General features: G+C 47.8%; 2 protein-coding genes across 2 annotated transcripts; one reads left to right on the forward strand and one right to left on the reverse strand.

Moving 5' to 3' along the window:
- Positions 1 to 343: 343 nt before the first annotated feature.
- Positions 344 to 1,705, reverse strand: KBTBD13 (kelch repeat and BTB domain containing 13). The gene has a single exon (XM_077829346.1). It carries the CDS (start codon positions 1,703 to 1,705, stop codon positions 344 to 346), a length of 1,362 nt encoding a protein of 453 aa, XP_077685472.1.
- Positions 1,706 to 22,947: 21,242 nt separating this feature from the next.
- On the forward strand, positions 22,948 to 44,539 carry RASL12 (RAS like family 12). Its single transcript, XM_077829100.1, has 5 exons — positions 22,948 to 23,065; positions 27,380 to 27,436; positions 36,733 to 36,806; positions 38,592 to 38,782; positions 44,155 to 44,539. The coding sequence occupies exons 1-5, from the start codon at positions 22,948 to 22,950 to the stop codon at positions 44,537 to 44,539; spliced, it is 825 nt and encodes a 274-aa protein (XP_077685226.1).
- Positions 44,540 to 56,867: the final 12,328 nt, after the last annotated feature.

Consider the following 56,867-nt stretch of genomic DNA (forward strand, 5'->3'; position numbering starts at 1 on the left):
CTAAGGGCTCTACAAACTCCAGACACATTAGGACAACCTCGGGTTAAATAAAGGGTGAGCATTACATAGCGCTCAATGCTTTGTAACCAGGAGCAGAGGGCAATCAGCAGGCTTGGCAGCAGAACTGCAGCTCCTCACGCTGGCTCCTTGGAAGGGCGAATGTAGGAGGAGCTAGAAGCACTTAGTGGATTGGGACCCGAGTGGTGCTGCAGCCTCCTGTTATACATGGAATTCTACTGAGCAGCTGGAGGCTTGGAAAGAAAAGGAGAAAGCTGAGGATCCATTTTTAAATAGCTTTCACTGGCTCCTGTATCCTAGAGCGCCCCCTTGTGGCAGGGATTGACTAAGTGGCAATGCTGTGGTCTCTCCTTGGGAACCTGAGAAGGAAGGTCTGTAGGGACCCGCTCCTTGGGAAGCCAGCCTTCTCCTTTTTGAACCTCCATGCCGTCTCTTCTATGGAGTAGAGGAGGGTCAGCATCCTGTTGACTGTATAAACCGTATCCCCCCTGATTACGGCAGTGAAGAGAGCTCCTTTGCTGTTCACGAATTGCCCCGGTAAAGCTGTCCACTGCAGGCTGGTGAGGTTGAAGCAATCTATCACACACCTCAGGAAGTCGTCTGAGGGCCCATTCCGCATGATGTAGAGATTATCTCTGTGGGCCACCATGCAATGGCCATAGCTCTGAGGTCTCTTTAAGGCTGAGATAGGAAGCCATTCGTCTTTCTGGATCTCATACTCATAAATGATCGTGGTGTCTAGTGGCTTCCACAAGCAGACAAATATCCGCCCCATAGCCTGGGCGCAGGGCGCACCTGCTGTTGGCTGGGGCAGATCGGCGACAAAAGTCCAGGTGTTGGAGGACACATTGTATTTCTCCACAGACTTTAGCAAGGTCTTCTCAAATTCTCCTCCTATGGCGTAAAGATAACCTTCATGACCTGTCAGTGTGAGGTCGTACCGGAGCTGCTGAGGACTGGGAAACTCGCTCCAGCTGTTAGCATCTACGTCATAGCAAAAGCTGATGTCCACGATTTGTTTGCTCGCTCCGCGGACTCCGCCCACTATGTAGATCTTATTATCCAGTGTTGCCATGCCGGCCAGGAATGTGCTGGCCGTCAGTGGCAAGCAGGAGAGTGTCTTCCACGTGTTGTCGTCCTCATCAAGGTAGCAGATGGTTCTCGAAAGGTCCTGTAGAAACTCAAAGGTTGGCGTATGGGCTCCCACTGCGACAAACGTGCTGGGCAGAAGGGAGTCCACATAATCCAGCAGGTCAGCGGAAAGGCAGTCTAAGTACTCCTCTAAATCAGAATAGCCATCTCTAATGTACAGGGCAGCACTGTGGAAAAGGTCCTGCAGGCCAAACATGGCAGCAGCTTGATAAAGGACAATGCAGTTATCGGAATTGATGGAATTAATCAGATACTTGGTCATCGTCTTCACCTGAAGAAAAGCTGCACATTCAACCGCCTTGAGATTCTCCTCACAGGTCAGCACGGGTCTCTCCCCTGCCAGGACCCGGAGCATGAGGAGAAATCCCACGGCACTCAAGTCTTGGATCTGGATTTCATCTTGCGTGCTCTCCTTCATGCCAGACTGGAAGAGCGCGCGGAAGTACTCACTGTGTTCCACCAGCAGAGCCTTGTCCGTGGCGAAAAACTCCTCCTCCACTTTGATACGCACTCTTCCCCGCAGGAACGTCTGCATGGTCTGCTCCGGAGTCAGCCTTCTAATGCCGGGGACCTGAACCAGGGAAGCAGGTGGTGATGGTGTCTCAATGCATGGGCAAGGACACAATGGAACCCAAAGCCTTTCTCAGTATGTCGGCCGCTTCCCAAGCAGAGCACTGTTCCTATCTCTTCTGTGGTTGTTTGCTAGCTTTCTGAGCCTCCCCAGCAGCTAAGATGCTGCTAACTTGTAATATAAATACCTCCAGCTAAAGATAGCTGTGGCCCATGTGATCGGAGTTGCCAGCAATGAAAGCCGTAAGCAGAGCCTGTCATTGGCATCCATGAAGCTCTCTTACCAGCTGATACCAGCAGCACTGCTTCCAATGAAACACAGAGTAGACACTCCAGGGACTGGCAGCATTTAGCTGCCTATCGGTGCGGGGAGGGGAGGTCATCAAATAAAGGTGGAACTTAATCGTACTGGACGGGTCCAATTCATCCCAGCTGTAACTCGTGAAATCCCCTCAGGGGATGACGTGAGGTGATCTCCCAAGGCAGACGGTTACCTAGGGAAGATGGTGGTGAAGGTTTCCAAAAGTAACTAGTGAATGCATCCGATGAAGTGAGCTGTAGCTCACGAAAGCTTATGCTCAAAGAAATTTGTTAGTCTCTAAGGTGCCACAAGTACTCCTTTTCTTTTTGCGAATACAGACTAACACGGCTGTTACTCTGAAACCAGTGATTTTTTGGTGTCTCAATTTTTGTGTGTCCCGCTTGAGGCCACAAAGAGCCCTGGTTTTAGGAGGCTGGCTGCTTAGTGCTTTCTAAACACCAGGCCCCTTGAAGGCATCCCAGAATCACAAGTCACTTCTGAAAATCTTGCCTGGGGTCTTTGCCAGGTTTCCCTGTGGGCTCCTAAAGGCCCATAGATGCTACTGAACTAGAAATAGTTATACAGTGAGATGCTTGTAATAATCATACTTTGGACTTTGCTGTGAGGACCTCTAAGTGCTTTACAGAAGGCCAGATTCTGCTCTTGGGAGTGCAGTTGGTCAGCGTTTTTACTCCAGAATTAAACCACTGTATCAGGGAGCAGAATTGGGGCTCACAGACTGAGCTTACCTCTTTGGGGGAGCGAGGTGCTCTACCAGGGAAACACACAGGTGTTAAGTGTTTGACCCACTGTCTTAGGAGAGGCTCCCAAACTGTGGTCCACAGAGCAACTGCTGGTGATCCTTGGCGAGCTGGCTAGTCACATAGTACCGGCTCTTCTTCCTAATTTCCAGACATTAAAATGCCTTAAAAGTAGCTAAAATACATTCAATACTTCCCTAAAGTGACCTTTTACAGGTCAGCGATTGCTGGAGTTGCCACAAGAAAGTTATGTGACTGCAAACTGGTGGGGAGGCAATCTGCACAATTGTGAATTGATGAGGAGGTGTCCTTAAGAAAATCTCTCTATTAAGATATGGTCTGCAGGAGGAGAATGTCTGAGAAGCCCAGTTCTAGGAATTCCAAAGGCGGCTTCTCTACTGGGTGCATACAGACTGTTTGACGCGATCTCCCCGGGGGGAGAGCCAGACCCTAGTGCAGAAACGACCATAGATATTCTAATCCTGCTGTTCATTCATCGCCTTTCATCCCACAGCTGTGGCTTTTTGTATTGCTGGAAAGAGCGTACATTTCCCCCCCTCATAAAAGTAAGTTTTATAGCTTCAATGAGATAACTACTTCCGTAAATCCCTGAGTCTTTAAGCCCGAATTATGGGACGATGCGTCTGCCAGCACCGCAGGCCACACACACCAAAGGGCGTTTGACAAGCAGTAGGGATGGTTTATTACAGGTTTTTATTTTAATTTTGCATATTGGGAGAGACAATGCAAAAGCAGCGTGGGGTCTGCGTGGTGAACGGTTGGCCTTGGGGTTTGAAAGTTCCACAGAAGTGGGCTCCGTTGGTGAAAAAACACACCATTCATTTTTGCTATTACAGTAGCTGTTGGATTGACAGCTGGACTGCATCCACTGTACAACCTCAGTGCCTCCTTCAAGGCATAGTCCAGCTAGCTGCTTCATTCAGGGGCTTGGACAGATACAGGAGGAAGATTTCACATCTATGTGTCTGGCCATGGTTGCAGTCATCCCTGCAAAGCTCCCTGGGGGGGGGGGAGGGTGGTTCTATTTTTGTCTCCCAGGAGTATCAAGAAGGTGGAATTAGCAATCAAATTTGTCCCGAATTTAGGTGATTTATATTTTGGAGGGGGAGCTTTGAAATCAATGGAGGTTAACCTTAAATGATTGCCCCCACTTATTAGTGGTTTTATCCACATCTATGCCGATCACAATATAGCAAAGCAGAAGCTAAAATAAACCCCAATTTGCCGACTCAGTGAGTGGAAGCGCTAAGAAGAAGGTAGAGGTTTGAGTCCCAGCTTTGCCTGGGCACAGATGGGGACTGGGTGCTCCTAACACGCTGGTAGGTAGATAGGGATAGATCCCTCTGCAACACTGCTTTCCGGTCTGCAAGGGTAACTCCCCTGCTCCTCTGTCTCCACTCAACCTATTGGGCTCTGCTGCCTTCCATCCACCTCCAGCCTATGGGGAACTGGGTCGATCCAGGCTCACAGTTCCAGAGAGGGGATTTGGAGCAGAGCACACACTCTGCGGTTGGACAACATGTGTCCAAGTGGCACCTCAAGCTAGCACAGACTAAGGAAGGAAGCGGGAGCCCAGTGTATTTACCTCCCATTCAGAGGGGCCGGTATGCGTTGGGAGGCACTATCTACAGCTCCCCCAACAGGCCAGTTAGGAACAGCATTAGCTGAGCTGTTCCAGTTTCAACAGAGCCTTCCTGGCAGAGGGCAGAGGTTGCCTGCTGCTTTCATGGCCTTTAGTTTTGCCCCCTCCCTCTCTTGGTGAGCGTCAGCCTGCAGTGGGGGCACGGGGATGTAGACCCCAAGGGATAGCCAGAGGTCAAGCCCGTAAGCCTGAAAAGGCCTTGTGCTGCCTGCAGGGGAGAGAGACAAAAATAGAATTTGGGAAAAGACCAAGGCTGTGGCTGTCGCGCGGAGGAGCGAGAAGAGGAAAATCACAACAGGCAATTAGCGCCCAGGGGATCGTTGCTCTGCTGAGCCCGTCGGAGCCGTTCCTGACCCAAACCCGCTGGCGTGGTGGTACTTTGCTGAGGCTGCCGTACCGTTTTTCTAACCTCCCCATCCCCACCCCCACTTTGTTCTTGTTCTTCAGCCTTGCTCCTGAACAACAGCCCCTTGTTGTCGACACCTGGACTTGGAGCTGGCATTGCTCAGTCAGGAAACTTCAGCCTTCTGCCTCCAAAAAAGGACGAGAATTTATTTGCAGTTCCCTCCCCCAAGTTCACCTGAGTTCAGGCCAGCTCTGAGTCATGCTTGGCTGCAAAGCTGGCAAGTTCTGTGCAGCTCCATGGGTGGCATTTTATGCAGGTTATTTAATGGAATCATTTGCCTATGTGCAAAGAATTTGCATGGAAACGTATGTTTCTGGTCAACATGCTCTGCCCCACGGAGTGGCAGGGGTAGGGCATGGAACTGCGCAGAACTTGGCAGGTGGGGGTCAGCTGGGTGCTGGAGTGTGTCAAGGATGGTGAAGCTGCTGGAGTGGAATGGCTGCTAGGCGAGATGGGGGAAGGGTGTGTCTGGTGGGCGCTAGGGGGCTGGTCCTGGGATGTCCTTGGGGAGCTGGGGCTGGGCCATGTTGAGCCCCTCATCACCGCCGTGCAGAGAACAGAAGCTCCGTTTTGCAAAGGGTTTTGAGACTTGGCTTCCTTCTGAAGCAGAACTAAAATGGAACATGGCTAAATTCTCCGCAAAGCAAAATTTCCCCAAACTTGTGTTCTGATGACACAAAACATTTCATTTCGCTTGTCTTCTGTTTGGTATTGTACTTTACGATAGGCTGCCAGAAGCCGGGATGGATCTCACCCAGATTGCCCCATTCCACACACACACACCCCCTTCCGAAGCTCTGGGGCTGGCTGCTGTCAGAGAGGTGAAGCTGGGCTAGATGGACTGTTGGTCTGTCCCAGCAGGGCAGGTCTTATGTCCTTGTGCAGAATGCAAAGCAAAAATATTCTAAGTGGAAAAAATCATTTCAAAACATTTTAACACTGACAGAACGTTTTTTTCCTGGTTTTTCTTCCAGAGTGAAATTGCGGCAGAATCGACCCCTCTTCACAAAGCATTTGGATTTCAGCGGCACTGGAATGTGGCTCCATCTAAGTTACTCTGACCAGCTGTACCTGTCGCCTTTGCCTGCACCTCCTGCTTTTGTTGCTGCTATGGCCTGCTCAGATCCCCACCAGGAGCTGGGAGAGGAGAGGTAGGAAGGCTGTCTCCACAGCAATTGCTGCTGGACCCCTGATAGCTGCGAGGAGCAAATGCAATCTGACCCCGTTCCCGCAGGACACGTCAGGAGCCAGCTGTGTGGTGAGAATGTATGACAGGGCCACCAGATGTGTGGGTGTCACGCTTGGCAGCATTGTAGTTGCTACTTGCACCTCAAATCTGCCGGGGCTAAGGAAGCAGCATATATGCAAGATGCCGGAGAGAAAAGTGGCCAACGGTCTGTGGAGGCAGTTGTCAGGGCAGGGGACAGGGACTCCGGAGATTCAGGTTTGGTTCTGGGCGCCACCGCTGTTTCACCACGTGGATTTGAGCAAATTGCTCACCTCATTGCTCTGTGCCTCAGTTTCCCCATTGGTGAAATGCAGATGGTAATAGTTAACCGACCCTTTGAACATGCTTTGAGATCCCCTGGGTTGAAAGGAGCTGAGCAGGTGCAATGTATTGTGAGTTATTGGTTCATTGGCAAAGCTTTATATCATTGCTGTCCAGTGCCTCCCTTTCCCTGTGTCTCTTGGTCTCCAAGATCGGTTGCTGATGACTCTGTTCAAAGTGAGAACACACAGTTCACTATTGATCAGATGACTCATTCCTTAACCATTGTAATGACCATAGAATGCCCTAGTCCATCTAGTGTGCTATTAAACGGAGGCCATTTGAAACCCATGCTTCACGGTTAGCACAGGGATGCTGCCCCTACAGCAAGAGAAAATATCTGTATCCAAAAAGCTCTCAGTGAGTGGGCAGTCTGCAATGGTTGTGTCTATTGGCCTCCTGAGGCCGGGGATGGGCCTAGATTGTCAGGGGGCTGGGGTGTCTGCCTACCAATCAGTCATGACCTAAGCCAGTACCTTTAACAAGCACTGAAAAATTTCCTCTAATGGGATAAAGAGGGGATGAGCAGCCTCATTCCCCTGCACCCTCCCCCAATGCACCCTCGAAGACACAGCCCCTCCATTGGGTGGGAAGGGGCTCTGGAGAATGTGATTGTCAAACTCCTGGATGGGAGCCGGCGGTTAATCTCCTACCATGAGACAGCTTGCTGCAGGGGCAGCCCCAGACCCATTGGGGATTAGCAACATCTGTAAAGATGTAAAACCAGGACATTCTATTTTCTGGTCCCCAAAACATGGGGCAGAGGAGAGGGTAGAAAAGTCAGCTCTGCCCCACTTAGTGCACGTGATCTGGCCATTCCTGGATGCTCTGCAGAGCCCCACGTGTGCAGTTGGGTGCCTCTGAGTAACATGGTATTAGTTTTTTATGCTCAGAACCCACTGGATCCTTGCCAGAAGAGAGCTGGTGCATTAAAAATAACAGCGGTTTTGTTTTCTCCTCAAACAGCTTCTATGTCTTGTTCAGGTTGCCATGGCAAAAGGCATAAAAGGGATCCGTCAGACCAGTTAACAGCTGGAAAAGGAGCAGCTGCCAAAGGCTTCCTGCTACACTTCTAAAATCATGGCTATAAAAAAATCTCAAACTGAAACAGACCAGAGGAAAGGTCGTGTGTGTCCCTCCGCACCCTGGAGCAGTGTACAAAACAGGGAAGAGGCTTCAGGATGAACACTTCCAACGGTCTATAGTGTTTTACTCTGGAATACAATGCTGCCACCTGGATAAATACTAGAGCCGCGCTGGGGAGCTGTCTGATCTGATGAGAGAGAGACAGAACGGGAAGTTAGGACTCCTGGGTACTAACCCCAGTTCTGCCACTGTCACCTTGGGCGAGCCACCTAAACTCCCGAGTCGCCTTAATTCGCATAAAAGACAAGTGGCAGAGACGGCCCCCAGGTAATAACCCCAGAGCAGGAACCTTCCTCAGCTGGTGCAAAGCTGGCATGAGGATTCTCTGCCACTCCCCTGCACAGCCTCCATCACGCAGGCATGCTGGGATGGGTGCAGGCGTGTGTCACAGATGGCCGGGGGTATATCTATTGTGCTCTGCGTTCCAGCTATGCTGAGCAATAGGAAGCTGCTATAAGTTAAAGCAGACCCCAGGGTTGCTCTAACTTATACTGGAGTCTGAGCAGGCTCCCAGAATTGGGGGGTGGGTGGAGCGCAAAGGTGGCTTGGAACTACCTTTACCCCCTATTATGGGCTGAGAGGTGCAGTTCAGAATCTGGTCTCCCAGGTCAAATTCAGACCTGTTGTAAGCAGGTGTAAATCAGTTTTCTTGACTTCAAAGCAGCTAGCTAAAATGACTTACCTGTCATAGAGGGTAGCTGTGGGAGTTAAATCATGCTTATCAGCTGGTTTGGGAGTCTTAGGTGTGCTAAGTGCAGGTGGGGGAGGGGTGGATTTTGTTTTGCTATACGCAGTTCATTGCCTTTCAGGCCCATGGTCTGAATGAGACGCTGTTGATTGTGTGCACCTGTTCCTGCAGCTAGACGGCTACTGAGCTCCAGCCAGGCTGAGCAGTGATGATTTACATAGATCTATTACATGGGAGAGCGAGGAAAGTGCTTTTCTGTGGCCAAGATTATTTGGACCATTCCTTTGAAAGGAAAACCTGGTGCCTGGCCAGAAGCAATAACTAGGGGAGACTGACCCTAAGCAGCAGGTCAGGAATAAGAGCGGATGGAAGGAGCAGGGGGTGTCAGTTTCAATCAAGCTGAAGACACCCCAAGGTAAATGTCGATGTGGAGGTGGCTGGACGTTCCAAACTGGGCTGGCTGGCTTGCACGTTTTAATCTGTTAATGGTTGATGGTAGTTAAATCAATGACTTATGGGGCATCTGGGCTTATTGGCTCTGCTGCACAACAGCACAATGGAGTCTTTATCTAAGTAGAACTGCTGGGAAGAGAACAAAGAGACTCATCTGAAGATGGCTTCCTGGGCTGGTGTCCTTCAACCTTCCCTTCAAAGAAAAAAAAAATCCCTCCCTCCAAAAAAGAAGTCAAATCTAAGCAGCAGCAGTTTCTTATATTACTCCAGCTTGGAATGTCCACACGGGCAGCAGAGCAAATGTTTGCTTCTTAGCAGCAAAAAAAATTGTTCTGAGTTCACTTCAGTTCACCCAGGAGGCTTATGATGAAGCAAGGTCCATCTTATTAATAGATTTAAGGCCAGAAGGGGAACTGTCCTGATAATCTAGCCTAACTTCCTGCATAGCACAGGCCAGAGAAATTCCTGTGCCAAGTTCAACAGACCCGTGGCTGAACAAGAATATGCCTTTGAGGAAGATGGCCAGTCTTGGTTTAAGACCCCAAATGATGGAGAATTTCCCACATTCCTGGTGAATCTGTTCCAGTGGCTAATTATCCTCAATTGTGAAAACATGCCCCTTATTTCCAACATCAGCAACAGAAGGAAAGTGAGGCTAAGCAGGAAGAACTAGAGGTCTGACAAATGGAAGGATCCTACTATCTCTGGAGGTGGTAGTAGCCTCTATCAAAGATGTTCCTCTCTCTGGAGAAGAAGTGCAGAAGTCTGTTCGTATGATCCTGCTGTTTCTTAAATGTGGGATTAGCTGCCAGTCTCTGACCCACCACAGGCCTCTCTTGTCCAGAGGGCATTCAACAGTCTTTTCTCTATTGTCTTCAGAGGGTGTGGGGAACAAAATGCCAACAAAGCCACCTTCAACCTTCTTCAGAGTTCTCTGCCGTAGCCGAAGCTGGTGGTGCATGTCATAGCATGGGCAAGTCATGCCTGACTAATCTAATTGCCTTCTATGATGAAATAACTGGCTCTGTGGATGAAGGGAAAGCAGTGGACGTGTCGTTCCTTGACTTTAGCAAAGCTTTTGACACTGTCTCCCACAGTATTCTTGCCAGCAAGTTAAAGAAGTATGGGCTGGATGAATGGACTATAAGGTGGATAGAAAGCTGGCTAGATTGTCGAGCTCAACAGGTAGTGATCAACAGCTCCATGTCTAGCTGGCAGCCGGTATCAAGTGGAGTGCCCCAAGGGTCGGTCCTGGGGCCAGTTTTGTTCAATATCTTCATAAATGATCTGGAGGATGGTGTGGATTGCACCCTCAGCAAGTTTGCAGATGACGCTAAACTGGGAGGAGAGGTAGATACGCTGGAGGGTAGGGATAGGATACAGAGGGACCTAGACAAATTGGAGGATTGGGCCAAAAGAAATCTGATGAGGTTCAACAAGGACAAGTGCAGAGTCCTGCGCTTAGGATGGAAGAATCCCATGTACCGCTACAGACTAGGGACCGAATGGCTAGGCAGCAGTTCTTCAGAAAAGGACCTAGGGGTTACAGTGGACGAGAAGCTGGATATGAGTCAACAGTGTGCCCTTGTTGCCAAGAAGGCCAATGGCATTTTGGGATGTATAAATAGGGACATTGCCAACAGATCGAGGGACGTGATCGTTCCCCTTTATTCAACACTGGTGAGGCCTCATCTGGAGTACTGTGTCCAGTTTTGGGCCCCACACTACAAGAAGGATGTGGAAAAATTGGAAAGAGTCCAGCGGAGGGCAACAAAAATGATTAGGGGACTGGAACACATGAGTTATGAGGAGAGGCTGAGGGAACTGGGATTGTTTAGTCTACGGAAGAGAAGAATGAGGGGGGATTTGATAGCTGCTTTCAGCTACCTGAAAGGGGGTTCCAAAGAGGATGGCTCTAGACTGTTCTCAGTGGTGGAAGAGGACAGGACAAGGAGTAATGGTCTCAAGTTGCAGTGGGGGAGATTTAGGTTGGATATTAGGAAAAACTTTTTCACTAGGAGGGTGGTGAAGCACTGGAATGCGTTACCTAGGGAGGTGGTGGAATCTCCTTTCTTAGAAGTTTTTAAGGTCAGGCTTGACAAAGCCCTGGCTGGGATGATTTAATTGGGGATCGGTCCTGCTTTGCGCAGGGGGTTGGACTAGATGGCCTCCTGAGGTCCCTTCCAACCCTGATATTCTATGATTCTGTTCTATGATTCTATGATAGCATGTGTATCTGGTTAAACAAATGACACTAGAACTGACCAGTAGCCACAGTGGATCACATTTCCAGCCCCAGCTTCTGCACTGTCCTGCCCAGTTTTGCACTGCAGCTGTTACAGCACATGCAGAACTGAATGCACACCATTTTACATGGGGAAAAATATGTTATTTGTAGGTGATGCAGGTGCAGATTCATGCCTGGTTTGTGCATATAAAGCTTTTGACACTGGAATTGCAATAGCTGGATGTGCAGCTATCAGTCCAGGATCCTTTCCATTTTGGAGGGTTCTGATCTGAATCCCTGAATCCTAGGGAATCTTACGTCCATGTCAGATCCAAAAGGGACTTGGTTCTTGGTTCAGACTTGCATGCAGCCAAAACGACATGAGACGAAATCTTGCCAGAACAGCTCACGAAATTACAGCACAGTTGAATCCAAACCCCAGCACTGCTATGTTATGATGTAGGGTGAATCTCCTCTCTAGCCATTTAGCGGAGACTTCCTGTGTCTCTTTACATCATCAACTCTCCACCTCATTTCAGATCATAGATGAATGACAGATCTTCCCCACCCCAGGCCTCACTTCTTAACTTCTCTCTCCCATTACTACCAGTATTTAACTCTGTAAAGCAATCTTGGGGAGACAGTTTTGTATGACAGACACTCCGATTTCATTCTCCAGACCTGTAGCTCGAAAGTTGTACCTACCACCCACAGGAGTTGGTCCAATAAAAGCTATTCTGTCACCCATCTTCTCTCTCTGATGCTCTACAAAATAGACGTGTCATGAATGACCATGCTCAACGTATTGCCAGCCAGATCCCATGGCCTTGTTACATTATTCTAATATATCATAATTTACACTCTCCAGATTGTCAAAACCTTTCTTCTCTCCCTGAGCAGCTTTATGTAGCCGTTCAGAAGGTCTGTCTGCAGTGAGAGCAGCAGATTGAAGTTGGAGTATAGTGGGGCCTGGTAATCTATTAAGAGAACAGCTGTCATATATGACCCCCATCTGCTGATTTGTATCATGTTGTTCAATGCTTCAGAATTTGAAACAAACACCTGGTTTGATTACAAAAACCATAAGGCAGGTTTTCATAGGATCATAGATTCTAAGGCCAGAAGAGATCACTGTGATCATCTACTCTGACTGCCTGCATAACACAGGTTCTAGAACATCCCTGAAATAATTCCTGTTTGAACTAGATCTGATCTTTTAGAAAAACATAGGGTTGTTTCTGGTTGGGGTCCTGCTATGCAGCGATTGTAACAATCTAATCGTTTGCCATCGGCTGGGTTCCAGTCCCGGTCAATTTCAACCCAAAGAAGAGGGAAGAATTGGTTACAACAGTCATAACTCCATGTCATGCTAGTGTAAAACCGACAGACCTCAGTCGTCGGCGGGCAGGATCGAACCTGGGACTTTTGGAGTTTAGTGCATGAGCCGCTACTGCATGAGCTACAAGTTGACTGGCTCTTAGCAAAGGGTGTAGAGTAGACTCATAATCTCTCTCTAAGTGGTCTTGGTGCCACTAGATGGGACAGAACACCACACCCAGGAGGTGTGTGTGTTTCACTCGCCCTGGTGTTAAAGGTCCACCTAGCGAGGAAGAAGCCTGTTTACTAAGGGGAACCAAGTGCTATGAAAGAACATGGGGAGAACTCAGATGAAGGCCATGGATGCCCCAAATCAGTAAAGTCAAAGCACAAAGTGAAATGAGGGTCAGAACAGCAACACTGTAAAAATGTACCCTGCTTTCTCAACAGCTCTGATCCACTTTAGAATCATAGAATCATAGAATATCAGGGTTGGAAGGGACCCCTGAAGGTCATCTAGTCCAACCCCCTGCTCGAAGCAGGACCAATTCCCAGTTAAATCATCCCAGCCAGGGCTTTGTCAAGCCTGACCTTAAAAACTTCCAAGGAAGGAGATTCCACCACCTCCCTAGGCAACGCATTCCAGTGTTTCACCACCCTCTTAGTGAAAAAGTTTTTCCTAATATCCAATCTAAACCTCCCCCACTGCAACTTGAGGCCATTACTCCTCGTTCTGTCATCTGCTACCATTGAGAACAGTCTAGAGCCATCCTCTTTGGAACCCCCTTTCAGGTAGTTGAAAGCAGCTATCAAATCCCCCCTCATTCTTCTCTTCTGCAGGCTAAACAATCCCAGCTCCCTCAGCCTCTCCTCATAAGTCATGTGTTCTAGACCCCTAATCATTTTTGTTGCCCTTCGCTGGACTCTCTCCAATTTATCCACATCCTTCTTGTAGTGTGGGGCCCAAAACTGGACACAGTACTCCAGATGAGGCCTCACCAATGTCGAATAGAGGGGGACGATCACGTCCCTCGATCTGCTCGCTATGCCCCTACGTATACATCCCAAAATGCCATTGGCCTTCTTGGCAACAAGGGCACACTGCTGACTCATATCCAGCTTCTCGTCCACTGTCACCCCTAGGTCCTTTTCTGCAGAACTGCTGCCTAGCCATTCGGTCCCTAGTCTGTAGCGGTGCATTGGATTCTTCCGTCCTAAGTGCAGGACCCTGCACTTATCCTTATTGAACCTCATCAGATTTTTTTTGGCCCAATCCTCCAATTTGTCTAGGTCCTTCTGTATCCTATCCCTCCCCTCCAGCGTATCTACCACTCCTCCCAGTTTAGTATCGTCCGCAAATTTGCTGAGAGTGCAATCCACACCATCCTCCAGATCATTTATGAAGATATTGAACAAAACCGGCCCCAGGACCGACCCCTGGGGCACTCCACTTGACACCGGCTGCCAACTAGACATGGAGCCATTGATCACTACCCGTTGAGCCCGACAATCTAGCCAGCTTTCTACCCACCCTATAGTGCATTCATCCAGCCCATACTTCCTTAACTTGCTGACAAGAATACTGTGGGAGACCGTGTCAAAAGCTTTGCTAAAGTCAAGAAACAATACATCCACTGCTTTCCCTTCATCCACAGAACCAGTAATCTCATGATAAAAGGCGATTAGATTAGTCAGGCATGACCTTCCCTTGGTGAATCCATGCTGGCTGTTCCTGATCACTTTCCTCTCATGCAAGTACTTCAAGATTGATTCTTTGAGGACCTGCTCCATGATTTTTCCAGGGACTGAGGTGAGGCTGACTGGCCTGTAGTTCCCAGGATCCTCCTTCTTCCCTTTTTTAAAGATTGGCACTACATTAGCCTTTTTCCAGTCATCCGGGACTTCCCCGGTTCGCCACGAGTTTTCAAAGATAATGGCCAATGGCTCTGCAATCACATCCGCCAATTCCTTCAGCACTCTCGGATGCAACTCGTCCGGCCCCATGGACTTGTGCACGTCCAGCTTTTCTAAATAGTCCCTAACCACCTCTATCTCCACAGAGGGCTGGCCATCTCTTCCCCATTTTGTGATGCCCAGCGTAGCAGTCTGGGAGCTGACCTTGTTAGTGAAAACAGAGGCAAAAAAAGCATTTTTTAGCTTGGAGGGAGCAGAGAATCGAGGCCCTCTGATGTTAGGGGTGAATTTGGGTGTGTTTTTCTCTTTGCTATCAGCTGGGCACCTCTTTGAGCTGTGGCATCAGGTTCCAAATTCTGATCATGCACCAACTTGCCCTGTGACTCCCCTTGGAGCATGTTTATGTTATGGCATCAGACATGGAGAACAGAGAAGATGCCGTTTTACCTCCAAGGGCATCCGCACCAGTGCCGTGGACAGCAGAATGCAGGGCAGTGATTCCACGTGGCCAGGTTAATTTTGTTTCTGGAGGGTCATGAGATGGCAGGTGCAGTTTAGGGGCCTGATCCCAAGAGGTGCTGAGGACCCACAGCTCTCACTGCTGTGCTGACAGCATTGGGGAAGATAAGGCTCTACAGCAAATCAAATACTATGGAAACATCATGGGAAGAACAATTAATTATGTTCCACCCACATGGTTCCTCCTATCACAGTTAAAGCTGGGATAGTCCCTCCCCACATACTGCGTGCTCTTTACCAGAATAGACATTGGGTGTTTTAACTGGCTCCCTTGCTGTGGTTTGGCATCTTGTGCACCAGTCCTATTTTGTGAGTCAGAAGCAATATGTGTGGTCTTTCCTGTGTGTCGCTCATGTGTGCACTGATTCACATGGGGCAGATTCCTCCATTGGTCTTCGTGCAACTCTGCTGATTTACATCGGCTGAGATCTGGTCCGGGAGCTGGCTTTCAGAGAATTAAGACCCTTTGAGTCCTTTAAATAATCGCTTACGGTCGAGGTCTGTATTTACTGTGTAATTTCATGCAAGTGATCTCACTGCTGGATGTTATTTTTAAAGTCCCTTGCAATTTTTTTTTGTATTATTAACCCAAATACCAGAACAGCTGGGACACAGAGATACAATCAGTGTTGTGATAGGAAAGCAATCAGAATAACAGCGCTACTAGTAGATCAGTGGAGCGTAAAGCCCACTTGCAAACGTTTGGCCCAGTCCTGCTTTCGCTGACATCCATGGGAGTTTTGGCATTAATGTCAATGTTAGATTACCTGATGTCAAAGGCCATTACCTACACACTTACCAAACATTCCTAATAATAATTTATAACATTTTATATACACGCACATGTTCAGAGTGCTTCACAATCATTCCATGAGAAGGAGGTGGTTACATTTTGTCCCTGATGAATGGAGAAAAAAACAGAGGCAGTGAGTGGAGAAGCAGCTTGGGCTAGTGGATAGAGCACTGGACTGGGAGTCAGGAGACCTGGGCTCTCTCCCATTGAGCTGCTGTGTGACCTTGGACAAATCACTTCACCTCTGTTTCCCCTGCGTCTGCCTTGTCTGTTTAGATTGTAAACTCTTTGGGCAGGGGCAGCCCCAAGCACAGTGGGTCCCGGCTCTCAAGTGGGGGTCACTAGGTGCTGCTGCAATACATATGGTAAGTCACCATTTAAAGTGGCTCACCTGAGAGCACCCAGCAGCAGATGGGAATTTGGTATCTTCTGCCACGTGTTCCTTCATTCCTCCAGCCCGGGCTGCCTCCAGTGTGCGTTAGGAAGGAAGTCATTTGGTTGGAAGCATCCTCTAGTGGGTCCCTTCATCGTGGCTTAATTTAAAGACCGATCTAAAGAGCAAACCTTTCACTCCCCCTGGGAATCCTAGGGATTTTGTTTGTAAGATTACTCGGGCAATTTTGCAATATTTGCTATTCTGGTAAAATAGCTATATAAAGACATGTACCATAAAGTGCTATTTTTGCAAACCCAGGTTGCCAGATCTGATATCAGCACAGTGGAGTCTAGCTCATGCTCGCAGGCACACGTGGGGCAAAGGAAAACACCAGGCTATTAGCGTCTAAAAGAATCACAGTTTCAGGATGTAAGGTAAACAAATTCCACCCTAGCACCTAAAGCCTTAATAACAGGGGAATTTTATGATGATCTTTGCAAGACCTTTTGGAATCATATAAATATTTATGTTGCTCTGCCCCATAAAGTTGTTTCCCCCTTCGGCTCCAGGAACGATTAGCGCAGCTCTGTCATGCAGCAGCATCTGTGACATGTCGTCTTTGCTTTTGTTGCGGTGATTTATCTCTCCAAATACCTGGCAAGGGCTGGGGTTTGAAAAAACACTTAGCTCTGAACTGTGATTAATTTTAAACACATGCAGCCTGTGTTTCCCGAAAGAGAAGGGCTGCTAATGTCTTTCCCTCAGTCCACCTGTAGCAAAGTGGTGGCAGGGAATAGACTGTGGCTAGCTATGAGTGGGGCCATGAGGGCTGTGGGGTCCGGAGGTGCTAGGAGCTGGGTCCTTTACCCTGTGAGCTGTGCAAGGACCAAATGCAGCCTTGGTCTGTGCTCTCCCAGCATGCAAGGACTCGGGGCCCTAGCTCTGATGGAGTCACTAGAAGCACCATAGGGATGGGTTGATTGGCACCCTACACCTTCTTATAGGTGTTATATGCACTTCCCTACTGCGCTCTCAAAGACACCGGTCTAGATTCAATCCCTTTGCACTGGGCTAGTGCAAAGCAGCTGTAAACCAGTGGAGCCAGCTGGCTGGGCATTCCCCTAGGGTGAGGGCATCCCTAGATCATCTTAGAGTGGGAATACATAACACTTATACTTCCATCCTCTGGTGTAAGGACTGTTTTGCTCACAAGGCTGGGAGGAAGATGTCATGGCCAGAGCCCTGCTACACTCTGGTAATCCCCAGTTCGCATACTAGCCAGCTGGGGTAGTTTAGAGCAGTGCTGAGGCTGCTCTAAACTACGCTGGGGACTGGGCCAGTATAGGAGTGGGCTCAGGATGAAGGAGCTGCAAACAATAACTGTGATCCCCCTCAGCTGCAGCTACCACGAATTGGACACAGCAGAGCATCTGGGTCATTGGCCCTGTCTCTCAGAGCTGGTGTAGAAACCCAGCCCCTCCACTGCAAGGTGAACAGAGCCCTCAGACAGGAGGGCACTCAGATGAATGGCTGCAAATTTTGGCTTTACTGGCTACTGGCACAGCCAGTGGGCATGGGACTCTCAGCATGAGTCAGTTGTTACAAACATTTGGCAAAAACCATTACACAGAAGCAATCCCACACAAGGGAGGTGGGGATTAATAATAAGAATTTTAGTTATAAGCTGGGGACACATCAATTAGAAGTAACGGAGGAGGAGAAGGACCTTGGAGTATTGGTTGATCATAGGATGACTATGAGCTGCCAATGTGATATGGCTGTGAAAAAAGCTAATGCGGTCTTGGGATGCATCAGGAGAGGCATTTCTAGTAGGGATAAGGAGGTTTTAGTACCATTATACAAGGCACTGGTGAGACCTCACCTGGAATACTGTGTGCAGTTCTGGTCTCCCATGTTTAAGAAGGATGAATTCAAACTGGAACAGGTACAGAGAAGGGCTACTAGGATGATCCGAGGAATGGAAAACTTGTCTTATGAAAGGAGACTCAAGGAGCTTGGCTTGTTTAGCCTAACTAAAAGAAGATTGAGGGGAGATATGATTGCTCTCTATAAATATATCAGAGGGATAAATACCGGAGAGAGGGAGGAATTATTTAAGCTCAGTACCAATGTGGACACAGAACAAATGGATATAAACTGGCCACCAGGAAGTTTAGACTTGAAATTAGACGAAGGTTTCTAACCATCAGAGGAGTGAAGTTTTGGAATAGCCTTCCAAGGGAAGCAGTGGGGGCAAAAGATCTATCTGGCTTTAAGATTAAACTCAATAAGTTTATGGAGGAGATGGTATGATGGGATAACATAGTTTTGATAATTAAATATTCATGGTAAATAGGCCTAATGGCCTGTGAGGGGATGTTAGATGGGGTGGGATCTGAGTTACCCAGAAAAGAATTTTCTGTAGTATCTGGCTGGTGAATCTTGCCCATATGCTCAGGGTTTAGCTGATTGCCATATTTGGGGTCGGGAAGGAATTTTGATCCAGGGCAGATTGGAAGAAGCCCTGGAGGTTTTTTGCCTTCCTCTGTAGCATGGGGCATGGGTCACTTGCTGGAGGATTCTCTGCTCCTTGAAGTCTTTAAACTACGATTTGAGGACTTCAATAGCTCAGACATAGGTGAGAGGTTTTTCGCAAGAGTGGGTGGGTGAAATTCTGTGGCCTGCATTGTGCCGGAGGTCAGACTAGATGATCATAATGGTCCCTTCTGACCTTAGTATCTATGAATCTGTTGCCTAATGGTTAGGGCAGGGTTCTGGGAGTGGGGACCTCTATGTTCTCTTCCCAGCCCTGACAATGACTGGGCAAGGCACTTGCCCTCTTTGAGCCTCAACGTACCCCTCTCCGGGGTGTGTGCGCAATACTACCCTCAGGGATGCTGTGAGGATGAATTAATAAATGGCTTTGACTAGTCGCCAAACGACGGCAGAGTCTACTACTGCTGCTTCAAGCAGCATGGGGGTAGCCCATACCATGTTTTGGGGGTGATTGGAGTGGAGGCATTTGGGGGCTTGTGTTAGTTTCATTGACGCCAATGGAATAGCTGTGATGTAAAGGTAGAGTGAGATCAGAATTGGCTCCTTTGACCTCATGCTAGGCCTGGCACCTTTTCAGAAGGCTGCAAATCGGCCTTGCTGCTCTGAACGCACCAGAGCAAAGCTGAGTCACACCAGCTGAGGGCAAGGCTGTGAAAATGGATGGAATTGTGTGTGCTGCCAAGAACGAGTTTTGGCCTGTGTTGTGTTCATTAAGACCTTACTCATAGGAGCAGTCCCACTGGGCTGGATTCGGAGCTCCCTTTGGAGCTACTCCTGATTTAAGTAAGTGTGCGATCAGGGCCGGGCCGGGCCCAAAGGAGGGGCTGTTGGTCTAAAGGCTGCAGGATTAGACCCTGCGTTAATTAGGCCTGGTGACCGGACTTTTCCAGTGCTTTGCCGTGTTTATGTAAGGGCCTTGCTAACTGCACCATAAATTACAGTCAGTGGCAGTCATGGGTTATAGTTAACGGACGGGTGTTTTGATAAGACTGTTTTATGTGAGCTGCTAGAAAAATGAGCCATTTTTCCATGGGAGTGGCAGTAACGACCAGTTACCATATTTATTGAAATAGAGGTCAGTATGAAAAAATGACTGCCTCTATGGTGGTCCCAGCATGACCTCTGGATTCCCAGTACTGAAAAAGAGCTAACTGATGCACCTAGCAGATAGTAATACCAGAGCCTGTCTCCAAGGCACAGGCTGGACCGTTGCGATCACAGACTATTTCTGGCAGGTTTAAAAATAACTCCCTTGTTTTCCTGGATGGCAATCAGAAGAGTAGTGCTGTAATGATGTATATTAAAAGAGAGCTGTTGGTCCCAGCGGAGCCCAAAGCAGGAGCCCAGTCCTGCGTTCCCTCCCAATGAAATCCCTCACAGCCCTGTGTGAGCAAGGCCATGTCTACATTTAGGGTTCCCAACTTGGTAATATTTAAAAACTGGACCCTCCAGTAGGGGTGCTGGAACCTCCCCTGCCCCGCCACTTCCCCCGAGGCCCCACCCCTGCCCCGCCTCTTCCTCCTGAGGCCCCGCCCCTGTCCACTCCTCTTCCCCCACCCCTCATTGCTCACTGCTTTTCCCCTCCCATCCTTACACCCGGGTCACCTGGCCACCCTATCTACATTACAGGAGCTATAGCGGGGTAGCTATGGTGCCATAGCAAGGCTGGCATAACCCCGGAGTGTGGACGCAGCCTACTGCAATGCAAGGGATTTTTTCCCTCACAGTAGGTAATCCACCTCCTCATGTGATGGTAGCTAGCTCTCCGGAAGCATTCTTCCGTCACCCTAGCCGTGTCCACACCCACATAGCTGCCGTGCTCAGGGGTGCAGATTGTTATAGCCCTGAGTGCTGTCACTGAGCGACCTGAATTTTCGGTGTAGACCAGGCCTAAGGACTGTGTGACGGATCCCCAAACAAGAGCACGCGTCTGTGTGATCCAAGTAGACAGGGCTGGATCCCAATCTGGTATAAATCACCATGGCAACATTAACTTCAGTTTACCCCACTGACTCTGATTTACACCAGCTGACTTTGTTTAGCTTTTAATTGATGGCTTGAGTTTAATATTAGGGGATTTGGGGGGGTGGGGTGGGGTGGGGAGGTTTCTCTGTTTTGCTTATTGTGTTGCCCCCAAGCTGGCACTTTGGTTGGCAGACGCATTAGCCCCTTTGAAACCTGCTGGAGCAGGGAGCTTCGGAGATGACAGCAACAGCCAGTTGCTACAGCAACAGGCATGCTACAAATCTCTTATAGCAAATGAATGAATGGAAGCAGTGAGACCTAGTGGTTAGGACTGGGGGCCAGAATGCCTGGGTTCTATTCCTGACTCAGCTCGGAGTTGTGGGGGAACTCCATGGAGTTCAGGGAAGTCACTCTGGATTTTCACTGGCCTAATGGGGAGCTGAATCGGACCTACTGTCTTCAGCTGTGTTTGGTCACTTTCTGGAAGAAGTTGGCCTCTGTTGACCTTCAACTAACTGTCACGTGAAAAAATATATAAACGCCAGCTGAGCTGCATTAAACTGGGCCGGGCAGATTCACTTCCCAAAGCATCTGGGATAGCTGAGACAATACTGCTGATGTACTCTGTGTGTTACAGCAGCCCCTGGAGGTGCCACTCAGAGATCAGGACCCCGTTGTGCTAGACACCGGACACACGAATAACAAAAACCTGGTTCCTGCCCCCCAGCGCCCCAGCACTCCCAGTCCAGGTAAACCAAGTCCCATGCTATTACTTGCTTATTTTCTTCGGATGCTCTGAGTTTATTTAGACAAGCGCCCCCATAATTACCCAAGACATTTCCTGTGGACCAAAGCAAAACCTCCGTGGGCGCTACATTTCAGAAGGGATTTACGGGTCAGAAGGGCAGCCCAGTGGGTAGCGCACTGGGCGGCAGCTCAGAACGCCTCGGGTCTATCCCTAACTCAGCCACAGACTTCCTGTGTGACCCTGGGCACCCGGATCTTGCCTGGGGTCTCCCTGTGTTTCTGTACGAGAGATGATAATGCAGTCTGGACCCAGACAGCACAGTGTGCAGAGGAGATGACATGATCACATATACATATGTATTTATTACAGAGCCACTGCACTTCCTTGGGTGGCGGCTGAAATACTTGATAGGCTCGTGGGGAGCCGTGTGATTTGAGGAGGGCTTGGAAAGAGGAGAGGGTGGGTTCCTAGAGAGGTTTTTCTTTCTCCTTTTAACAGCTTCTTGCTGCCGCCCTTTATTAATAACGGAAGTATTAGTAACGAGTGTGCTGCACGGATGCCGTCCAGTGCAGGGTGATGCTGCAGTGTCCGGGTGAGGGGCCAGGACTGTAGCATACAGAAGCCCCCAGGGGAACCACAAGCTGCTGTGTTTCTATCCCCTTTAACCATGAGCCTTGGAGGCCTTTTCGGCAGGTTTATTTGTTTGCTGTGAGGAAAGTCCCCTGTGCTGATGGGAAATTGTATCCAGCGGAGCCTGAGAGAGGCAGCAGCTTTCCTTACAAGGAGTTTGGCTGGGACTCAGCTGGCGAAAGTTGCAGGGAGCCTAAGCTCTCTTCCTCCCTGCCTCATTCATTCACGCGCGGGGCTGAGGTCCGGAGCCAGCAGCCGTGGGGACGGCGCAGACGCTGAGTTCCCAATGATTCACTCGGCTCATCAGTGCCTGGTGGCTGGCTTCTTCCTCCGGATTCGGTGTGTGGGTGCAGCCCTGGCCTTGCCTTGAGGAGGCGTGTGCGTGCGTGTGAGTGTAGGGGGCAAACCATGGATCTGTGGATATAAACAACAAAGCCTGCCCAGCAAACTCATCCTCTCTGTGTCCCTCATGAAAATCCAGCTCTGATTTCAAGGTTAGAGGACTAATTTATCTTCTGTTTCTAATAGCGGGAGGGGAGGGCATAGGGGTAGAGGTCAGTTGCAGCTTTGTCTTTGCAAAGCAAGCATCCTTTTCCGTGTGTTCATGGCGGGTTTGGTTGAGACGGGGTGGGGAGGGGGAGAATTGTAAGGAAATACACAGCAAAACTTAACGTGAATTCTTTCCTGCAAGGAGGTGTGTGTTGTGGGGAGGCTGAGCATTGCAGGGCCGCTGCTTATTTAAAGGATGCAAAAGAAATTGCACTCAGGAGAACGGGAGATTTCTTGTGTGCGCCTTTCCAACGACACTTAGCGGCCCTGATTTCCCAAGCCCTATAGCTGTTCACTTCTTCAGGCTGGGAAGAAGTTAGTGGTGCCCTGCAAGGGGGCTTGGAAATTGACAGGTGGTGCTGAAGATGAGTTTGCTGCAGAGAACTGGGAAGGAGAGAGAGAGAGGAGGAGGGGGTGCCTGTCTCCCCAGGAACGTACGTCCCCCCCCATGCGCTTCGATCCCGCTGAGGCAGAGGTGGACCTGTGCTGCAGAATCTGTTGGGGGTGATAGAGCTGGTGGAGGGGATAACATTCAGCACTTGTCGCTCTGTCTCGCAAGCGGTAACCTGAGCTCCTCCCCATAGGGTGATCAGTCTCCCTGTGATGCTCCCATGCTTTCTCCTCGCTCTCTTTGAAAGGCAAGAGAATGTCCTCGATGTTTGGCAAGCCACGGGCCGCCCCCAGCACCACTGACCGTCACCTCCCCAGCCTGCTGCCTGAGTGCAATGTGGCGATCTTAGGATGCAGAGGATCTGGCAAATCAGGTGAGAGGAGAGTGACACCAAGAGAGAGAGAGAAAGATGCATCTGGCAAGAGAGAGCCCCAGTGTTGGGCTGAGAGGTCTTGGGGTAAAACATGTTCGGTTCATGTTCATTTTAGGCAGTGTGGCCTAGTGCATTGGGCTGGGACTCAAGGGACCCTTAGTTCTATTCCTGGCTCTGCTACTGACCTGCTGGGTGACCCTGGGCAAGTCACTTCCCTTTTTTGTGCCTCAGTTTTCCCATCTGTAAAGTGGGGATTTTGATCCTTTATGAAGCACTATGAGATCTATAGAGGAAACGAACTATATAAGTTCTAGGCCTTGTTATTATTTCCTTGAATGTATGGGTGTAAAAACAAGCAAGAGGGTTAAAACTTTGCCCCGCTGCTCCACCTGGTAATAAATGGGAATTTACCATAGAGACTCAGCTTTGCCTTGATCCTGGCCCTGCCCTGTGGTTCCCAGGCCTCCCATGATCATGCCCAGGGAACCAAAAGCCAATGCCCGCTCATTCTGGAGGTGAACATAGCAAAGTGCTGCTAACATGGCATTAATTCACCTGAAGTTATGAAAGTGGCAGATCCTCACAGCTTCCATTGGAACAACGTCAATTGTGCTAAGCTGTCCGGGGGAGTAGTCTGGGTGAAATCAAATGTAGTTCTGTAGGAACTCCATTGTATTTGAGCCTTCATCACAGGGCCAAACGTATCTCGCTGGTTTCACAGCAGTCACACCAGACACCCAGGTGGCCCATCCAGGATAAAATGTGGCCCAGGAATCTTCCAGGTGAGGAGAGCTGCTTTTGGAAAACAGAACTTTTCTCATTCCCTTTGTCCTTCTCCAGATGGGTGAAACCCCACAGAGAAGAAATTGTGATGATCAGAACTAAGGCCCTGATCCAACAAAGTGCATATGTGCATGCTTAACTTTAAGTATGCGAATAGCTCTATTGAAATCAACTGCACTGCTCATGCACTTAAAGTTATGATGTGCTTTAGTGCCTTGCTGGGTTGGACCTACAGCTCAAAACCTTTAGATTCTGTTTACTGTAATCATGATGACTGCATTTACACTACCTGCTAAAGCATAAACTAAATAGCGTTCGCTTGTTGGCCATTGGTAGATTCTATAGTATGTAGCCAATTTTCCAACAAAACCTGTTCCACCATCCTGCAATTATTCCGATTGAAGTCAACACACTTCTTGCAAGGCAAGAAGGATATGGCTCCTGAAGAGGTTTGCTAGAAATCCTGGGGAAAGTTGGGTGAATCTGTAGTGGGAAATTGCTTCTCTCTGGAATGGCCATTTCTTCATGTTGACCTTTAAACAATTCTGACTAGAACTGAGTGAATAATAAATTTTGGTCCAATTTGAACTGAAACTGATATTTTCAGTGGGGTTTTCCCATGAAAACAATTCACTTTGGTATTTTGTTTTGGGTGATTTCCCCCACCCCCTTTTTTTTTAAATGGCCCACATGCCTAAACAAAATGCCCTTTGGAATCGAAAAGTCAAAATGAAATGTTTCAAAATGGTCAGAAAAAAATGTTTCAACTTTTCCAGATTTCCTTTTACATTTTCTTTTTCAGTCAAAACTATTCTTTGACTTTGACCTGAATGTGGAAATAATTTCAGAAAAATTATTCAGGAAAATTCATTTTTTCTCTACTTCTCTATTCACTGAAAATGTTTTGCTCTGTTCTAATTGTGATTAACATCTGATCTGCTCTGCCTTCCACCCAAACCCAAAGAACTGCAAAGACCTTCGACTTTCATTCATTCCTTTTGTTCTTTGAGTGAACTGATTAAAGTGACCTAATTTCTGCATCAACACAACGCTCCCTGGGTGAATTTTGACACCCAGCTAGCTGCCGCTTCCTTACTAAAATGTCTCTTGCATTCTTTGAGAAACATGTGAATAGAGGTGGCTGCTCTTAACAGACTAGCCTCGTTCTAAATTCAACCCATAACAAGCAGCAAAATGAATCTACTCAATATCCGGCTGGATCCTGCTCTCCTTACACAGACCAAACACCCATTGATTTTGATTATCATTTGTAGCACCATGGTGCGAGGCATGGTACAATCACATGCTAAGTGACGGTATCGGTCCCAAACAGCTTACAATCTAAAAATCATTTTATGAGTTATGGGAGTAAGGACTGCAGGATCAGTCTCAAGTGCCTGATGTATAATATATCTTTCTCCTTTCATATATTATACAGACTATATGATCCTAATCCTGTTATCTACCTCCATTTATATGGTGCTCTGCGTCCATAGATTGCAAAGTACTCTGCAAAGGGGATACATATAATTCTCCCCATTTTACAGATGGGGAAATTAATGCACAGAAAGGAGAAATGACATGTCTAAGGTCACACAGCAGAGCGTCCACCAGGCTGGGACTAGATCTGAGGTCTCCGAAGTGCCAGCCAGTGTCCTATGTACTTGGTTACACTCTCTGCCATAACGGCATGGCAGCATGGTATAAAATGATGAGCAGTAGTTTGGGGTGGCTGTGTTACACACGAGTGGCCGAGCCGTGAGAGAGTTATGAAGGTTGTCTCAAAGGAACGCCAGTAAACCCTTTGTATTACCCGCCCCACAGGTAATACGTAGGCTACCGAGCAGGAAAGCTGGTTGAGAGAGTTATCAACAATTTGATTGGGTGTGTGTTTTGTGTAACTCCATCTCCGTAAAGCCAAAGGCCTTCGTACTGCAGGTCTGACCATGCAGCCCATGGAGAGGGAGGAGAAGAACTGTAGCTAACACATCTGAAAACGCCCCAGGAGAGCTTTTCTGAGCTCCAGGTTTGGGAGCTGAGCCACCTTCTCGCCCGTGGTGGAAAGGTCCCATTTCCAGCCACAAGACGTCAGCCCCTTGACCTCTTACTATTGCAGACTGAGTACTGCCCAGCCTGCGCTGCACATGGCGAGAAAGTTGTGAGTGGCACAGGAGTGCTGTGGAGAGGCTACTGTTCAGCCCCATTCAGCAGAGCTCTTAAGCAAACGTTTAACTCTCTGCTCCCGCTTACGGGCTTGAGCCCTGTGCTCTTTGACATCAATGTTCCAGCTCCCATTCCCGTCAGCATTGCCAGATCAGGCCTCAAGAGCTTTGCCGAATAGGGGTGCATTGCCCAATCATAGCCTTTGTTTCCTGGCTACTGTTTCATGGCAGGGGTCAGTATCTGCAGATGCCAGTGGCAAATGAGCAGAGTAACTGGAGAGCAGCAAGGGGGGAAATTCCACATTTGAAGGAAGAAGGGGTAGGTTGATTTTAAAGAATAAGCAGCTGGTGCCTGATGGAAGGTTTGGAAGGGTAACATAAGGCCTGGTGGAGCTAGATGGGTAGGCAGAGTTCAGGGAGCAGTCAGAAGTGAGTAACCACAATTATCACATGGGAAGTACGGCCACTCATCTTCCATATTTTCTGTCTGTACAATGTTGCATAAAGTAAATAAACATGAGAAAAGCCATCCCATAATTTCTAGTTAATGCAAATGACTTTATTCTGCCCCAAGCCTCCCCGTGGCTTTGCACTCAGACTATATGGAGGGTCTGTGACTATGTCCTGGGACAACAAACGTCCAACTCAGAAATGCTGTATGTAGCTGTGCTTTTCCCGGCAGTACCTACTGTGCATTTTAAACTCAGTCTGGTTCATGCTGGCTGGGGATAGGAGGGCCCAGTGACATTATCTGGGCTGTGGTTAGTTGCAAGGTGTAATAAGTTAGGACTGGTTTGGTTTTGACACCTGGCGATAAGGGAAACTTTGGGTGAAATCTTTCTGTCGGTGGGGTCGCTGGAGGAAAGGAATCCTGGAGCCGGATCCTCAGCTGGTAGGTGTTGCTATAGTAACATTGACTGGTGGATTTATGCCAGTCTCCACCAGGCTCAGCTAGTCAGTGTCAGAGGTGGGATTAGAGCGTAGAAGTTGTTGGTTCCCAGTCCTGTGCTCAGACCCCATTTCTGAAAAACTCCTATGGGAATTGTGTTGGTGAAATCTAATCAGTGATCCTTCAAAAGTGTGTTGCAGCTCAGCAAAAGTGAAATGAGTGTGTATAAATATACTGTGTAATAGTTTGTATCACTCGACAGATGGGAACTCTGAGCCTAACCCCGAGGGAAAGAATAAGTGTCGGGATGCTTTAATTTCATGAGCAGAACTAAACCGGCCCATGAACCATTTCTCAAGGGAGAGTTTGTCCATTTCCCTTTGCACGTGGCTGCAAGAGCTATTTGCTACTGGTGTGAAGCTGAGTTGCACAGAAGCGAACAAAACTGAGACTAAACGAACCTTGTTTCACCTTTTACAGCACTGACTGTGAAGTTTCTAACCAAGAGGTTTATAAGTGAATATGATCCCAATTTGGGTAAGACATTTTCTTTGCAGTTATTTTTCCCTTGGTTGTTGTCTACATGCCATTTCTGGGAACACTTTTGTGCCTGTCCTATTATTGTTGTGATATAAATCAAGCAGTTAGTTTCTGCAGCTTTCTTTAGCCAGTTGGTACCAAGCTGGCTTTCTACACTGGCAGATGAGAAAACATTCTTCCTTTATAAGTAGACAGTAATTCTTCCCTAGGTCTAGGGTTTCCATACATATGGCATTTAAGGGGGGTGGGGAAAAGTATGATACTTTGAAAACAACTAAACACTTGGGAAATATAAAACCACGAGAACTTAATTACACTGAAAAATGCCGATTGAAAACCACTTTTCTCATATATAAATCTCATTTTCCAGGCACTTTACATTGGTGCTTCCGAATGTCATCGCTAAGGGTGTGTGCTGATGAAATTAGCCTCCTCTTTATTGTATTTCTCAGTGCTCATGGAAATCATGGAAAAGACAAACTTCTATTTTCTATCTCCAAAAAATATATATGATTCCTCCTCATTCTCTCCAATCATTGGTGCTTCACCTTTCCTTGTTTGGCCGTGTACTGCACACCCAACTCTCAAATTAGCCCTTTGGTGTCAGTTCTGAGTTCAGCAGTGGCTCTGAGGCAGGTTTGGGTGATAAATCTGCTTTAGACTCAGAGTAAACCAATGGGCTTGACTCTCCCATCATTGGCACCAATATAAATCAAGTCAATGGGGTTACACCGCTGAGAGAGCAGAATCTGCCCCACTAGTTGTGGGTTAGTGACCGGTACCACGGGTTGTTCTCACCATGGGTCGGATTTTCAGTTGGTATAAACGGGCATAGCTTCATTGGTGTCAGTGGATCTACACTGATTTACACCAGTTCTGTTCTATTCTCTGTTGTGTGTAGGTTACTATCCTACGCTCATCGTTATAGTGCGTGAGCCTCTTCCCGGAGGGCATTCAGAACCGTAACTTTGTTTGTTCTCTCATCCTCTCCCCAGTGGGAGAAATGTGGGCAGTGGAGTGTGTTGTTTTGGTAGGGTGTTGTCTCTGTGTGCGTGCGTGTGCACACAAGCACACGTTGCTCTATATTATGTCAGAGATGGCAGGTCAAAAAAATGCACTGTGCACTTGGAGTGGAAAGTGAGGGTGGTCCTTAGATCCTGGGGGAGTTCACTCCACAGTCTCAGACCAGCCCCTGGGAACGTCCTGTCTTCCTCACAGACAAGATTTACCCATATTGAAGAGAGCGCCATTGTGCCAGAGGAGCGAATAGATTAGAATAGACTAGATCATGTGCGCCTTATTTGTTTAAGAAAAAAGGGATTATTCCTGCTCTCTGCTTGTCATTTCGCCACATGCAGCTCCTTTGCTACCGGTTCTCTCAGCCCCATGCACATTCCAGATGGTATCTTGTTTTACAAGTCACATAAATACACTCCTGTGTGGGACAACCTATCAAGGGATCAGGACCAGGCTGAGAAAGGCTAGATGACAGAAATCACAACTCTTGTCCCAGGAAATTGACTAGAAAGGAAAACTGAAACTGTCATTACAGACAGCAGAGATATATAAATATAAGAAGAACAGCTTCCATAGTTATGGAGGTAGCATTGGATTACTAGTCCAATTAATAACTCTAAAAGACAAGATGATTTCAGAAATATTCCCTCTGCAGTCTTCCTCAGATAAACTTCCCAGTGAAGTCAGCAGCAGTGAAACGGGTGGGAATTTGGCCCTGAGCAAGGACTATAGGATTTTGCCCAGCATTTGAGAGCCTTTTTTCTTATACTCATGTTCATCAGCAGGGGGCCGCAAGGGATATGTTCCCCCTTTACAAAGTGATCTTTCACAAAGCGGTAAAATTCCCCCTGTACAGCAGGTCAGCACCAGGGCTATGCACCGTTTAAGTCTCTACCTCCCTCCCCAACCCTGAGAAAAGAATAAAGGGACTTCTGCCGGTGAGAACGCCTAGAGAATCCCGGTTCCTACATGGGATTCCTCCACCTAGGGGAGAATGGGCACAAGTTGTCTTATTTTTGGTTCCCTCTCAGTCTGCATCCAGATGTCTGTGAAGCAGTTACAGAGGACAGCTGAAAAATACGTAGCTGCCTGGCGTTCACTGTGGCGACATGGAAAGGCTTCTGTTCCAGAGGCACAGTGTTCGTCAGGAATAAGGACTTGGCCAGAGTTGTTTGAAAACTCATAAAAATTCATAACGGGGGAAAGACAGTTAAAGACACTAGCAAAGCAATGTAGTTATTGCCAGACTGGATCAGACGATCTAGTCCCTACCCTGTCTTTGAAAGTGGCAACCACCACTGGTTTTAAAGGAAGGTGCGTGTACTCTGCAGTTGGCAGTGATGGGATAATCTCTCCATAGAGAAAGTTTCCTCCTGACCCCCACTAGTTAGAGGTTGGTGATGCCCTGAAGCAGGGGGGTTTGTATCCTTCACATCATTTTTCCTTTATTATCTGCTGTGTATGAATAATCTCTTGAAATCTCGATAGTGTATTCTATATCCTCGCCAGGCTGCTCATCCCCTATCAAATGGATACACATTGGCTCGTTATTGTAGAGTGGATCCAATCGTGAGTTTGGAAAGGCTCAGGCTGATTTCAGGGAAAGGCTCAGGTTCATTGCAATCGTCTTTTGAACAATCCCTAAGCGCATGAGTGTAAACCCAAAACAACTCATTCATTTTAATGAGCTACACAAAAACAGAGCAAAATTTTGCTGCAGAGAACCAGCCTAGAACAAACCTGATAGTACTACAGATGAAAATGGACATTCTCTGTAACAAAACCGAGAGAGCAAATCTGGGGCTTGAACTATCCTAAATTAGGAGACACATCCACTGACCTCTGGGCTGTCCTGCGCTTACTCAAAGCCCTCTTCACATGGGCAAAGGAGTTTGCATTGGAACAAAAGTGTGTGATCCAAAGCCCGTCAACGTCAATGGAAAGATTCCCATTGACTTCAAAGGATTTAAGTCAGGCCCTAAGAGAGGCAGCATCATTGCTCAGAGAAACAATGCTTCCAAACATATTTATTTTCTTTCCCCTTAAGGCCTGCTCCAAAGCCTGGAGAAGTCAGTGGAAAGATTCCCAGTGGCTTTTGGATGTGGCCTGTAGTGTGTTTCACTGTCTCAGCTGTGCACTGCTCCATCTGAAATTGCAAGCTAGCAATTTGGGGAACGTGTTAACTTTGGTAGAAAACTAATATCCCAGAAATGAGCAACAGATGCAGAAGTCTGAAGATAACTATATTTTGCACTGACTGCAGTTAAATGTTCTGGGCATTTTTTCCACTGAATCTCTATTTGAGTAATTAACAACTATTTTTATGGGCCCAAATCCAGGGCATCATAAAGAACTGCAAATGATTTATTGTGGCCATTAGCAAAGAACGGACTAAAGACCTAATAACTCAGCAACTTGTGTTCCTAAAAATCCTTTCCTCAGATCTTGTTCAAGAACTCATTTTTAAAGAAGGGAGAAGAGAGAGAAATCCTCCCATATTTTAAAGCCTCTCAAAAATATGACTGTAAATATCTAGTTGGAGCAATTGCTGAACATTCATTATTGTCACAATTGTTATTTCACAATTAATCTCTTCTTCCCCATTTCTCAAAAAAAAAAAAAGACAGCCATTGCAGCATAAGTTAACAGACAAGAACACCACCATGCCTCCGGCTCCTGATTCTGCATAGCTCTGTTTTTCTTACCAGATCAAACCTTTTCTGAACATACCTGTGTGACGGCTGGCCTATGCTCTCCCCTGTCAGAATATGCACATGTGCATTTGAGCCGTAGGTCCACTGTGAAATAGACACCCTTGATTTCCAGTTGAATCGGTGTTTTTTACCTTTACTGATGGCCAAAAAAGAAAATATATTGATGAGTTCTTGATTTGTGCTATTTGGATTTTTGGAGAAAAATACTGACGATCTTGTCTGTATTATAATACCTAGCACTGGTAATCATCACAAGGCTTTGGAGGCACTGACCTGGATTCATTGCTTTGTTACTCCAGTTTCACACCAGTTTAATGCTACTGGAATCAATGAAGTTACACAAAACTGGTATAAGGCAATAGCAAATCAGGCCCACTAGCTTTCCCACTTCTCTGTGTAGTAGGCAAGTAAGCTTTGTAAAGAATCGGCTACTCTGAGTGTGTATGTGTGTACCACTGCTCTGTACAGGATAGGATCAGAATTGCTTGACTGTGTGTCATATGCCCTCTATTGCTAGTTACAGGAGATTTTCCTATAGCTCAAGTGTGAGTGGCATCTGTGTTCGGAGGAGAAAGAATTGCAATCTATCCCTGCTGTCAGCATGAATTTTCGAGAAGAGATGGCATACAGCATAGTGACATCTCTCGTGTGGTGTTAGGTGGCCACAGACTTGTTAAGAAAATTATTGACCCATTTTCCAGATGGAGAAATGATGGCAGAAAGGTTATGTGACAAGGCTGCAGAGCAAGCGTCAGGAATTCCTGGTGTCTACACCTGCACTCAGACTACTAGCCTGCCGTACTCCCTGGGCATGTCTACACAGGGATAAAAACCTGCCACTGACCTGGGTCGGCTGACCAGGGCTGAAAAATTGCTGTGTAGACACCTGGGATCAGGCTGGAGCCTGAGCTCTGGGATCCTGCATCTACACAGCCATGTTTACTTCTCAGCCTGAGCCTTGCGAGCCCAGGTCAGCTGTCCCAGGCCACCCCTGGCCATGCCACAGGTCTTTTGGAACTAGGGGTGCTGGGCATGCTGCCGCACCTCCTAGTTTGAAGTGGTTTTCATCATATACAGGGTTTACAGTTTGGCTCAATGGCTCTCAGCACCCCCACGATACAGATGGTTCTAGCACCCCTGTCTGTGTAGAAGTACCCTCTGTCTGTACACATATGAAGTCCCATGGCCGTTACTACCAAGTACCTCTGCCTAGGAATGTTATGGCTGCCGGCTAACAGAAATCTGAATATTAGTCAGCAAGAGGAGCTAGAATGGGCAAACTCTCCTGGCTGATTCATTTAGAGGAGATCCTACAGTACTCGCTCTCCTCCCTTCTGTTAACAGAATGTTTCTATTCTGCCCTTCCCTTATTGCGCTTGCTCTTTCCTGATATTTGTTGCATGGAACAGTCTTGTCCTGGGCCATGAAACTTCCAGCCCTGGCGAACAGCAGCATGCAAACCTCTTTCCTTTGCTCTCATTTCTCAAAACCGAACTCATCAGGATAATTGAGATGTGAACTCGTAACCCAGGTGAAGTAAGATCAAACGCCTGCATTGAGCTGCAGCCCCCATGCCAGAGATGTGTCATTCCTTGAATAAATGTGCAACAGATGAAGTTCATCAAATGAATTTATAGCGACATTCACTTACATAAACCCCTGCTATTGCCAAGTAAGCAACACATTAATTCTGAAATGGGTTAAACTCTTTCCAGTTCCGGTCTGAACCATTTGTGACAGGATTTATTTTGACAGCTGATGTTTTAACAGCAAAACATGACCTACATGCTGCTCTCCTACTGTAGACTTGTTTGTTAAACCAGGTTTAGCAGATATGTCGAAATGTTTATGATTGAGGGGGAAACGATGGTTCTTACTCAACCTAAAAAGGAGATTCAACTTTTGGTTTAAGAGGGATGGCCACTTAGCAGAAGGATACAGCTGAAGCAGGAGGTTATTTTCACTTGACACAGTGCCCAGGCAAACTCCCAGTGAAATCAAGGGACTTTTTCAATTGACTTTGATAGAAGCTGGATCAAGCTCAGAATGTGGAGGAGCTAGTGAGTTCTATTGGGTCCAAAAGAAAAAAGTAAAACCATAGTAGTAGAATTCAATGGAAAAAATTACCTTCAAATTGCCACTCAATGGGCAGCAGCAGTCAAAAAAGCAAACAGAATGTTGGAAATCCTTAAGAAAGGAGTAGATCAGGGATCGGCAACCTCTGGCACATGGCCTGTCAGGGTAAGCCTCCTGGCGGGGCGGGCCGGTTTGTTTAGCGGCTGCGTCTGCAGGTTTGGCCGATCGTGGCTCCCACTAGCTGTGGTTCGCTGTCCCAGGCCAATGGGGGCTGCAGGAAGGGCAGCCAGCACATCCCTCTGGCTACACTGCTTCCTGCAGCCCCCATTGGCCTGGAGCGGCGAACTGCAGCCAGCGGGAGCGGCGATCGGCCGAACCTGCGGATGCTGCAGGTAAACAAACCGTCCCGGCCCACCAGCGGATTTCCCTGGCAGGCCGTGTGCCAAAGGTTGTCGATCCCTGGGATACATAATAAGACAGAAAATATCATATTGCCTCTATATAAATCCGTGGTTTGCCCACATCTTGAATACCTTGTGCAGATGTGGTCACCCCATCTCAAAAAAGATATATTGGAATCGTAAAGGGTTAAGAAAAGGACAACAAAATGATTAAAGGTATGGTACGGCTTCCATAAGAGGAGAGATTAATAAGACTGAGACTTTTCAGCTTGGAAAAGAGACGACTAAGGGGGGGATGTGATAGAGGTCTATAAAATCATGACTGGTGTGGAGAAAGTAAATGAGGAACTGTTATTTACTCCTTCTCATAACACAATAACTAGGGGTCACCAAATGAAATTAATAGGCAGCAGGTTTAAAACAAATAAAAGGAAGTATTTCTTCACACAACGCATAGTCAACCTGTGGAACTCTTTGCCAGAGGATGTTGTGAAGGCCAAGACTATAACAGGGTTCAAAAAAGAACTAGATAACTTCATGGAGGATAGGTCCATCAATGGCTATTAGCCAGGATGGGCAGGGATGGAGTCCCTAGCTTCTGTTTGTCAGAAGTTGGGAATGGGTGACAGGGGATGGATCACTTGATGATTACGTGTTTTGTTCATTCCCTCTGGGACACCTGGCATTGGCCACTGTCAGAAGACAGGATACTGGGCTAGATGGACATTTGGTCTGACCCAGTGTGGCCATTCATATGAGAAGCCAACCATAGAATGCATGTACATGTATGCAATGGCCCATAGGTACTACAGTGATAGGTAGGTAGGCAGAAGGTCCTTGTGAGCTCTATGGATTCTGAAGTATAGCCTACATTAGATCTTAAGGCTTGTTAAGAAGTGTAATGGGTAAGCTGAGTGCATTGATACCTGATTTGCATATGCAAATGCAGGTTGGCCCAGGCTACATGGGTACACATCCAATGTGACATGTGTTGGTTGTGGGTGCAGACACAGATGTGTATGTGAAAATACAGCCTTTATTTTACCTGGGAAAGAGGGCTCAGGACACTTGTGCAGCGGAAGCATTGACTCAACGGAGAGCTTTGCACAATACAAAAGAGACTGAGGGATGCCGGCGGTGCAGGCCACCAAAGGCCTCATTGTTGGGTCAGAGACAGGACTGTGGAGGAGAATCTCACTGAAATTCCTTGGAGGCTGTTGTACCAATAATGGGCTGGATCTGTGGCTATTGCCAAGGAGCTCACAACAGAAGGCAGCAACTGCGGGGTGGAGGCTTCAGAGAAGGACATAGAAATCTCCCTAGTCCATCCCCTTGATCCTGGGGCTGCTATATGCAGGGCCAGCCCCCTGCACCAGGCTGGAGCAGCCTCTAGACTGCTCTAATTTTCACCAGCTGAGGGGGCTGAAACCAGTCAGCGATTGGCACAAGATGGGGACATCCAGACATGTCCTCTTTCCTCTGGTCACAGCCCACATGACAGCAGCAGGGAGGGCGTGTTGAAGGCATGTGTCTATGATTGACTCTGAGCCACCAAAGGGTCCATTTTGAACTGGGATGACCCTCCTGGGGCCAGGTTCTACAGCCGGCATCCACCTGTGGTGCGGCACAAAGTGTCCATATGTGCCAGAGGATCTGGCCCAGTGTTCTTTACAGGGAAACTGTGATGGGCTAGTGGCAGTAACATCTGCGGGCCAAAACCATCCCTGAAGTAACTGCCATTGCCTTCATTGGCGTTACAGCTCGGTGACTTTGCTCCTGTGACCAGATCAGTCTGATCAGCACTTTATAAATACCAACAAGCAATTAGAGTAGATTGTTTTCCAAGAATCTAGGAAAACGGGGGATGTTTCCATCTCCAATCAGACAACTGTCCAAAAAGCTCTGTTTTCCAGACTCACTTCTGGCACAAGCCCCGTCAGAAACCACCCAATCAACTGGCTTCAGGGGGCAATGGGAATAATTGGGCCTTCTTTTGTCTCTTTGTAGTAATAAACACGTGGCAAATGTATCTCTAGGTAACAACTGTATTGATTTCATTGCGTCTCACTCCCCTGCATCCTTCACATGCCACTGTCTTCGAGGGTATGCTCTTTGGGTCTGGGACAGTCCTTTTACATGTTTGTACAGCACCTAGGACAGTGGTGCTCAAACTTTTGTACTGGTGACCCCTTTCATATAGCAAGCCTCTGAGTGCGACCCACCCTTTTAAATTAAAAACACTTTTTTATATTTAACACTATTATAAATGCTGGAGGCGAAGCGGGGTTTGGGGTGGAAGCTGAGAGCTCGCAACCCCCCATGTAATAACCTCACGACCCCCTAAGGGGTCCCGACTCCCAGTTTGAGAACCCCTGACCTAGGACAATGGGCCTTCGAGTCTGAGTAATGCCTCTAGGCACTACGGTGATGCAGCTATGAAAGAATAGCAATGCGTTCAGGCATAACCGTGGTCTAGTCAAATTATATGGCTAAGCTCAACACTGACTCGTCTTAGTCGTGCTTAAAACGATGGAACGTGTGGGAGGTGTGCTAAGCAGTGAGGAGTAATGGCTTGTTATGCCATCCCGATTCACCCACTGCTAGCAGATCTCGTGGCTAGAGCCTTGTGATCAGTGCTGTTCTTCAGGGGCCAGGACCAGGGACCTCCACTCATGGGTGCTGACTTTTATTTTTCCCCAGGGGTGCTCCACCCCCCCACTTCGCCCTGAGGCCCCTTCCCCCGAGTCCTTGCTCCGACTCTTCCCACCCCTGCTCCGCCCCCTCCCCCGAACCCCTCACCCGACTGCTACTCGCTGCTCTCCGCCCTCCCGCAAGCACCTTCCCCAGCCACCAAACAGCTGACCGGTGGCGCCGCCGAACAGCTGTGGCTGGTGTGTGCTCAGCACCCACTAGTTTTTCTCCATGGGCGTTGGAGCCCCGGAGCACCCACAGAGTTGGCGCCTGTGTCTCCACTTCCATTGAGTGGAAGATGTAAATACCTGGGGCTCAGCCTTCCCGGAGTGTGTGGCCCAGAATGTGAAAGGCTCTCGTCCCAGCCGCTCACAAGAGCTCATCTGTTTTGCAGAGGACACCTACACATCAGAAGAAACTGTGGACCAGCAACCAGTGCTGATGAAAGTGATGGACACAGCTGACCAGGTAATGGCGAAGGGCTTCTCCAGGGGATCGAAGGAGGAAGTCTCTGTGCCTCTAGAAAGGATGGCAGGCTCCTGTTCCCTTGGAGCACGCAGCAGGGATCTCAATAGAACGGGGTGGTGACTGTGAAACGAATGGGGAAACCGTCTCTGCATGGTTTGCTGTGAAGTCTCACATTTCACCAGGGGTGAACGTTGCCCCTGTGCAGAGGCCAGCACGAGGCGTATGTCCAGGGGGCCTCAGTGCGGAGGCCCTGTTCTGGCCTGATGCACAGGGGCCAATTTCATCCCGAATATCGACCTCGTCATGAGAGAGAAAAGGAGCAAGCAGGGAGGCCAGAGCTACAAGTAGCTGACTACGCGAATCAGCTATTTCTACCCAAGTTAATCAAGGGTAGGGTTTTATCCTGCTGCCTGTCACTGTGGTATCTGGGCGCCTGCCACATAAAACTGATAGTTATAGCAAGGTCCCTAGTGATTTCCTCACATCTCTGGTTCTTCTTCCCAGCTGGGGTGAAAACTCTGCTAGGGGTGGAGGGTTTGTATCTGTTGCCTAGGAGAGCACTGTAAGTAGTAAAGGCGAGATAGCTGGTGGTACCTGGAACTCACCGAAGTGCAGTGGGAGCTGGGCGCTCAACTTGGAAAAACCTCCAGCCCGAAAGGGCCCTAGCACCGCTGGGGCTGCTTGTCCCATCAAGAGCTGGCAGAGCTTTAGCCCAGGTGCTGACCGCCGCTCCTGCCACTGAAGTGAACGCTCTCCAATCTCCCACGGCCCCCAGGGCAGGCTGTTCTGTTGTTCGTTACAAGTCCAGGCTAGCCGATTTCACTTGTACAATACATCAGCGATGTCTCTGCAGCACGACACAGACAGTGACTCACTTGTGGATATATATTTTATTGTTTGTAGCTCATGGAGTAACTCCAGATTCTATGTTTAACCGAGACCAGCTGGCGTGTCTGTGTACTGGTGACCCACAAGTTGGGCAGGGGCTCTGATCCCAGACTCCTTCCAGCTGCTGGCGTCACCAGCGAAAGGGGGCCCGGCGAGAGGGGGCCTTTCATTGTCAGCTGCAGCCGGATCAGGGCCGCAGAGAAGTGAGCTTTAAGCCACCTTTGCACACCCTCCCCTCTGCTGATTTGTACTGTGTGTATTTCATCCATATTTGGGGAATCGGGTCACATAGGCTTAAGTCTCAGGATAAACACATAGCGCAGTAACTTAGAGGGGGGTCCTGGTGCTGCTGTGCCCTGGGACACTACGTAGATTTAACCTTACGCCTCCGCTCACAGATAGTCCTGTCTCTCATGGGCCTCCCCCATGCTCAAGGCCTAGACCAGTGCCCACTGGAGTCAATGGAAAGATTTCCACTGCCTTCCACTGGGCTTTGGATCAGGCCCCCTGGAGTCCATCCCAGAAGGCCTTCCCACCGGCTCTCCCTGCCACAAACAGAATTTCTTTGTTACAAAGAAAACCCACCGATTAAATGAATCAATGCAAAAGGCTGCCTGAAAGGCTAGTCTTTCTGGAAGCCTGCCCGAGAGAAAACCTGACTCCACCACTGCGTGCTTTTGATTGCTCTGATTCGGGGCAGCGTGAGCTGTTTCATATCATTGATTCGTTGCACAAGGAACTTTTTCATGCCAAGCCAAGTCTGTTCTTAAACGGCCTTTTGAAAAAAGCTTAGTTTTGAAACAATGTACAAAGCGCGAGACGAGCAAATGCCCCCAGACGGGCTCTGACAGTGGCACTGGGGGCCTATGCTAATGCTGTCCTGTATTACTCTTCTAGGATGTACCAGTGAATTGCGAACGCTATCTCAACTGGGCCAATGCATTCATGGTCGTCTACAGCATTGACAACAAAAGGAGCTTTGAAGGTTGCCGTCAGTACCTGGATATCATTTCCCTCCATGCGAAAGGCATTCAGCACGATTATCCCATCCTCCTGCTGGGAAATAAGCTGGATTTGGAGCAATACAGGTAACAATCTTCGATCTGTGCCATGCAGAAGGGTGACGTTGCTTAGCCCAGACGGTCCCGTGGAGATGCGCTCTGTGCTGACTTTAACCTTTAATTTATTTCAAGTTGCCCCATTGTTAGCCCCGGAGTCCTCACTTTATGCAGAGAAGGGCAGCTGCAATGCAGCTTCCCTGACAAGGTAGCTCAACTTGATCTGGAGGGGACAAGGGAGTTTGGGCTCCAGCCAGGCCTGCATGTCTCTGCTGAGAAAAGGGGACAAGTTAGTCCCGATGATTGTGGTGATTCTGTGACGTGAACACCTGTTCACTGAGCTCTGGACTGAGAATATGAAATTATTTTACACTGAGCCATGGAGTGTTTCTCCTTCAGAACTGAACTCGCTTTTGGGTTGAAAAGTGCAGCAAGGAGCATATGTTTGGCTGAATCCCCAGGACCAGATGCTGCTGTCCTCACTCATTAATTGTCTTCTTGAAGTCAATGGGTTTCGCGGAAGGGCTGGAGGCGTGGCTCTGATGTTAATGTTTGGGGGAGGCTCTGAAAGCATGAATGTGAGATTGTCATTTCTGATGATTTTCTCTGCCGAGAAAGGGGAACATTTAGCTGCATAGTTGATATAGGATTGGCAGCCAGGCAGATAGATGTATGTTTATTCTGTTAAGGTGAATTGAAGGGAACACACATCACTGTCATCCACTGAAGATCTCACAGATGTGTGTGTGGGGTGGGGGGAGCGCAGCTGATCAGCTGTTGGGGCTTAACTCCTATGAGCTTCAGAATGTGCATCCTGCTAGCTACTGCCTAAAATGGCCGAAGGGTCCATTGTTGTATAGTAGAGACCTTCTTAAATGGCAGATCTGTTTTAAAAATGAAGCAGAGCCATTAACTTATATTAAATGCCTTCGTTATTGCATCTGAGGGCTTATTCTGATACTCGAGTTTAGCTAACTGTTTTGAATTTCTGCGCACTCAGACACTCTCACACACACAGACACACTCAGTCACACTCCCTCTGTTATATTTAAGACAGGGCATTTGTTATCTGACTCTTGGCTGTCATTGCCCTGTTGTCACTCCCCCTCTGCCCTTTCTTGGCCGGATGGCAGCCTGTGATCGGCTTCCCGCTGTAGGGAGGCGCCCACAGATTCAGTTCTGATGGCTCGGTTGTTCTGTAGCGCTAAGATGCACAATCCAATGCTGAATCTTTTGTTCATTTTCCCATAGTCCCTAATTGCTGGTTGTAGATGTGGGTCAGAACACCCCTTGCTCTTTGTGACCTTGCCTCCTGTTCCAAACATTTTCCCCCCCATACCCCACCCTCTTCCCTGCCCTGTGTCCGGGTACTGGCTGGAAGGTGATTTGCTTATTTTGAGGTTGCTGTTATTTTTAGCTGGTTTTTTTAGGCTGCATTGTAACCGTGCATTTGAACCTGCTCCAGCTCCTCCTGTTACATTGTCTGACTCCTTTTCGCAGAGTTCTTTATCCTGTGGTTCTCTCGGCAGGGGGCTAAATGCCTTTGATGTGGTTGCTGGCCTTGCATGCTACTCTAGGCCGATACTCCCCACTTCTTGCTCATTCTAGAGCCTGGTGGCGCCAGTGTCTATTCCGACCACAGGAACCCACTGCACGCAGAGGGAGGGGTTTTACATTTTCCCTGTTGAATTGATTAAAGCTGGAAGGAACTGCAGGGTGTCCCTGGAACACCAGTGCCAGCCCTCCCCCCCACCCCCCGTAAAGCTGAGAACAATAACCTGCAAGTAAATCCAAGCTATTACTGGAAACCTTGCTCTCTTTGCAGATGATCACAGCTGGAGCTTGCGAAGCTCCCTACCAGCTTTTGAAGTCCAGATAAGCCCCTGTCACAGATATAGTTTAACACCCCGTCTTTGGTACCCACCAGACTGCGCCCACCTCTCTGAGCCCCCAGAGTCTGAACAGAGTCCAGGCACTGTCCCTGTCTTGAGATCCCTAGGCACACTGTTGGGGTGCAGATCCTCTATCAAACACCTTTCAGAGTAACAGCCGTGTTAGTCTGTATTGGCAAAAAGAAAAGGAGTACTTGAGGCACCTTAGAGACTAACCAATTTATTTGAGCATAAGTTTTCGTGAGCTACAGCTCACTTCATCGGATGCATACTGTGGAAAGTATAGAAGATCTTTTTATACACACAAAGCATGAAAAAATGGGTGTTTACCACTACAAAAGGTTTTCTCTCCCCTCACCCCACTCTCCTGCTGGTAATAGCTTATCTAAAGTGATCACTCTCCTTACAATGTATATGATAATCAAGTTGGGCCATTTCCAGCACAAACCCAGGTCAATGCCATCAGCTGAGCAGCTTGACTGTTCCCTGCTGTTATGTGCTAGGTGCAACGTCTGATGTAACAACAGTGGCTCGGTGGGTTTCAGGAAGCTCCTTTTGACTTCCAGCTATGAGTATGGATGAGCCTGACCTGGGCAGTCCAGGTCTGCCTGTCCCTAAATCTCCAGGGGTTCGAGAGAGCAGGTCAAAGTCTGGCTCCTGGTCAGGAGTATCCAGGGCTTTGGTATTCAAGGCTTGGGGCAGGCCCATCGCTAGCTACGATCTTCCCAGCAGTTGAGGTTGCTGGGCAGACAGCAATCTCCTCAGGCTCAGGATCCAGCCAGCCCCAAGCCCCTGGGTGTGGCTCCCCTAAGGTACCCTCGCCAGTAATGGTCCTTGCCCATAGCATTTGTGTGAGTAGGAGGGGAAGCTGAGGTGGCCTTAGACCTCCATTCCGCAGGGGCCAGGCAGTTGGACACCTGTTGTGGGCTTTTTTAAGAAGAGTTCAGGTAATCACTAGGGTTTCCCCTCTCGTTTTTCCCTTCCCAGTTACACACAGAGAGTCTATTGATTTTCTGAAAAGTGAGTTTGGGTTGGAAGGCAATGACAAATTGATCGATTGTTCCTAATGAGTACTTTCATGACACTTTAATCATAGAATCATAGGACTGGAAGGGACCTTGAGAGGTCATCTAGTCCAGTCCCCTGCACTCATGGCAGGATTAAGCATTATGTAGATAATCCCTGACAGGTGTTTGTCTAACCTGCTCAGAAAAATCTCCAATGATGGAGATTCCACAACTGCCCTAGGCAATTTATTCAAGTGCTTATCCACCCTGACAGTCAGGAAGTTTTCCCTAATGTCCAACCTAAACCATTCTTGCTGCAAGTTAAGCCCATGGCTTCTTGTCCTATCCTCAAAGGTTATGGAGAACAATTTTTCTCCCTACTCCTTGTAACAACCTTTTATGTACAAAAAACTGTTATCATGTCCCCCCTTAGTCTTCTCTTCTCCAGTCTAAACAAACACAATTTTTTTCAGTCTTCCCTCATAGGTCATATTTTCTAGACCTTTAATCATTTTTGTTGCTGTTCTCTGGACTTTCTCCAATTTGTCCACATCTTTCCTGAAATGTGGGGCCCAGAACTGGACAAAATACTCCAGTTGAGGCACGGAGTAGAGTGGAAGAATTACGTCTCGTGTCTTGCTTACAACCCTCCTGCTAATACATCCCAGAATGATGTTCGCTTTTTTTGTGTGTTACGCTGTTGACACAAATTTAACTTGTGATCCACTATGACCCCCAGATCCCTTTCCACAGAGCTCCTTCTTAGGCAGTCATTTTGTAACCCATTTTGTAACCCATTTTGTACGTGTACAACTGATTGTTGCTTCCTAAGTGGAGTACTTTGCATTTGCCCTCATTGAATTTCATCCTGTTTACTTCAGACCATTTCTCCAGTTTGTCCAGATCATTTTGAATTTTAATCCTATCCTCCTAAGCACTTGCAACCCCTCCCAGCTTGGTATCGTCCACAAACTTTATAAGTGTACACGCCATACCATTATCTAAATCATTGATGAAGATATTGAACAGAACCAGACCCAGAACTGGTCCCTGCGAGACCCCACTCATTATGCCCTTCCAGCTTGACTGTGAACCACTGGTAACTACTAGTCTGGGAACGGTTTTCCAACCAGTTATGCACCCACCTTGTAGCTCCATCTAGATTGTATTTTCCTCATTTGTTTATGAGGAGGTCATGTGGGACTGTATCAAAAGCCTTACTAAGGATAAGATATACCACATCTACCACTTCCTCCATATCCAGAAGGCTTGTTACTCTGCAAAGAAAACTATTAGGTTGGTTTGACATGATTTGTTCTTGACAAATCCATGCTGTTACTTATCACCTTATTATCTTCAAGGTGCTTGCAAATTGATTGCTTAATTATTTACTCCATTATCTTTCCAGGCACTGAAGTTAACCTATTTCCCTTTTTATAGATGGGCACTATATTTGCCCTTTTCCAGTCTTCTAGAATCTCTCCCGTCTTCCATGACTTTTCAAAGATAATCGCTAATGGCTCAGATATCTCCTCCGTCAGTTCCTTGGGTACTCTAGGATGTATTTCATCAGGCCCTGGTGGCTTGAAGACATCTAACTTGTCTAAGTAATTTTTAACTTGTTCTTTTCCTATTTTACCCTCTGATCCTACCTCATTTTCACTGGTGTTCACTAAGTTAGACATCTGGTCGCTACTAACCTTTTTGGTGAAAACTGAAACAAAAGTGTCATTTAGCACTTCTGTCATTTCCTGTTATTGTTTTTCCCCCCTCATTAAATAACAAGTCTACCTTGTCCTTCGTTTTCCTCTTGCGTCTAATGCATTTGTAGAGTGTTTTCATGTTACCCTTTATGTCTCTAGCTAGTTTAATCTCGTTTTGTGTCTTGGCCTTTCTAATTTTGTCCCTACAAACTTCTGTTGTTTGTTTATATTTATCCTTTGTAATTTGAACGAGTTTCCACTTTTTGTAGGACTCTTTTTTGAGTTTCAGATCATTGAAGGTTTCCTGGTTAAGCCAGGGTGGTCTCTTGCCAGACTTCCTAGCTTTGTGGCATCTAAGGCCCTGAGTCAGTACATGCCTAACTAAGCATAGGAATAGTCCGATTGGCTTAAATGCACTGACTTTAATAGGACTACTCACATGTTTAATGTTGAGTTTTGGCTGAATCGGGGCCTGAACCCTCATTTTAGAAGGGTACCAGTGTAATAAATTGTGGCTGTGCATATCCAGGCACTAGGGTAGTTAGTGTGAAGCAAACCAAAACCTAATGAAGTCAATGGGAGTCTTTTCATTGACTGAAATGGATCAGGTACTACAGCGTAAATTCCTTTATCTGGCGCTCAAACCCTCTCTATAAGCTGCCACTTTGTATCAGGCTGTTGTAGTGGCTAAGGCTGGCCATTAGAGGGAGCGATGATCTCAGGCCCTGAGCCCGTGCGTATCAGCTGTCATGGTTTGTGGTCTCTGCTCCGCTCACATCCTTCCTGTTCTCCTTTGACAGACAGGTCACCAAAGCCGAAGGGGTGTCTCTAGCTGCCAAGCATGGGTGCTCATTTTACGAGGTCTCTGCCTGCCTGGAGTTTGAGGCTGTACAGCATGTGTTCCATGAAGCTGCGCGGGAAGTGAGGAGGGAGATGGAGAGGAACCTGCCAGTCCGACCGCTGTTCATCACAGAGGAGAGGCCCTTCCTACACCTTGCTGCCCCGACTGCCGTGGCCTCCAAGCATGGCCTGGCCAGCTGCACGCTCAACACTCTCTCCACGGTCAACTACAAAGAGATTCCCTCCGTGGCACAAGCCAAGCTGGTCACGGTGAAATCGTCACGGGCTCAAAGCAAGAGGAAAGCTCCCACGTTGACCTTACTGAAGGGCTTTAAAATATTTTAAGCCTTGGCCCCTCCAAGGGATGGGAAAGAAGCAGCCACTGGATTTCATGGCATCCCGAGGAACCTTCTCCAACTTCTGCAGTGGCATATTTGACAATCTCCATGGCAGCAGTGGCTTACAGACCATCTTCCATGATTTACTGACAATGCATTTGGCCTTAGATCTACAGCCAAGCACTTTGGTAGGAATGCAGCGAACAGGCCTGGGATTGAGTGCAGAAGAGTCTGAAACTTTGTCATAACGTCCTTCTAAATCACTGACTATTTGTCCAGTCCCTATAGCTCAGTATTGACATGATATTTGCACATTAGTCCTAGCATTTGCACTGGGTGTTGGTAGAGCTATTTGTTATAGCAGAAGCAGGACAGAGAGAGGGAGAGATGAAGCCTATGTTGTATTCGGCACGTCAGCAGGATGAGAAGCCGAATGCCCTCGCCCTGTGCGTAGGGTAAATAAACTTTACATTGTTCTCCCAAGAGGCCAGATCCTCTGCTTGTACGTGTGTATCACCACTTCTTGAAAAATCAGCTCCCTTAAATACACACTAGCTGATTAGACAAGCAGTGCGGCCCATGTAATAAGTGGGTCCAGAGTATCTAAATGCAGTGGTCATGTAGAGGGCACAAATGTATTGCCCAGTTTGGTACCCTGTAGTGGGAATATTTGGATGGAATATACGACTTCATCAGAGCCAGGATGGTTTATGGAGACGTATTGGTTTTCACAAAACTTTCGCCTGGAAGTTTTTAGAGAGAGAGAGAAAGCAGCTGAGTGGCTAAGGCATTCAGCTGGCATGTGGGAGAGCAGGTTAGTTGTCAGTGCACTGTCCTGGGATGAGGGAGGCCTGGGTTAAAGTTCCTGCTTCTGGCTGATTCACAGCAGAGTTTTCATCTGAGATCACTTTGACTCTGGCAGACCAGGGACATGAACCCAGGTCTCCCACATCCCAGGGACCTTGCTCTCTCTTTGCAACTTTGAAAGTTACCACAACATGGAATGGCTGTACTCCGGACAAGCTGTAGTATTTGGCTCATGTTGTCAGTGCTGAAGATCTGCAGTGTGAAGGCATAATGTCTGATGAATCTGGATAGAAGGTGGTCAGAGATACATGTTGGAGATACGGTTGTTTGGGGTATCTTGACTGAATTTCCATACTTTCCAACATTAGGGTTTTGGGGTTTTTTAGGGTTTTTTAAAGGGTTTCTGTAACTGAAAATTTCCTAGCTTTCCAGCATTTTTTAAAATGTCAGTGTTCTTCTAAGGTTCTGTCCCCTAAAATTACTGATATGTATTTACAGCCCTAACTGGATTGGTCTGCAAATCCAGAGTTTGTATCCTGTGTGACTCCCATTGAAATCAGTGGAAACACTCCCTTCACTTCCATGGGAGCAGGAACAGGTCCATTGTTTAGAGATCTACAAATCCCATTTCAGGTAACTTGCTACAGCGCGTGTGCAGATGAAAGTCCTTATTGCCAGTATTATGTTCAGCAAAAGCTAGCAAAATGTTGACAGTGTGCTCCAAGGCCAATAAATATCATTTAATGACCACAGAGCCCCCCCTAGTGGAATGTTAGCACGCTGCAACTGGTATGCCTTTCTCATGAAAGGACAACCGCAACTAGAATCCAGAAATGTACACAGGGTGGAGTCTAGTCTATACAGAAAAAGGAAAGCAGTACTTATTACCCATCCAGTGACACAGTGATTTAAATAATTCAAACAAAGCTGATGGCATGCATATCAAATCAAATCAGCAGTGTTTGCATTTTGCTGTTTAAGCAATAAGCAAGGAGAGGTTTTCAAATGAAATGGAAAAATATAAATATATTGCAAATATATAATGCAAATATAATTGCAGCAGAATAAACACTTCCAGGTATCTAAAAACAAAAGCCTGCGCACTGAAATAACTTGTACCAAAAATATATTGAGTAAGGTTTTTTTTTTACAATGCAATGTTCCTTTTCAAAGACTTAGCCAATGGAATACTCCTTTACTGGGTGGATTTAAACAAAATCGTTTGTGTATAAGATTGATATATTTTTCATTTGTCTTAAATTATTTGTGGGTGTCTCCAGTCCATGCTCTCTGTGGAGAATGCTCAGTAACTCTCAACCAAGAGCAAAATTCACAATGAACAGGCCCTTTTCCTTAAGAAAGGTTATGTACTTTATTTTCCTTGTTGTCCATGGTTTGGGGACAGTAACTGCTCTGCTTCTGTATGGAATTGCACTTCTCTGCAGAGTAAAGTCATGTATCTATAATTACACAATTTCAATCAACTACTTTGGAAAATATTTTAATAAAGGCAACTTTTGACGAGGCGTCAGCCCATCTGCTTAGCTTCAGCATTTTCTCGGTGAACCTTCGCAGAGTTTTTTTTTAAAAGCATGCATTCCCTGGCTGACTGCAGTAAAATCCTCCCCCTTTCCTTGTCTGGTTTGGCTCATATAATTGTTTTGCAGTGGAAGCGAGTGACAGCTGAGAGAGGGTGGGCAAGGTTGGCATGTAGGAGTAGCCTTGGAACCAAATGACAGCAGCAGGTAAGGATCAGGCCGTATTGGCATCAAAGCCGGTGGGACCAGACCAGACTATCTGAGTCAAGAGCAGCTCATGCTAAGAAATCTCCTCTGCCATTTCTTTTTATTCCCTTTGATAAGCTGTGCTTAACTTTCAAAGCTCCAGTCAGCATGAATTTAGCTACATGACACTTGGTGAAATATTTGTCTGGGGTCTAGACTTGGATTGCGCTCACGGTTACATGTCCTCCTCAGACTTCTCTGCATACAGGGCTGTAACACTGCCATCCTTCCACTGAACCAAAACCTCCCCTGGTCTTTGTCCTTTGGGCAGCAAATCTTGCATGAAAGGATTCAAGTTATTATCTTCCTTCAAATCCACAAAGGGTGGCTTGGCTTCCGGCTCAGCTGGTTTGGCAGCTTGTTCACACATGAGGATAATCTTCCTATTTCTAATGGGGTGGGATACAAAAAGAATCAAGAAGTGAAACCGCAGGCTTCCGTGCGGCAGGTGTGGAACTGGCATATGCACGGCTCGGCGCGGTGTGTACATTCGCCGATGGTGGTTAGAAAACCCCAGAGGCGTCCGGGCGTCTAAATGGAGTGAAGTGTTTTAGTACACACAGCTGCCGTTTATATTACTACAGCGAATCCAACGAGAAAACATAATACACCAAGTTGTCTACATCGGGGGGTGGCCAAACCATGGCTCGTGAGCCGCCTGCAGCTCTTTTACAGTTAAAGTGCAACTCGCAGAGCTGCCCCGCCCGTTCCTTCTCCATCCATCAGACTGGGGGGTGGGGGAGAGCTCAGGGCTTCTGCCCTGGGGCAGGGGTAGTGGGGCTAGGGACTTCTGCCAGAGACAACTGGTGCCTGCTGGGGGGAGGGGGGGCACAATTTAAAGCTTTGTCTCCCCCAACAGCTTGAGTCATGTGCCCCCCAGGCATGCCCCCCCTTACTCTCAGTGGCCGTCCCTGCAGCCCCCAGTTGTTTGCCACCGCCTCTCCCCAGGGCCACAGCTCCCAGCTTGCTGACTCCAGCAGCTGCTGGTGACGCTGTGTGAAGTGGAGCGGAGCAGCATGGGGCTGGGGCCAGAGCCAGGGAGCCTACCCTGGCCCCGGTGCGCACCCCTGCCACCCCGGAGCCGCTCAAGGTAAGCAGCGCTGGGCCAGAACCTGAACCCCTCCTGCACCCCGCACCCCAACTCCCTGCCCTGAGCCCCCTGCCTGCACCCCAACCCCCTGCCACACCCCGCACTCCCTCTTGCACCCCAACTCCCTGCCCTGAGCCCCCTGCTGCACCCCGCACTCCCTCCTGCACCCCAACCCCCTGCCCTGAGCCCCCTGCTGCACCACACGGGCAGGGGCAGGGGTAGAGTGGGGGGCGGGGGCAGCGGCCCTTGGGCCAACGTACGAGTCCTCATGTGGCCCTCCTGGTAATTTGAGTTTGAGACCCCTGGTCTAAATCAAATGCCTAACACTTTGCTGCTGCTTCTTTTAGATGAAGAGAAAACTCTTATTATTATTATTATTAACCTGAGTGTGGTGCAAAGATTGTTGCTTGAGGAGAAGACTCATTCTCAGCTCTGTGGTACTCGACCAATGTGTTTTAGCACAGCAAAGTGGTGTAATACTTGTTATCCCAGCAGAACCTGGATTATGAGGGTTGACACATTCTCTGATGCTGTATCTGACAATGATTAAATCCTACTTTTGCTCTAGAAACCAAACGGTGTGAAAGATTATTTTGAATAGGCGAGGCAAAGGGGCATCTATCTTAGGTACCTATTCAGCCCAAATTTTCAGAGTATTTGAGCTCCTCGCAATCTTATTTAAATGGATCTTTTCTCCTAGTAGCTCTGTGAGTTGGAGACATGCTATTATCTCCAGTTTATGTATGGGGAAACTGAGGCACAGAAAGGCTAAGTGACTCACCCAAGGTCATACAAGAAGTTGGTGGTAGAGCAGAACAAGAAACTGAACTGACCACTGGGCATTCCTTCCTGTTCTAAAGGAAAGAGCACAGATCTGGGATTTCTTCCACTGTGGGAATGGGGTATTTAGATGCTAAACCTCTCCAGGCATCATTTACTTCATCTGTAAAACAGGGATAACAACTGCCTGCCTTTGCACAGTACATCAGGAAACAGGTCCAAAGCATGATGGAAACGCAAACTGTTAACTCTTATTGATCTAATATTTCAGATGTGCAAGTGATTTTGTTTGGTGCCTGGCACACAATCGTAAGAATTTCTCTGCTGGCCACTCGGCAGCCATCAGATGGCAACAGCTTTCAGTCACTAGAGCCCTGCAGTGAATTCAGATTAGCAGCCTAGTGGGTAAGTAAGAACTGGAGTAGGTTTGAAAATGGTCCTGTCTTGTGGACACCCACTGGAATGATTTTTTGAATCACCTCTTCTTAAAACCAATCGTAATAAAGATCCCATTTAAAACAGCATGTTTCTCAACCAAAATCCCACAGGCTGTGTCCTGGCTGGTGATGCGCGGGCGTGTTGGGGGGAGCATGTGTAACCCACACACCTCCTGGGTGAGTTGTTCTGTCCCATCTAGTGGCACCGAGACCACTTAAAGAGAGAGTTAAATGATTTTGCTCTACAGCCTTAGCTAACAGCCAGCTGGCTTTTAGCTCATGTGGGAGGCTCATGCTTTAAGCTCCAGAGACTCCAGGTTCGATCCCGCCTGCTGACGACTGGGGTCTGTTGGCGTTCCACATGCAGAGAGCCTGTGCACCTAAGGAGGGGGAACCCAGTTATCCCTACCCTGGCTGCCTCTAAGGACAAGCACTGAGGGGATTACAGCCTTGTCCCGCTCAGGAGCACATCCATGGAGCACTCTGTACAGGGTTTAGCAGCTGTCCCTCCTGCAGGTGCTGTCCCAGTGTCTCCATGGCCTTGCTCTCCCCTGTGCCCCAGCAGTGGGTTTTACAGCCTCCCTGTACCCCTAAAGTTCTGTGTGTCTTACCTGTTTGCCATGATGTTTATTCCCAGAAGAAGGAGGCCCAGAAACAGAACCACAAAGGACAGGACTAGAATGGAATAATTCCACGTGGATGCTGGCGGGGAGAAGCATTGACAAGGGAAGTCAGCGTGTGCAGAGCCATTCTGACAACCACGTTACAGCCAAGTTCTGTCGGGGGTGCTCCAAGTTGTGCGGAGTCGATGAGTTTGGTGCAGATCAGCTGCAGGATTAGGGGAGTGCAAAGGGGCCTGTGCTGAGCTCCCTTCAAAGAGTCATAGAGTTTGAGGCCAGAAAGACCCATCAGATCACCCAGTCTGACCTCCTGTAGATCCCAGGCCACCAGCCCCACCCTGCACCCGCACACTGACCCAACCACCGAAATGAGACCAACAGATTACAGCCCACAAGAGGCTAGACTGTTGGGTGTCTTTGGGAAAGAACAGGAGGGTGTACCACTGTCCCAGGCCCCTGCAATGGCAAGGAAATGGTTAATGAGCTATACCCAGGTAATCCGGGAAAGCGACCTGTACCCACATGCTGCAGAGGAAGGTGAAAACCCCCCTCCCAAGGTCACTGCCAGTCTGACCTGAGGGAACATTCCTTCCCAACTCCACCTATGACGATCAGTTAGACCCAGAGCATGTGAGCAAGAACCAGCCAGCCAAGGACCTGAGAAAGTGACTGCTTGCTGCCACCTCAGGGCCCTGGCCTCCTCATCTTCAGCCATGGCCATCCCTGGTGCTTCGGAGGATGATCAGCTCAGGATCTGGCCCACCGTGCGTACATTATATGCCTGAAGAAAACTAGCTCTTTCATAAACTTGCTGCATGAGTGCCTAATCTGCTGAAGCTCTGAGGGCCAGATCCTCGGAGGTTTTTAGTCACTTAACCGGGCCTGAATGTCTCCTGCAAAATGCATAAGCGCCCTCTGCCCCTGTTGATTTCACAAGTGCTGTGAAAGGCAGGGAAGCCCCTGTGACCTTGCAGGACCTCTAACGTGCCCTTACGTGGCCTGCTCCTGAGGACACATCACGTAGGCTGTGTACCCCAACTCAGGAGCACCCCAAGGCAGCTGCTTGTCAGGAGTGAAAAGAACCTGGCAGAATTAAACCTCGAAATGGGTGAGTGGGCTTTTACCCAAAGAGAAGGAGGGAGTCTAGGGCTGAAGCAGAGAGTAGAAGTTATTTGTCCTGGTGTGTTATCAGCAAGTAATCAAAAGCAGTCCAGACCTGAAGTCCTTACTCAGGCAAAACTCCATTGACTTTGGGATTTGGCCCATTAAAAGCTAATATTTGATGATCAAACTCCATGGCATGCCTGAGCTCTTCTACACGCTCTTTATTGGATTTAATACCAGTGTTTTCTGTACCAGTCTCTGGAGCCAGCTCCAGCCCAGGATAGCCTGGCTTTTTCCCTTGGGTGCTAGGACTCTGATCCTGCACCACAAAAGTCAAGGGGAGCTTTGCCGTTGACCTCAGTGGGTGTGGGACTGACCGTATGTCCTCAGCCCAGCCCGCATCATCCGTGCCTCCTGTTCTGCTGAAGCAGCTGCTGATCAGACCTTTGCTCCAATGGCTGGAAGACCCATTCGGCAGAAAGGTCAGTCAGCACACTGGAGTCGTTTCCATGTGGGATGTAGAAATATGCAAGGGAGATCTCGGTAATAAGATGTCGCCCATCCCACTGGTATTTGCCTCTTGATTCTAGAGGCCCTGCCAGAGCCAGGGAAGGACCTAGGTTTGTAACATAGGCAGCTACCTCTGGAGAGAGTTAGTCGGGAATTTTCTGATGAAACATGTTTTGGGAAAAGGCTGATTTATCAACACTGAAATTGTTCGTGGGAAAGAGCTGGTTTTAAAAATCACCCAAGTAAAAAAAATCTTGGAAACTCATAAACTCTCATGGGACAGGAAAACCATTTCTGGCCATTCTCTACGGCTGGAGTAACTCCCCTTGCTATCTGCCACTAGCCAACAAGGTTCACAACCAGACATTTGTTTCCCCTGCAGCCCCTGGCTGTCTACCATGTTAAGTTATGGTACTTACAATCTTCTGTCCGGAAAAACCACAACATCTCCTGTAGTTGTTCTTGAGACATTCCAGAAATGGGATTGCCTTCCACCTCGTCATGCATTTGTGCGGTGGTAAGAGCCATAGCGAAATATCTACTGCCTTCTGCCTTTGCTGTGAAAAAACAGAAAGATGGACGGGACATCTGTTTCCATTGCAAATGCACAAGATAGAAGAGCCTCGCTACTGATTCACAGGCTGAATTTCTCTTGTTTCTCACGTATGCTTGTGCGGGTGCAACTCAAGTATGCAAAATGGGGTTTTGTGGGCACAGGCCATTACATGCACAAAAGTAAGCTTGCAAACAGGGTCTACAGCTGAAAATGTGGCTCAGAGTATCCCAGGAACAGGAATCTGAGAGAAATGTCTGTGGTTGCTCCATATAGATCTTTGTTATTTGTCAGGTTTTCTTACTTATGGCCAAATCAGGAAGTCAGTGACACTCTGACCTTTGAGTTCAGTGAGACCAGATCTTGTTCTTTTATACTCAGGTTTTACCTAAAGGGACTGAGAAATCTGAAGTTGACTTTCTACCTTATGGGACCTATAGCATCAATACCTATTTGCATGCTTGTTAAAGCCCTTTGTTATCTGTGGGAGATGCTGCCCAGTGAACAGTGTTGTTTTTTTCAGCTGATTGGCGGACACTGTGGATCCCCTTTGTGTGTGATACACAGGATGGCAAGAACGCAGCAAATTCATTGCATATTATTAGCAAGCGTTCCATGAGTTTAGTGAGTGTCTTTTCTTTTTGGTGTCTGATGCTTACCTGGCTTCTGATCGCATACGCTCTGCCCCCTACTGACTCGCCATCGGGAACTTGGGCTTTTTGTATTCGTCAGAGCGGCTTTATTCTTTTCTGCAGTCAGGTACATACGGATGCTGCCCACAGAGTGCAGCATGAAATTAACACACTCCCAGTTTGCATGTGCTGCACTTTCACAGGGACTTGACCGCACGCTGTTGGCTTCATCTGAAGACAGACATTTCCTGGTGCCTTGATTGATCAAGGAATTGTCTTGCCAAGACCAGTGTTGGAACTCTGAAGTGGGATTACAGTCCTCTAAAAGTAAATTCTCATCTGTTGTGCTGGCTTGTAAACACAGCTTGACTTTAACGTTTTGAATGAGAAAACCCTGTGTGCCTGCAAAGAAACCAGAGCTTGAGCACAGTCATCCTGTACGGATGGGACGGTTATCTACAAAGTATGGTACAGACAGTAATCAAGTCAAGCAATCTATTAATGTCTACAGGGAGCAGACAGGACTCATGCAAAAGCCACACAAGCAGTGAATTGCATGGAGCTCAGTTTCCCTCTCTTGGAAGGACTGAGTCAGCTCTCCTGGGATTTCAACCTGTTGTTGCTCTAAGGAGCCTAAGTGTTTCAGATCAGAAGGAAACCCACTGCAGTCCTTTATAAGCTGCTGCTCTACAGTTGGGGGAAGAGGTTATCCATGTCCTCATTAACATCCCCAGCTTACAACCCAACTGCTCAGCTACATCTGTGATCTGGCTCTCTCGGTATTGGGGGGAATATCAAGTTCAGCTACTAGACCTTTTATTGTTCCACTAGCTAATCTTGGGTATTTCAGTCCTAGCACATCTCTGCTATGGGCAGTTCGAGAAAGCTCGTCCCTATAATGAATGACTTTGGGTCACATTGTGCCCATGGTTACACTCAGGTAACGACCCTGACGTCAATGGGATTGCAACAGCCTAACTGAGGGCAGAATTTGGAAGTAACTGTCACTGAGGTTACTCCAGTTTTACGCCAATATGGACTAGAGGAGAACTGGCCCATGGCTCAGAACGTAGACAGCCAAATGCTCAAGGAGCTAGAGCCCCACTTGTGTAAAACATGACTGCAATAGCACACTTCTATTTACACACGCAGGTATCGTGTGTGCACGCACACACTCAAACCGCACCTGTGTTTGCCAATGGCCAGACTGGCATTGAAAGAGCCACTTCAGGTGCCAATGCCCGTTTTCAGGCCAGATGTGGCAACTGGGCATGCAGATATAGGGAAGCAATGGTGCATCTAAGTAGGGCACCTAGCACTATGCCCCAGAGCGATTCATTTTGTAGCCCTGATTGTCAGTGCCTCCTGCTCAGCCTGACGTGGGTAAGAGTTCAAGACAAGGAGCTGTCTCGGTATGGGGGGGCTGCTCCGTACGCTGTCCTTTCACCAAGCAGAGACTCTACCTTGCACCAGTAGAAAGAGGATTATCCAGAGTGACTTCATAGTTGTAGGTACTATTCTGAAATGGAGAGGCCTTCTTCGAAGTATGGTACTTGGAAACCTGGGAAAGTAAAAAAGCCAAGAGGTTATGGATACTTTCTTGACACCCTGAGAACCTGGGCTGTCGTAGTTTGATAGTAGTAGAGGTCACTGCCCATATCCATGCAAAACAATGTCGCTGCTGTAACAGGCTCAGAAGAATCAAAGATGTTAGGCCAGCATGTCCATTTCCCAGTGTCCAGCATCTGAGCTCTCTTCCGTCTCATTTTAAACACATGAGCAATGGGAGATCCAGCCCATTCCACTGCCTGCTAGATCGGCCCTTTCAGACATATGTTCTGACGTCCAGCTTCGACTTCTGTGCTGCTTTCTTCTCATTACACCAGGCCGAGCTGACAGGATGGGATGCAGAGCTGATTCTAAGAGCCACCCAGGGAGCTGCCGTCCCCTGAGCAGCCCCTTGGCCTGCTGCCAGGAGCCAGCTCCTTTCCCAGCAAGGCTCCTTTCCTCTGTTCCTTCCTCAAGTGGCAGCTGCTTCCCTCACTGGCTCCCCTGCCATTCAGCACCAGAGATACGTCTTGTGAGAGCATCTGCTGCTAGTCAGAGGAAAGCAGAAGAAGTGACCAAGCCTTGAGAGTGGAGAACTCAGCTATCAGAAGGGGGAGGAGGCAGCTCCTGGTACCAGGCTGAAGGGAAGGTGTCTCTTGTTCCTTGAGTAGCTCCTAGAAGCAGGCACCTTTCACTCCTCTGAGCAGACTGAGCATCCACCACCCACCCCGTAAGAAGTCCTCAGCTCCTACACTCACTCTGCCTGTTTGTCCCACCACCAGCGTGCCTCAGTCCCATCTGGAGGGATTGAGGTGGGGATACTTGCCTGTTAAGATCTGGAATGAGCCCATGAGACTTCATTTATTCAGTCCACTAGATGGTAAAAACTTTCATTCCCAAACTGCTCTGGATTTGAACTGTGACCTAACTCTAGGTAAATGACTCTTCATCCCATCACTTGTCCCTGAGCTACTCTGTCTTCATATTTCATTAATTACTATTATAACCACAGAGATTTTTGCATCCATTGCATACTCTTGCTTTAAGGTGCAATAGCTCATGTTATTTCTTCTGACCCCAGAACTGCCCCTGGTCAATTGCTCACCAACACATTACACTGCTCAATGAATGCTAATAAGGACCCTGCTGACTATTACATGAAAAATCTGTCTTACTGGTTATTCACCTAGCGATTGCTTTTTTCTGGCCTTAGGTCATGGATTACAATGTCTTAACAATTCAAAGTTAATATTTTATGGCTAGCTAAGCATGCAGGCTCATTTCCTCGTGACAGACAGTCATGCTATAGGCAGTACATGTGCAAATGGGATTCTGCAATGTTATGTTTTACAATAGCATGGCCTTTTAGAGAATGAAACCCCTAAAACTCCTGTAGGGACGTACGAGTTACCACACTCTCCATTAAGTTTGTATGCCTACGTATAGATCATTCACCATAGAAAGAACAAGCAAACTACGGTGTGCCACAGGAAGCAACTTATCTGAATGTTACCTCCAAACAAGAAGTCCAACACTGAATGTTTTAAATCGTGAAGAGATGTTTTCTGTGTAATAGCATGTTCTAATAATAATATTTGACATTTATATGGCATTTTTTATCCCAAAATGCTTCATAAACTATGGGCAAAATCTTTAAGTCCTTACTCAGATCAAACTCCCATGGACAGCAATGAATTCAGGAGATTTGTGCTGGAAATGGCCCAACTTGATTATCATACACATTGTAAGGAGAGTGATCACTTTAGATAAGCTATTAGCAGCAGGAGAGTGGGGTGGGAGGAGGTATTTTTTCATGCTTCGTGTGTATATAAAAAGATCTTCTACACTTTCCACAGTATGCATCCGATGAAGTGAGCTGTAGCTCACAAAAAGCTTATGCTCAAATAAATTGGTTAGTCTCTAAGGTGCCACAAGTACTCCTTTTCTTTTTGCGAATTCAGGAGAGTGGCTTCAGAGGATTTGGCCCCATAAAATACCAATGAACGGCAACCACCTCTGGGGTGGAGAGCAGCAACCAAGCAGTGTTTTGCGCATGAGTGGGAGAAGGGGAAATTTTGGTAAAGGACATTAGGGCAAACCCCCTACTATTATGGAAACGGTGAAGGAATCTTTTACGTCCACATGTTCCTGACAGGAGCTCCATATTTAAAGCCTCATTCATCTCTCTCACACACAAAATAAACTCACTGAATTCCATTTATCTGCCTCCAGCATATGAAAGCCTGAACTGAGCATATGGTTCCAGAGAGCTTTGCATTTCAAGCCTGAACCACAGCCTTGTAAACTGCCCTCTCACAGGTATTATGATGTGCAGCATTTCATGCTTAAAATCATTGGCTCTTTTGCTTCGATAACCAAAAGCCGGGGGCTGGTCTCTCCTTGGAGTCTGTTGAATTGGAATTAATTTGCAAACTGGACACAATTAAATTAGGCTTGAATAAAGACTGGG

Source organism: Eretmochelys imbricata, chromosome 10 (assembly GCF_965152235.1).
Source record: "Eretmochelys imbricata isolate rEreImb1 chromosome 10, rEreImb1.hap1, whole genome shotgun sequence".
NCBI classification, from domain to species: Eukaryota; Metazoa; Chordata; order Testudines; family Cheloniidae; genus Eretmochelys; species Eretmochelys imbricata.

Coding starts and splice junctions, on each gene's coding strand:
- KBTBD13 (XM_077829346.1), bottom strand. CDS start 1,705: ATGCAGACGTTCCTGCGGGGAAGAGTGCGTATCAAAGTGGAGGAGGAG.
- RASL12 (XM_077829100.1), top strand. CDS start 22,948: ATGTCCTCGATGTTTGGCAAGCCACGGGCCGCCCCCAGCACCACTGAC. Junction 36,807..38,591: donor TGATGGACACAGCTGACCAG/GTAATGGCGAAG, acceptor TTACTCTTCTAG/GATGTACCAGTGAATTGCGA. Junction 38,783..44,154: donor CTGGATTTGGAGCAATACAG/GTAACAATCTTC, acceptor CTCCTTTGACAG/ACAGGTCACCAAAGCCGAAG.